Source organism: Cibotium barometz, chromosome 13 (genome assembly GCF_041138505.1).
Source record: "Cibotium barometz isolate CiBa-2024 chromosome 13, ASM4113850v1, whole genome shotgun sequence".
NCBI classification, from domain to species: domain Eukaryota; kingdom Viridiplantae; phylum Streptophyta; class Polypodiopsida; order Cyatheales; family Cibotiaceae; genus Cibotium; species Cibotium barometz.
Window position 1 is genome coordinate 37,351,304 of NC_141058.1, and position 72,089 is coordinate 37,423,392.

The 72,089-nt window shown below is 40.0% G+C and overlaps 1 protein-coding gene across 3 annotated transcripts; it reads right to left on the bottom strand.

Moving 5' to 3' along the window:
* Positions 1–14,576: 14,576 nt before the first annotated feature.
* LOC147632645 (uncharacterized) lies at positions 14,577–18,400 on the bottom strand. 3 transcript variants are annotated; one of them, XM_086807458.1, is made up of 6 exons: positions 17,438–18,381; positions 16,927–17,251; positions 16,178–16,803; positions 15,865–16,029; positions 15,484–15,726; positions 14,577–15,314 (listed from the first exon to the last, which is right to left on the bottom strand). In XM_086807458.1, the coding sequence occupies exons 1-6, from the start codon at positions 17,540–17,542 to the stop codon at positions 15,219–15,221; spliced, it is 1,560 nt and encodes a 519-aa protein (XP_086663584.1). In that variant the 5' UTR covers positions 17,543–18,381; the 3' UTR covers positions 14,577–15,218. The 3 variants fall into 3 exon arrangements, 2 of the variants coding, with proteins under 2 accessions (XP_086663584.1, XP_086663583.1); XR_015267218.1 differs by having other exon boundaries at positions 15,484–15,715; positions 16,178–17,251; positions 17,438–18,383; XM_086807457.1 differs by having other exon boundaries at positions 16,178–17,251; positions 17,438–18,400.
* Positions 18,401–72,089: the final 53,689 nt, after the last annotated feature.

The window sequence follows — 72,089 nt, forward strand, 5'->3', positions numbered from 1 at the left end:
GGACATTGTTATGAAAGTGCTGCTGACCCCACGGTGTTACCCTAGTTATGTCTTGATAGGTCCGCCATTTGGTCTGAGCTACAGAAGTTCCCAAGTGAGGAAAAAGTGAGCGCTCATACAGTTCTATAAAATCCTTCTTCACAGACTCACTTGCATCTTGAAGGTGAGAAATCATCATGGATAAAACCAATTGCTGCTGCCAAGCCATGAAGGAGATTAAGAAAGAAGGAGATCATTGGAAGTAAGATTACTGTGAGTGACAAGTAAGAATTACGACTTATTTAAAGGAAGGAGCTAGCGTAACCTAGAAGCCAACGGTTATCTTGCCCACTAAAGTTTTACCGTCTTTCCATGATTTGGGTTTGTCACATATTTCTATAAAAGCTCACATGAGATACATTATGAACTTTGAGATGAGGAGATAAAAGAAGCTCGTAGGCTAAGTCACCTTCTTTCTTTGAATTCAGATAAGGCCCACAATATCTGGGGATAACTTCTTATACTTCCCAAGAGATAAAGAACTTCTTTTGGGCCGTACTTGAATGAAGACCAAAACCTTGGTATCCAAAACACCGATTCTCACTTCTGAACTCATCGTTCAGAATCCTTAAAACAGGTGGGACTCCTGAGAAAGTATTCTGGGAAAAGGTCTTCTTTTATATATATATATATATAAACAGAATCTTTTTTTATTTTAGAGAGGGAATAATTATAAGATCGAAAAGGAAGATTCTTACTCTTGTATACCTCGAAGGCTGGGGGAGGAATCTTACATTCTACCCCACTTAAAAAGTACGAGATGTCCTCATCTCGCAAGGTAGAGGACAACTCTTTTTCTTAAGATCCAATTTATTCTGGGGTTCCTTATATTCTGGTCAACCCAACAGAATACGGGGATAAATATCCCTTATATAGAACTCATCATTAAATAACAATTCATTCAGCATCGCCTGGTCAGAACCCTCCAGGATCCTCCTTAGGTGTCCTGGCACTTCACTCAGGGACCGCTTCGTCGGCCCTCGCCCATTGTATCGGAAGCACACCATTTTTCACCATACCAAGGCTAGTCAAGACCTGGGTAGGTTTTTGCCGCGTGAGCCGTCCTTTGAACACTCCCCGCCAGCTATTGCAACCGAACTTCCCTTAGAAAAACACATATACCAAATGCTCCCTCCAACATTCTGGCGTAAGACAGTCCTTTAAGAAAACAGGGTTTCTATGCAAGTTTTCAATTTTGAGTTTCTTTTGAATACAATGAGTATATCCTAAATCCATATCCCAAGACTTTCTGATCACAGGTCTGAATTCCAAACAGAATTCCTCGAATTCTGTAACCTTGATCCTCATATCAAAATCAAAGGGTCTCAACTTAGTTTCAGATTCAAGGGGTGATTTGAGTGTATTTTCCTCAATTGGTCACATCGTCTTTCCTTGAAACTGACGAAGAGGTTGGTCTTGGTCAAAGTCTGATTCTGGGTTCGAGTCTGGTAGGGTCCTTCCTGAACTACCTTTCTCAAAAGGGGGTGAGATTTCAATTACTATTATTTTGAATTTCATTCATTGAATATTTGCTTAAGTGATTTCTAAACTAATCACGAATTCCTATGAAGAATAAATTAATCATTTATCTAAAATTTTGAACTTCGATAGTTTTCTTTTCTGAGTTTTCTCATTACTATCCGAGTGAATATGAAACAATAGGATTTTTCTCTCACAGAGTAATTACTTATCATTTATCAATTATTCATGGAAATTCATAGAATTAAAGAGAACTCTAATTTTGATATAAAAATCATTTATGCATCAATTTATGCATAAAATTCAATATTGGTGAAAGTAACACTTTTATAATAAAAAAATTCTTTTATTCATCATTCTAAGCTTAAAAATCAATATTGGTGAAAGTAACACTTTTATAATTTAAAAAAAAATCTTTTATGCATAAAAATCAATATTGGTGAAAGTAACACTTTTATAATAAAAAAATTCTTTTATGCATCACTTTAAGCATAAAAATCAATATTGGTGAAAGTAACACTTTTATAATAAAAAACTTTTATTTTATGCATCATTTTATGCATAAAAATCAATATTGGTGAAAGTAACACTTTTATAATAAAAAATTTCTTTTATGCATCACTTTATGCATAAAAATCAATATTGGTTTTTAACACTTTTATAATTTAAAAAAATTCTTTTATGCATAAAAATCAATATTGGTGAAAGTAACACTTTGATAATAAAAAAAATCTTTTATGCATCACTTTAAGCATAAAAATCAATATTGGTGAAAGTAACACTTTTATAATTAAAAAAATTCTTTTATGTATCATTTTATGCATAAAAATCAATATTGGTGAAAGTAACACTTAATAAAAATAAATTCTTTTATGCATCTATTTATGAATAAAAATCAATTTTGATGAAAGTAACACTTTTAGAATTAAAAAAATTTCTCCAATATGCATCTTTCTATGCATAGAAATTAATTCTAATGGAAATAACACTTTTATAATAAAAATAATTCTAATATACATTTTTCTATGCCTAGAATGAAAATAACACTTTTAGAATACACAAACGGTGGGGATTACTCTTTTTGAATAATAAAAGATAAAACTTATTTCACAAAATTTAAGAAAATTTTGCCATAACCTCCTTTGTATGGCTGACCATTTTTTATTTATTTTTCATTCTCAAGTTACTTAGAAATTATCCCAAATGGTTTAAAGCATTCTAAACTAATCAAATTTCACTTTTTAAAGAGAAACAATATGAAAAGTTTAATTCTAAGAATTTGATTACATATCTAGGATAAAGAAAGGCTGAATTCAAGAATGAAGAGAGGGGGAAAGCATAACATCATTTTTTTAGTATTTCCTTTGGTCCTTAGTCCACTCTTCATCTTATGTGAGTATTTACTCATTTTGGGAGGATTTTCTTTATTTCTTCAATTTACCTCCTCCCTACATTTGGATTAATCTTATTTGTCCATAGGAACCTTAATTTAATTTTTTTTGAAAAATCTGGACCCTTAGGATAAGGCCTTTTGAACAGATTATAATTTATTTCTAATGCACCTTTTGAAATTCTTTTTGAACTTTTGTTTCGGGGGAATAGGAGGGGATGTCGACCTCTCTGCTCTGCTACCACCCATCGCCCACCTTGTAGGCCAAATTTCAACTATTATGCAGGGTTTCTTCCACTGTTGCCCTCTTCGGTGCCACTCACAGTAGGCAGCAACTGGCGGCTCTATCGTTTCCTCCATTGATTTGTTTTGGTTGATAAAACCCTAAGGTTCCTACCCTTCGTGTTTTACAACATGGGTGCAAAGAGCCTTACAAAAGAGACTATTCACACAGCTATTCTTTTTTTGCACTTTCTCATGCTACCCCATAGCCTCTAGGGTGGAGGACCGAGTCCCTCATGATGTAGAGTCATCACACCACCAACATGAAACCCTAACACTAATATTTTTTCTTTTTGACTAGTCAACCATTCAATAATCTTCCTCTCTCTCTCTCTCTCTCTCTCTCTCTCTCTCTCTCTCTCTCTCTCTCTCTCTCTCTCTCTCTCTTCCCAAGGTGTTCTCTTTCTCTTCCCAAGGTGTGAGTGCGTATCTCTCTTTCTAAAATGTGTGTGTGAGTCTCTCTCTTTCTAAGATGGGTCTCTCTCTCTCTCTCTCTCTCTCTCTCTCTCTCTCTCTCTCTCTCTCTCTCTCTCTCTCTCTCTCTCTTCCCAAGTTGTGAAGAAGTCTAACTCTCTCTCTTTCACGAAATGGTATGGACTGCGTTACCTAAGAGTAGGAGGATGTGGGTTAAGGTCCCATTCCTACCCTTGGAGAGTCTCATTGTCATTTCCAACTCTCTCTCTCTCTCTCTCTCTCTCTCTCTCTCTCTATATATATATATATATATATATATATATATATATATATATATGTATGTATGTATGTATGTATGTATGTATGTATATGTATATATACATACATATACATATATATATATAATATATATAATATATATATATATATATGTATGTGTGTGTATATATACATATACATACATACATATATACATATATATATATATATTATATATATATATATATATATATAGAGATACATATAGATACATACATACATACATATATATATATATATATATATATACACATATACATATACATATACATCATATACATATACATATACATATACATATACATATACATAGATATATACATATACATATACATATACATATACATATACATACATACATACATATATATATATATATATATATATATATATGGGTAAATGGTGTGGACTGAGTTACCCTCGACGTTATTTCCAAGTGTGTGTCTCTCTCTCTTTCTCTCTCTTTTCATGTGTGTGTGGAAATGGTATGGATTGAGTCACCTAAGTATATGAGGATGTGGGCTAAAGTCCCATTCCTATCATTGGAGAGTCTCGGCATCATTTCAAATTGTGTATGTGCCTCTCTTTCTTTCTCTCTTTCTCTATCTCTTTGTGTGTGTGATGTTAGACATGATAGGATTGTGTTACCTACTAAGAGCGAGAAATCGTGGGTTTTAGCATTATTTTGAGAGCTTGTTGATTTTTTAAAAGCTAACATGGTTGAGGCATATTCAACCGGTTTCTTTTTGGACTTTTCACTGAGGATGGTGAAACTTTTTATGACTTGGGGTGCCTATAGATGGTTTATGGGTTTATGGGCTTATTGGCAGGCTTGAGGAAGTGATCCCATAGACAATCTCTTATTTGGACCCATTTGGTACACTCTTGTGCAATCTCTAGTTTTATTGTGATTAACTCTTTTATTAACATTTACTTCATTTGATTAGGAGGTCTAATTAGTTCATCTACAGCTAGTACTATAAGTATGCCATAACTCTAGTACATCAAAGTGGCTGTCACACAGCCTATAAACCATTGCTGGTAGTATATCATCCATAATCTTACTAACCATGCCAATAACATAAGTGTGAAAGCTATCACCCAGGTTGGGTCATCAATACACATCACATTAGTTAAGCTTAATATCTCAACACTCAAATCATTTCACAAGGGGCCATATCTCAATGAAGCACCACCCTACTAACTACTCTAGTGATGACACAAAGGACCTAGGGATGTCCTTGCTGCTTGTCCATGAACAACAGCTCACATACCCCACCAATCATGTATCCAAGGAAACTTCCTACACCCTTTTTAACATGGCCAAAATCCATCTGGTGTGAACTAACACATGGATTCCTTATTTACCCAATGGAAGATCAACCACCCACGACACACCAGAGGAGGTTGGCACTTTGTTGATCCCAGGGACTACCCAACCACATGTCACATAGGTTTAGCTCACCCCCATGGATCAACCTCTAAGCCTCGACCTTCTCAACTAAATCAACCCCTCATTAGCCACCCATCCACTAGCCCCACATCCTCAAATCGTTCCATGAGGGGCCAAATTTCAATGAGGCACTACTGTCGACTACTTAGGAAGAAGATAGTAAAGATGAAGGGAAGGATCCACCGATGTCCTTGCTTGTCACCATGAATAACAACAGCTCATATACTTGCCAACAACTGTGTGAGATATACACATTCCAAGGTAACTTCCATAGCAGTCACGTGGATACACCCTTTGACATATGTGGCCAAAATTCACCTGGTGAACCAACACATGGATTCCTTATTTTCTCCCCCCATGACCACCTACACTAGAGGAGGCTGGCTTTTTTTTAATCCCAAGAACTACCCAGACCGCAGGTCACATAGGAGTCTAACCCAAGTGCTAGACACCCTATCACCAAATGTGGCACAAATACATGGCTACACCCAGGGAAATCTACATTGACCCCAGCTTCCAAGTTTATACCAATCAAACAGAGGTGGTCTTGGTGCACATTTCTATGTATGGAAGCAAAAGGGTCTACTTACAACTTCCTGGAGATTATTGGCCCCACACCACCATGGCGATGTAGCTCTAAATAAAAAGGGTCTACTTACAACTTTCTGGAGATTATTGGCCCCACACCACCATGGAGATATAGCTCTAAATAAAAAACTTTAATGACCTCTACTATGCCAAGGTCCTTTTTGACTCTCGATATCTTCACTATATGTCAGTTCTTCTAACTCATCATCATCATCATCATCTTGGAGGAGGTTCCCAAGAACTAATGGAGAAGAAAAGAGTAGTTGATCTTTGATCTTAATGAAGGTCCCAACTTCCATTAGCAGCTCGACCTTTATGGCATGGTCAAATACTTCCAAAGGTGGCCACAGAGTGGTCACCTTCGAGAAGACGTGCTGAATACTAGGCTTTAGAGATTATACACCGATCGGGTTGATGGCTTCCCCATAAGCCCTTTGTCACATCTTCCTACTATGAGACATGTGGCATATTTGGTACCAATGTGGGTTGATAAGTCTCACCCCGCCCGGCCTACTATATATCTACTCCTTTACGGGGCCCCTTTCAGTACAAAACCCTTGTCCAAGGGTACTACCCCAAAAATTAAAAAAAAAAGAAAAAAGAGAAGAGTCAAAGAAAGCAGAATGAAAAGTGTCTAAGAATGTAGAGTGTTGGGGTTTTTCGAAAGAAGCATCTACATGGACGTGCCTTTTGCCTAATGCCCATGCATGCAACCTGTAATATATACACATGCTTTGCATATAATAGACACATAGGCATTGTTCTTTCATGTAAGTGTAGAGTGAGCCTCACATCATCGACAACCCTCCAAGTACATTTTTGGATGGGGGGATATGCAAGCTTGGCCCATGGTATGACACATCACTTGAACCTTCCTAAAAACAACATGAATCTTCCACGGCCTTATTAGCAACACCAACCCTTGATCCTCCATGCTGCCTCTATCCCACATGCAACAACACCAAATCCCTCTAGCCATAGAGGTCACACAACTCCATTGGAAATGTGGACACAACTATGCACAAGTCCACTACCATGCCTTGAATAAGCTAATGATCTTGACTCCCCAAGCAAAGGGATATCAAGTACACTCTACCATTTCTTGAATAATCTAATGATCTTGAATCCCCAAGCAAAGGGATATCAAGTAGATATTAAAGAAAACAACAAAGAGATTTAAAGAAAATAGTTGAGTTAGAGAAGTCTTTGTGTTGAGAAGTGTACTCACATAGGCACACCATCCACCCATTGCCCATGCACACCGCTTGCATATTGTTACCTGCATATTTCATCATCACAGGCATCAAAAAAATTTTACTCCTCACATCACATCACACACACATATACACCTCCAACTAACCTCGTCAATGCCAACCCTTTAGGTATATCTCTAGATGGGGGACCATGGCAGGCATAAGCGTGGTCCATGGTGTGACCCATTGCCTAAAGAACTCTGACCTTGCAAGTACCTCCACTGAACTCTGTTGGAACTTGGACTAGTCCAAAGCTCCTGACCCTGTTCAACTCGTACAAATGTTTGAATAGAGATGTGAAGCGTTCTATTGTCATGGACCGCCCAAAGTGGCAGATTGCACAATCTGGAATACTTCCATGTCCACAATCACTAATTTGCAACCCATATGTGAATAATGTGGCATCGATCACATATTCCAAGATTTCCCAAAGCGAGTTGCTTCAATGCAACAAGTCTTGTAGAATACAACTCTTAACATCTTCAGTGTGCAAAACGGTCAATTGTCCACGGTGCCCTTGAATGTGCTTACACACTTGCAAGCCAAGGCACAAGAAACAGTCAAAAAGAAATGAAAAGAACACACTTCAAAATGGGTAGAAGAGCATGTTTTAAAACAAAAACTAAAAGAGAATGCAAAACCTTCTAAACCCAAAAAAAACAAGGGCCAACAAACTGTCAAAACCAAGTTTGAGATAAAGGACAAGGGAAAGGAGCCTGTGGAAGACCTAACACCAAAAGAGCCAAAAGCTACACATGATGCAGATGCAGCCACCTCAAAGGCTTGTTGAAATATACAAGTGAAAAGGGTGTGTGTGGGAACAAGCTCTTGGATAGAGGCTGTAAAAGATGAGATGTAATTGTGAAAGAACCTGTGAAAAGGTTAGGAGAATCTACTGGGAGAGAATAATGGGTAGCATGAGGGAATTTAGGAGTGTGGAGATATTCTGGGAGATAATCTGGGAAAAGAGAAGAGGTGGAGAGAATCAGGCAAGAGGTGGAGATATTCTGGGAGTGAATCATGGAGAAATCAAGGGGATTTGATGCTTGATGTAAACACTATAAATTGAGGCATAGCCCTAATGAGAATTTGCTGGTTTTTGAGTATCCATGCCTACATTAATCTATGTTCTAATTTTTCACTAATTACGTCTTAATCACTTGCTAATCACTTTGTTAATTATGTTGATTCTAGCGTTTGATCCACCATAGCTCATCATTTTGCTCAAATTTCAACATGGTATCAGAGCCATGCCTAGAATCAACTAGATTTATGAGCCCATTAGTGAATTAATCAGGATTAGTAAGATAATTAGCAAAAAATCAATTTTTTAGTGAGTTTTCACTCTTCCCCTTCACCCCCAGCCAGTGGAGGACTCTATTCTCAATGCACACTCATTATTAGGCTATGCCCTTCTAGGTTAAGCTAGCCAACACTCCTAGCTACAAGCACATCAAACGGCGCAGCAAAACGCGCAGGCGTTTAGGAGATTTCGCGTTTTTTTCAGGCGCCTTTTTTCTCTGCAGTTTTTGACATTACTCCTTGCTCCAATCAAATTGAGCTAATTCCTCCTAGCCCAAGGGGTAATCAAGCATGCTCTACAAGCTGGTGAAGACAGAAATCAATTTCATCAAGTCTACAGAGAGATCAAAGCTCTTCATCAAATCTGCAGGTGACTTTGGTAAAACAGAGATTAAGCTTTCATTATTTGGTCAAATCTTGTGTTTCTTGGCTTAATCCTCTACTAGACTCATTGCTATTGATGCCTTTCAAAGCATTTGAGCTCATTTGAAGTGGAAGGCACCAGATCTGAGCTCCCCGCATACTCTGTTTTCTGCACACAAACCAGAGCATTAATTTGCTAATCAGTGATTAATCAGTGCTAATCACTGTACTTTGGTGCAATTGAGGGTTCAAATTAACCATTAGGTATCTGATACAGATCCCTAAAGCTTCAGATTGCAAATCGGAGTTGGTTTGATACTCCAACCGTCCCGTACAAATTGGTTACTCTCAATTTAATGTAATTTCTGGTGATTTTATGCTGATAAAATTGTTGTAATCATCTATTAAACACCAGATTGAGTTGTAAAAGGGTAGACACTGCCCTTGAATCTTGATTTTGGATCAAGAGGTAAGACCCCCTTCACTTCACCATGAATTCAGCACAGGAAATAGCCAAATTTAATGGAGAACAGTTCTATACATGGCAAATAAAAACCATGTATTTGCTGATGAGGAAAAATCTGTGGGGATTAGTTGAAGGGAGAGATGAATGCCCAGAGAGAGGGGAAAATGAGTGGAAGAGTAGGAATGAAAAAGCATTGGGGCTTATTGCACTCAGTTTAAATGATGAGATCATCCATCATATCACAGGGATACAGTGGGCAAAAGATGCATGGGATGAACTCAATAAATTATTTGGTACACAAGCAAAAAATTCCAAGATAAATTTGTTAATGCAATTCTACAAACTGGACATGAAGGAAAGTGAACCTTTAATCACACACTTGAACAAATATAAAAGCATTAAGCAACAGCTGGCAGCTATTGGCAAAAAGGTAGAAGATGATGAAGCATTAGCTGTACTTTTGAAGAGTGTGGACAAAGGAGATTATGAAAACATTGTAGCAACACTAAAGAATGTACCTGAACTGAAGATACATGAGATAGAAGCAGCTCTACTAGAGCAAGAGAGCAGAGGCAAAGAGAAGAAAGAGCTCGACTCAACAGCAGGAGAGGAAAAAGCATTCTTCACCCGAGGAGGATTCTCTCGAGGACGAGGACGAGGAAGAGGCAGAGTAGGAGGGAGGACCTTCACTTGCCACAAATGTGGAAAGCCAGGACACATGGCGAGAGACTGCTACAGCAAACCCAGTGAAGAAGGAACGACATCGGCAAACTTCATGGAGGCTCCAAGGGAAGTGGAGTCGGATCATCTTTTCTGAGAGAGAGAGAGAGAGACCCCACAACCCAATGTAACCTGCCCCAACAAAGTAAAACCACCTCTGAGCCACCGATGATGTAGGCCAAGTGGTAGATGTATGTGTGAGCACTTTAGTCAAGGTCACGGGCACTTATAGTAGCCTTGGACACATAGAGAGAGAGAGTGTCAAGGACTATGGAGTTTAGGGACTTGAGGCACTGGTCGCGGGCTATCAAGTAAGAGGGAAACTTGATACAGGGTCCAGGTGTGTTAGGATTATTCACTTGAGGGGAGGTGTTGAAATATACAAGTGAAAAGGGTGTGTGTGGGAACAAGCTCTTGGATAGAGGCTGTAAAAGATGAGATGTAATTGTGAAAGAACCTGTGAAAAGGTTAGGAGAATCTACTGGGAGAGAATAATGGGTAGCATGAGGGAATTTAGGAGTGTGGAGATATTCTGGGAGATAATCTGGGAAAAGAGAAGAGGTGGAGAGAATCAGGCAAGAGGTGGAGATATTCTGGGAGTGAATCATGGAGAAATCAAGGGGATTTGATGCTTGATGTAAACACTATAAATTGAGGCATAGCCCTAATGAGAATTTGCTGGTTTTTGAGTATCCATGCCTACATTAATCTATGTTCTAATTTTTCACTAATTACGTCTTAATCACTTGCTAATCACTTTGTTAATTATGTTGATTCTAGCGTTTGATCCACCATAGCTCATCATTTTGCTCAAATTTCAACAAGGCTAACCCTCAAACCACAAAACCCATATGTGCGACACATGTGAGACAAAATCCCGAAAGACAATTCGTTCTCATCACATGGGGAAACATAATGCAAACTTGACAATCCAGAAGGAAAGTCAGAAGCTGAAACAAGTTCTAGTACATCACTCAGTGAGGACGAAACAAGTTCTGACTTGTCACCAGTGCATCTCACAATCCAATCAAGAAACTAGAACCCGCCCAACCACTCCATATTGAAAACTATGATCACATGACATAAGAGGAATGGAAAAAGCAAGCTCAGGATAGCATGCTTAGCATTGTCGAGTATCATACAGGATCACCGATTATGATTGAACCTCATGATGTCAAGCCTAAAAAAGTAACCAAAATGCAAAAACTAGAGAAGTATCGCTTCCCCTTTCAAGAGGAAGGACGTACTCTCTACAGAAATGAACCCATCAAGCCAAGAAGAGTCATCAGGGAAAGATTGCATGAATGATACGGTTGAAAAATCACATGAGGAATTCAATGAATCCCTTTCAAAATTTAAGCAATCTCTCAAATCCTCATTTGGAGGAGTGCTCTTTTCTCTTGGTGAGGCTAGCATAGCTTCAGCTCTTGCACCTTTACAGGCTAACCATGAGTTATATACCAAGATATCAAGAGCTACATAGAATAGGACTCTAAGGACTCACAAGTTTCCAAACAGACCTCAGTTAAAGTTGTCAAAGGACCGAGCGTGCCATTGTACACATTGGGTACCCTTGAAAAAGCTGAGAGCTAAGAAGAGGATGAAAATGAATGGGAAAATGACACAAAAATGGGAATTGAAACTGAATTGGATACGGGAACCTCTATGGTTCCACTTGAGGATTCTATCATGGTATGGTTAGATTTCCCTATGGGCAATGATGTTAAGCACAAATGCACATTGATTAGACCTTGAGCTAGTCATATGTTTCTCATAGAAACCTTAGTATTATCTTTACATGAACCTAAACTAGTATTGGACCCGTGCGACGACTAAGGTTCTAGTAAAGAACCGGTTCCCTCTCTACAGCCATCTCTCTCTCTCTCTCTCACTCCTAGGCCCGCCCCCATCTCTCTCTCTCTCTCTCTCTCACACACACACACATACATGCACATGACCGTGTCCCTCTCTCTCTTACATGCACATGACCCTCTCCTTCTGTCTCTCTCATGCACACACACACTCTCTATTAAATTTTAATACGTGGGAATGCATGGTAAGGTGTGCTCATTCTTAAATAAGTGTATCTTACATACCATGTCTTTTGTCTTTTCTTATGTGTGTGAATGTGTGTGCACATACACACATATGTGTGATTGTGTAATGTCGACTTCATACGTGCATGTGTCATGCAAGTGTCTTGATTATGTGTATATGCTAGTGTGTGTATGATGTGCGTGTGTATACGTGGTGTGTATGTTTGTGTTTGTGTGTATCTATTTGTGAGTGTGTGCATGTACGTGCGTGTGAACATATGAATATATCTGTGTATACATCTTTTTTTATTTATGTGTGCACGTGCACGTGTGTGAGTGTGTGTATGTACCATGTACAAATGTGTATACGTTTACTTCTATGTATACATGTGTGCATGTCCATGTGTGTGCACATGTACTTGTGTATGTGAGTGTATGTATGTGCTTGTGTGCATGTATACGCATGTATGTGTATGTGCAAACTTGAGCGTGTGTGTGCGTTTAAGTCTGTGTGCGCACGTGTGTCCATGTGTGCGAGTGTGTATCTATTTGTGTGTTTGTGTGCATGTGTGCATGTATCATGCGCGTGTCTATGTGTTGTGCGTGTGTGCATGCACATACATGTGTGCATCGACATACATATAGATCTATTTATATATACATGCTTGCATACCTATAGATACATACATGCATAATATATATGTGTATGTGTTTATGTTTGTATTTATCTATGTGTGTATATTCTATTAGAAGATATATATGTGGGGGGGGGGGGGGGAGGGAGGGGTGGGGAATTTACTTTCTAATGTATTTTATATATATAAGAAACTCATTCAATGAACAAATGACTTGATGGTGATAATTAATTGTGAGCCCCAATGCATCTAGGTGTGTGGGAAATAAATCCCAAAGACTTCCTTCTCTTCTTCTTTCTCCTTTTCAAAAGTTTTCCCTCTCCTTTCTCCACGTAAAGGGTAGGATTATTCTCCTTTCTCCTTTTCAAAATTTTTTCCTCTCTTTTCTCCACGTAAAGGCTAGGTTTATAGGGTAGACACCCTTGCTTTATCTTGTATAGATAAGGGATGTTCACATAGGGAGAAAAGACCTTGATCAAGGAGAGTTTGCGAGATGTGGGGAGAGTTAGTGACGGCTCTCAAACTCACCACAAGCGAGTAAATTGAAAAGGCATGGCTCCCACCTTGTATTATGACCCTAGTCCTATCCTTGTGTAAAGTCTCAAGTCAATAGTCATTGTTATGTGTAAAGTCTCAAGTCAATAGTCAACGTTGTAGCCTAAGAGGCAAACTAAGGTGAACCACTCTAGTATAGCTTAGAACATAACCCTAGTATATACATGATGATAGGAACTCATCACTTGAGGAGGTGTGTGTAAAAGAAAGGTGCAACCATTTGTGCATTGAGGGAAAGCATATAAACTTAGAAACATTACATTACATCATGGATGAGTTGGATGCATTGAATGCAATCAAAGGTAGCTCTTGGTGATTTTTAAGATTTGCTTCATTGTACATTCCTGCCGTTGTACACATTTGTATCATAATTCCACAATTGAGTATCTAAAGAATTTCCGGTCTAACAAAGGGTATACCCCTTGGATGCTAATAACAAGAGTTATGCCTCTTGGTGTTAGCAAGGGTCAAATGGATAATTTCCCTATTCTATAAAAGCAAGCCTTTGTGCTCACTTGTATAAGAAGATTTGCAATGAAATCATAGCATTTGTGTGCGCTTAAGATTGACCTTTTTTTATTGTAATTAGTGTTTTATTGTAATGAGTAAGTTTTATGTTTGATCCTCCCTAGCTCTTGAGTTCCAAGTAAAGTTTTATGTTTGATCCTCCCTAGCTCTTGAGTTCCAAGTGAAGTGAAATCCACGTATTGCTTTGCTACAAATGATGCAAAACTTATAATCATTGTTGAGCTACCATGGGTAATTTTTGCAAGGCTTCAGCAGCCATGGGAAATTTATGTTGCAAAGGCAATTTCTGAATCCTAGAAGGTGGTGCAAGCTATAGTTCTGGTTATGCAGCTGACACTTTTCAAGGATGTATCAAATTATCCCAAGGTTTCCAATGCATGTCAAGGGTTGAACTAGGATCAGAATGTCACACCTCGGCCATTCACTGCTCCATAACAACTTGGAAAGTGGGACTCTGACTACAATAGTGCACTAGATCCAGCTCACAAAGAGACTCCAAACCAGTAAACAGCATAACACATAGTGGCAACAAGAAGTGGACTTGCACCTAGACATTCAAACATATACCTGAACGCACCAAACTTTGTGTAAACATATCAATGTTCACTTCAGATGTCCTGAGTCCACAAGCACGCGCACGCGCACACGCGCACACGCGCACACACACACACACACACACACACACATCAATGTTCACTTCAGATGTCCTGAGTCTGACAAGCGCACACACACATTTTAATGAAGCCATTGAAACATTAGAGAGAATTCATGGCAATTATTATAGATAAAGCACAGGCAAAGTGAGACACTATTGCCATATGCAAACAGCAAAGATAAACTTCCTCTAATGCTATGGTATGCCTTTAAGAATGCCAAAGCTGGCAATTCAAGAATACTCCATTTTAGTACAGAAGTCACCTGGTTAGCAGATTATTGAATGCAGTAGCTGTGAGGCCAAGTTCATATTAATTCTTGGTGTACTTGTCAGCCTGGAAATTGTACAAAAGCTTTTGGCTTCCCATGAGACTAATATAAAATAGAGCCATGCTACATACACAGCTATGACAAGTTTATGATAGTTGGCATTTGAGATAGCTGTACATCCAACATCCTCCCTTGCAGTCAAGAGATGTTGACATTCAAAGACCAAGGTATCTCTACCCTTTCTTTTCCCCAGTATGTGCGATCCGCATTAGAAGAAAGGATAAAGTGATAATAGATGGTCTTACAGAAAATAAAATTTATAACAGTCAAGGCTAGCAGGGATTTTAGCGCACTGCATTACCTTGCCTTATGCATAATCTCTCTTTTGGCTTCATCAAGGAGCAATCAAGTCCACAATGAGCTTTGTATCGATAAACAGTAGACTTAGAAGAGGCAATAGTCTCAATGCTGCACTACATGGCTACCTTCATTCCCACCGCACTCCAGAACTGACCTGCCGGTTTGCTTGACATGATACAGCTGTTGTTCGCTATCAATAAAGCCTCCTCCTGTGTCAACAAAGTTCATGCTAATCAAATACAAAAACTAAATGAGGCTTCTTCATAAAAGAACTGCACTACACACTCCACCAACCCCCCCGGTCTTCATACAAGCTCCTTCATTGAGTCCCCATGCATGCAAGCTCCATGAGCTCATACTACATTCTTGTCCACTTACAGGAATCAACCATGGGCGACGACTCATATCTTCGTACTGGTTGATAAAAGGGAGACCACTGCCTTTCAATGTTGGTTCTTGTCCACTTACGGGAATCAAACGTGGGCGACGACTCATATCTTCATACTGGTTGATAACAGGGAGACCACTGCCGTTCAATGTTGGTTCTTCCATTTCGTCAGTCCTTGCAAATCTTCCTCTTATTCGAAGTCTACTTTCAGCTAGGGTTTTTCTGCATGCATACTTGGAAAAAAAAAAAACTTTCCTTTGTAAGATCATAGAGCAGGGAAAATGCAATCAAAACTCTACACATAAGAGAAGGTTTTTATGTGATGCAACTGGGCAAAAGATACTTGTGTTGGAGGGGATAAACCATCATACCTTTATTTTCTTGCTGAAGTTCCTCTCTGTACGTTTCTGCCTATACCTATGCAATTTTATCTTCCTCTCCTCCACTGTGTAATGCCCAATCTTCAGGCCTGCAGCTTCCTCTGTCTTGGCATTCTCCAGGTTGCCTCCGTAAAAGTTTTGCATGTGATTAAACACCTAGTTTAAACAGGAGCCAAAACTTACCATTCTAGTGCATGCTTCTGTATGCATCAATTTATGCATAAAATCCAACTTCTATGGAAATAATACTTTTATATAAAAGAAAATCGAGATAACCGAGTACAAATGATAAGAGAGTGCATACCTGAAGATCACCAGTACTGTATACACGTCTCATTGATGCAATGGAAGACCTTGCAGCCAAGCCTTCTGGGTTGGATGCTTGACACTGGGAAAAAGGGCTCGCATTGCTTGAAAGAAACATCTCCATCGTAGATGCTGGTGACAATTCATTGGTGCAAGGAACCAGGTGACTGGAGGTTCTGAGCTGACCTAAGGCATGACTACTGTGACTTCTTTGTATGATAGGGTTATGTGAAGACTCTTGCATGGGATGGGGAGGTAGGGCACCATGACAACTCACAAAACCATCACTTTTACAGGGCCGTATGTCAGATAAACTGAAGCATTCAGTAAAGGCACTTGGGTCTGTCACAGTGCCTTTCAAGATATCAATGTTTGACCTCTGCTTATGTCCTGACATCATGTTGAGTAATGAGCCTCCATCTGAGGTGCTAATTGTTGTTGCCATCGAGGGCAGCATAACAGGCGAGTCGGTTTGCAAAATAGATGGTGTTATAGCATCACTGGAGCAGCTCACTTGTGTCCCACTGCTAAACAAGCTTCTAGTCATGGGAAGTGTTGACAAGGGGGGAAAAGTGGGCACAGGTTCTGCTGCACTTCCTCGTGTTACCAGGCTTCCAGCTTGTTCTAGGGGAGAAGACAAGGCAGACAATGCATCGGTAGAGTAGACCTGGCTCATGTCTAGTTCATCTAAAGACATACAGTCCATCTCATTAGTTGCTAATATGATTCTAGGAGACAGTAAATCACCTTGTCCTGAACAGCCAGAAGGGAGTGTATCGCCGATTAAGCTTGTCAATCCCATGCTTTTGAAGCTTACAACATCAGGGGTTGGCAATTCGAGCTTGGCTGCCATGGCCATGAAACCTAAGGACCCAGATGGTTCTTCATCCATGAAGACAGTGAATGGGCTGTCATGTGCTTTTGGAAAGTGGGCGTCCCGCTTCTCTTCATCATCCTTCAATGAAGCACTGAAGGCGTTGGCCACCTCAGCCATGAGCAAGGGTTTCAAGGCATCTTTGCAGTCCGCCTCCTCTAGCAAGCTGCCTCCTGCAATCCCTTCCATAGCATTGCTCTGCATTCATGTGGGATGAATTACGCATACTCTCAGCAGCACTTGAAAAACCTCTTCATTAAACTTGAACTCTTTGATTAAACTGGCATTTGAGCCCTCTAATTAAACTGACACATGTAAGCTTCATGTGCTTCAAAACCCTCTCCAGAATATTGAAAAACATTAAAGAGTAAGAAACGAACATACCAGGTATAAATCTCTGGGCAAATCCTCAAATTCTGTCAAATGGTTGAAGTCGGACAATAGAAGAGTATCAGACTGAGCAAAGAGAAGGTCACTTTCTGGAGACATTGGCAGAGAGTGAGGCGGACGATTCAACTAATGGAAAAGGCAGCTAAATCACACTAAAACAGTTGGTGGATTAAATCATAAACCCAATTAATCCGAGAATAAACCCACTTGTAGTAAGCCACAGTTTGATTTAATACAAACGGGCAGACGGCAGGCTTTAAAAGCATGCAGACCGCTGGGGGTACTGGGGAAGAAGAAAAAGCACAATGAGCAAGGGACCCAGGCGAGAAATATAATGACGGAAATGGCAGGGGACCCAATGGGAAAAGGAGAGGAGAGGACTGAATTGGGAAGAGTAGATTCCGCACGGTCCCAAAGCCAGGCGAAGATGAGCTGGTTGAAGAGCGATTGATGAGGGGGAGGCCGGTGCGCAGTGCCTAAGAAAGAGAATGTTCGAAACTGAGACAGAAAGAGAGGGAGAGAGAGAGAGGGGGGCACATATACACAGGAATTGAGGGCTAAACAGGGCCAAAGCAAAAAAAGAGATGAAGTAGAGGTAGAGAGAGACAGAGAGAGAGAGAGAGAGTGCGCGCGCGCGGCTTCCGTCACTCCAGAGAAGAGAGGGAAGGAAGAAGACAAAGTTGCGTTGAAGAGCGAGAGAGAGAGAGAGAGGGAGAGATGCATGCCTTGGGGAGAGAGCGCGCTTGGAAGCATGCCTTGGAGAGAGAGAGAGAGAGAGAGAGAGAGAGAGAAGGTCCGTCTCTCTCTTGTGTCTGTGTGAGGTTAAAGAAAGAGGAATGGGGAAGAAAACAAAACTCGCAGCCCATGCGAGCAAGAGAGACAGACACTGTGCACGAGAGAGACGGTGGGGAAGGTGTCTCTCTCTCTCTCGTGCGTGTGAGGTGAGAGAGCGAGGATGCATGATATATATATATATATATATAAATAATATATATGCACGTGTGAGTGAGGGACCCAAGCAAATCATTTAAGCCTAGGCCCTAGAGGCTAGATCCAATGGTCCTTTTTTAAGCCTTTTTTTTCCTTTCTTTTTCCTTTCTTTTTGCCTTTTCTTTTGCCAAAGAAAAGCAAGCTTGTACGAGTTCACCCTACATAATGAAATTTTTTCCAAACCCTTCAAAAACAAAGGCATCACCTTTGTATTTTGGCACATAAATATAGCACACTTGTTATATGTGCATATTTTGGCACATCAATCCAGCACACTTGTTACATGTGCAATCTTCAGTCTCTCTCTCATAGTTGCCTTTTGACACGTGTCATGCTCGTTTTTTTTATCATTTTGGCTATACGATACTTGCAAATTTTCAAAATGTCCATAAAAAATTGCACTAAAATGCAAAAAAAACTTGCAATACTTCACCAACCTTGTCAATTTTGACTTGCAAGGGTGCTCGTAAAAAATCAAGCTTGATCTCTCTTAAGAGTATGGATGGAACCCTCTTATGTTCTTCTTCAATACATGTGATGAAAATGAACCCTCGTGCCCTAGGTATATCTCTATGTTGTATTAGTGGACATGCAAATTTCACATTGTAATTGTCTTAATTCTTTCTATCTTTAGTGGTGCATATGCCCTATCAACTACCTTGTTGTTGTAATAATTCTTTCTATTTGTTATGATCCTTAGTGCTAGGATTCATTATGGCTGAGTCTGCCCTATATCTCCGGATTTTTGATAGAAACTCAGTACACAAACCTTTGTATGAATGTATGCTCTTACGTGTGTGTGTGTGTGTGTGTGTGTGTGTGCGTGCGTGTGTGGGGGGGTGTGTGTGGGAGCATATATTGATACCAAGTTCTACACCCACTATTGGGCACTGATGACATTAGTGGGGATGTCGTAGTATCGAGTCCATACTATGCATGATGGAGTTGATGGTTTATTGTCTTGTGGATGACTACCATGAGGTTATAAATTGCACATTCTTAAAAGGTGAATTTGGGCATGTTCTTGGATTCATCTAGGTATATATATATATAAACATTGATGGATAAGTTTATGCATTAGCCTCATGAAACATTACAACAATAAATGCTCTTTTTGCACATTTTAAACGTAAGGGTCACCATCTATTCCAAAAGATGGTAAAGGCAACGCAGAATTCAAATACATTTTTAACTTTGAAACAACATGTGCAACACACTTGACATCAAGCATTCAAATTGAGCTCATTAGTGCTTCCCCGGACTAATTAATACAAAAAATCGTTTGGGACCCATATTAGCTCAAAATTTCTCTCTTGTAAAGCCATCACTTAGCATGCTCTCTCTCTCTCTCTCTCTCTCTCTCTCTCTCTCTCTCTCTCTCTCTCTCTCTCTCTCTCTCTCATCATACAATTATTGTTGAGATATACCATTTGTAAGGACATTACGAATGTGTGCAACTCATCATCAATTGCTACCTTGGATATTATTAAGGTTAGATACAAAGCTTAGGGTATGTGGATAGGGGCTACTAGAAATAGAGTTTTCATAGTAATTTCACTCTCTTTGGGAACTTGTATATGCTTCTTTTTGTTAATCTTAATTAAACTTAATATCGTTTGTAAGCATTTCATAATCTCATTCTCCATTGTCTCTTTCAAGCTCTTTGATCCGAGCTAAATCTTAACACTAAGTGTCAGAGCTTGGTAGAGAAGCTTTAGCCTTTTGTGTTAGCTTCCCAATAAGGCCAAATTAATGCTTAATTAGTATTGTTTTATGGCCTTAATTACGACTCTACAAGGCTCTGCCTATTGCAATGATAACGATCAATAGAGTTTGGCTTTGACAAAATCAACAAAGTGGTTGCACCTTATTATATATAACGAGGCTTGCTTCTCTCTGTGCCACGTGTTGGCTTTTTTTGCCCTCACGCCTCCCACATCTACTTGTTGCCCTCCCTCCATGCAGAGGTGCACGCTATGTTGTAGGGGCTTTCACCGTCGCCACCCTCCCTCTCCAGACTAGGTTGCAAGCTTTCATCGCTGCCACCCTCCGTCCAAACTGTGTTGTAGAGACTCTCAATTAAAATTTCTCATCACTTCATGCTCCTTTCACTTCGTTGTCGTTGCTGGTGAGTTCTCTCTCTCTCTCTCTCTCTCTCTCTCTCTCTCTCTCTCATTTGTCGTTGTGCAGGTCGACGGTGAGGTGTGTTGTCTACGCATTTGTAAGAGGCTTGATCAATTCATCATTCATCAAGTAAGCTTGCATTCTGTGCTCTATCTCTTTTTTCTATATCTAAAACATTTATATATAGTAAGAAGCCCATGCTATGGTTGTGAAGTTTGCGATTTGTGTGTGTGTGTGTGTGTGTGTGTGTGTGTGTGTGTGAGAGAGAGAGAGAGAGAGAGAGAGAAGAGAGAGAGAGAAGGAGCAACTTTGCGTGTGTGTGTGTGTGTGTGTGAGCTAGACAAATGGAGAAGCAGGCGACTACAAAGCTGCACGCCTCTCTAATCAACATGTTAACAGCATTTAATCATGACAATAAGGAGAGAGGAATAGCGTGCAAGCTTGTGATTCTAGCATGCGTGCGTGTGCGTGTGTGTATGTGTGTGTGTGTGTGTGTGTGAGAGAGAGAGAGAGAGAGAGAGAGAGGTTGTGCGCACTCCTCTGTGTGTGTGTGTGTGTGTGCGTGTCTGTGTGTGTGAACCCATGCAAGTTAATGTTTTTGTGTGTGTGTGTGTGTGTGTGTGTGTGTGTGTGTGTGAGAAAGAGAGCGAGAGAGAGAGAGAAAGGTAAGCAGTCAACTACAAAGCACGCCTCTCTTAGCAAACTATTAACAATAAGGAGAGATGAACAGCACCATGCAAGCTTGTGTGTGTGTGTGTGTGTGTGTGTGTCACGTAGGCTGTAATGCCTGTGACCGACGGCGGCAGACCGGATGGCCATGTCCGGGGTTCAGTGGGAGAGGACGCCCATGCGGAGTCATGGGCGGCCAGGCTAGTGTGGACGGCAGGCCACACACTATATAGCCTGGGGGATGAGGGGCAATCCTCATTCTTCCTCTATAGCTGGGTGGTGAGCCAGAGGCCGTCCCCTCTTGTGGTAATGCCCGTAGCGGCGTTACGGGAATGTAATATTGGTATCAGAGCGTGGTGCGAGGGAATCGTGAGAGTCCGCGCGTGAACGGGGGACCGGAGCCCACTCGATGGTTTTCATCCACAATCTCCTTATCCTTATCTCGAATGGAGGGTGTGGAGGGAGAGCCATGGAAGAATAGAGGGGAAGAACTCTCTCTCTCTCCCCGACACACACAGCAAGGAAAATCAAGTAAGCAATTTTCGTTTTTTTTTCTTTTCTGTGTTGAAATCGTTTGAGTTGCAATTCGTTTCAATGAGCGCCTATATCTGTGTGTCGGGGAGGTGGGGGGGGGGCGAAGAGCAGCCCCCCTGTCTGCGAAAGCTTCGTTGAAGCTTGTGTGGATTGAGAGGGCGAAGACCCTTGCGATAAACCTTAGGCTGCGGCGACTTGTATTGTGTGGGGGAAGGCGAATAGCAGCCTCACCCACATTATCTGTTGCTGAAATCGTGCGAAGACCTTGCGTTGAAGCTGTGGCGAAGAGCAGCCCCAGCCCCGTTGCCAGCGACACCAGCCCCGTTGTCAGCAATGGCGCAGACCACACCGTGTGTGGGAGTGGGGGGCGAAACCAGCCCCATTGTCAGCGATAACCAGCCAGAGACCCACCGTGTGGAGCTGCTGCTGGAGGCGAAGAGCGCCCGTTGCTGCGTGCACCGTTTGCTGAAGGCGGAGAAGAGCACAAATGTGCGAGCTGTTGAGGTGCGTGCGCCGTTTGTCTGGGCGAAAGGCCTCAGCGGCCAGGGGCCAGGGCCAGGCCAGCCCAGGCGGCCAGCGGCGGCCAAGCCAGCCCAGGCGGTCGGCCCAGCGGGCGGCCAGCCCTTAGGCGGCCAGCCCAGCGGGCGGCCAGGGCCACAACCAAGGCGGCCAGCCCAGCCTTGGGCGGCCAGCCTTTAGGCGGCCAGCCCAGCGGGCGGCCAGGGCCACAACCAAGGCAACCACCAGCGGCCAGAAAAAGAGGAGAAAAAAAAAGTTCTTTATTTTTTTAAAATTTATTTTCATTATTCAATTTTAATAAAAATTAAAAAATGAAAAATTCAAACAAACGCTCTCTCAAAGTGGGTGTTTCCCATGAGAGTAAGGCTAGTGCCCATATCGTAATCGTGAATGACATAGCCCACGTTTATGCTGGAGTCGATCGACACTCCTTCACTGGCTCTAATGTAGAAAATGATTGCGACAATAGTCTTTACACCTTGCCTATGCGCAATGCCTGCATCCTCCAATGTTTGGTACCAGTTGTGGACGCATTGGTAGAGTCCAACCCAGTCGTGCCGTAGTGCACATGCTTTGCAGTCATGGTGTAGTAGACGAATATATGTGCCGTAGCACACTAACCCCCCACCAAAACTTGGAGATATATCTTTGGGAGAAGTGTGGCACAGTCGTGCCGTAGTGCACCCTGGCCATTTGTGGCATAACGCACTTGCTCGTGCGGTGCACGTACGTCTAAGGGTGCCGTAGCGTGCCCATGTCTGCTAAACCATTGACAGTCTTGCACACACGTCATGTCATGGTGTGCACATGTTGGTGTCACGTCGTAAGTGCACTCATACCCACATTGTGCCGTAGTGCACTAGAATTTTTTTAAGGTGGCAAGAGGGAAATCGATGGTAATGTTCTCGCGTAGTTCGAGAAGTATTCGTTGACAATACATAAATACATGATATAAATTCTCTCTGTTAGTGGTTTAACCATGTGGTTTACCACAAAGTAATATGAGAGAAGATCAGACACATTGTTCTTGTTGAAAGTCCACAAGAAGAAGTTCGTGGCTCCAATGTGCTTAGACCAAATGAAAAATGTCTACTTGGACATGGTCCATTGTGACGAACAAATGTAGTCCGTAGAGACACTTTTGCAAGCGCAGTCTTGCCATGGTCATGACTTCTAAAATTGGTCAATGGCATTTAAGATAGCTGGGATTGAGGTCGCGTTTATCGATTACCTGCTAGTAGCCTTGATCACATGACCCCATTGGCAACGTACTCTCTAGACATGACTAGTGTTAGACTCTGGGAGCGTAGCCTCGCCAGATTTCAATTTCCACTTTTGCGAGCGTTGTCTTGCTAGAGTTAAAGTTTTGTTCGGACAAATTTGTGTTTGTTTTGTAGTGACAAACAAATCTGAAGGGGTATAGTCTTGAGATGTAATGCTCAATGCCCTTATAGAATTAATCGACGAAGAGAACTGTTCTTAAACTTACTAGCATGGTTTTCTCTTCGTTTTATTGCCATGCGTCGACATCCCACTGCTCGAGAGTTTGTGGTGATCTTTCGAGGGGGGAAAGAGCCTTTTATTATGTCACATCAATTGGTTTGGCGGTAATTTGATGGTATGGGATATCAAATTCTCACGGAATCGATTGTAGTCTTGGTGGAATGGGACGCCAAGGCTTGTGTAATTAACTTGACTCTTTGGCAGGTTGTATGTACACTTGTCCGTAGTGATAAAGTGTGCAAGATAAAATTTGAACTTTGACAATTACAAATATAGCCATGAGTTGGGATAAAACCCAGATTACAGAGTTCGGAGAAGCTCTAGGTAGCAAGACCATGATGGTGTACTCCAGATGAGCCTGGTTGTTGTTAGTATCGGATCCGACATATGTAGTGTACATAAACTCGGGCTGAGTTAGGATAGGAGGCTAAGCCGGAGAGCTTAGTGGTAAATCCTACTGTATCTGGTGAGTTTTGACTTAACCGGAGTGTTAAGAAGTAAACTCAAAGTCTGGGGCTGAACCGGAGTGTTCGGAGGCAGACATATCTTTGTTAAATCGGAGAATTTAGCAAAAGATGAGCTTGGGGTGAACCATGGTACCCAGGAAAAAAGCTCTTCACACTAAAATAGTGCACAATAATTTTAGGGTGATAAAAATCCATCGCAGGAATGTTTTACAACTTTCCATAGATGATAAATGAAGACCATGTACTTTACGGAGTTAAAGTACATAGGTGGTGGCTTCGGCGCCACATTTTTTGTAGGAAGTCACCAGTGGTGCGGTTAGGTCAGCCGAGACTCCACAAGACCTAAGCACTAGTTTTTAAGTTGACCTCTATGATAAGGACGTCCAAAATTTCGAGTTGTAATACCAGAGATTGTACTGCAATGTGCAATGGAGGGGTCAATTTGTGTAGTCACTTCTTAGCAGCAAGTGACTTAAGCATCTTGTTATAGATGGCTGTATATGGTACTCCCACTCGGGGGAGGTACGCCATTGGGTACGGAGTTACTCACAGACTAGTAGGGAGCTACTAGTGTAATGATAGTGGGTACGTAGTTACTCACTAGTGTGATGATAGTGGGTACGTAGTTACTCACTACTAATACATAGCTGCTAATAAAATTAAGATTCTCGAGTGAAAGATACTCTAGATCAACATTTTAAATTACCGAACCACAATCCATGAGTATCGAGGTACTCATAAATATGTTAACGTTGCTCAAATCAAGGGACCGATTTGTTCGATGGTATGGAATAAGCAAGGAGAATGGAGTAACTTAAAAGTTACACATCACTAGTCCTAGTGAGTTATCGAGGTCATCCGTAGTTTGATGATCCCCTCTACCTATCAGATAACATTCAATTCGTAGTGATTATGAGTTTGGTGTGAGATATGGTTATGAAGTTCTTACAAGAGTACTCGTTTATTTGCTTGTCATTGATTATAGCTTGGTAGAGATTGCCACCTGTGATGGGTAGGTAGCTTTGCCGCTATAATGAGGAGGCAGCAAATAATGTTCTCATAGTTATACTTCATACCAACACCAAACAGGCATAGGATGAAATTCCTAAGTTCATCATCACGAAGTACTGTGATGTTTGCATTTATATTGAATGTATGATGTATGGGACATTGGGCTTGTGTAATTACCATCAATTATCTAGCAACCTATGGCTTCGCAGCAAGCTCAATCATTATCTGTGGATTGATAATGTGGTTTTCAGTAGTTTGGAATTTTTCTTGATAGATGGTACAACCCACCCAAATAATTCATAAGTGTGTAACCGCTTATGAAGGGTAATAATATGCAACAATGAAGCACTTTGTTACAAGTGTGAAACCACTGATCTGTTGCAAAGCAGTTTATCAATAGTACCACCATATGTGCGTAGACACTATACCACATCTTCGTTGCAAGATGTTTAAAAGTTTCTTGGAAGGACTCAAGAATATAACATATGATATTAAACATGGTCTAGATTTATTCTTGGACCTATGACACTAGCGCGTAGTCCGCTTGAGAGTAGAGTTTTTGAGGACAAAAACCTTTCTTGAGGGAAAGGAGAGATATCCTCAAATATCACATAAACTAGAATGGTTGTGTCAGGACTATGGTCCTACGGAAGTCGAACGCTAGCACTAATAATACTCTCGAGACTCCGAAAGCTATTAACAATGTCAGGACTATGGTCCTACGGAAGTCGAACCCTAGCATAAGTTAATAGCTTTCGGAGTCTCGAGAGTATTATTAGTGCTAGCGGGGTTCAGGGGTTAATGGGCGTTAGGGTTTGGTCCATGTGTGTACACATCTAAGTTAGCACGGCTCTTAAGTAAGATGGGCGGCCGTGCTAGGAGGTGTGGACACAGGCCAGGGTTTTGGTATAAAACCCAACGAGAAACCCTAACTCGTCATTATATGGTTGGGAGGTGAACCGACTTCCACCCTCTCTTCTTCTCCACGCCTAGGCTATGGCGGCTTGAGGAAGACGCAGCCGTAGCGGAGGCGTTACACTGGTATCAGAGCTAGTGGCGACCGGCGTGACCTGCACGAGAAAAAGAGCTAAATGCTGCAGCAAAAGAAACGAGCGCCGCCGCCCGTACGGTGACTTGCACGAGCGCAGCCTACACGCGTCCGCGTCTACACGCGTCCGCGTGAACAGCCCACAGCGAGCGCCGCCACCTACCCGTCGTCCGTACGGCCTTAGCAGACGGCCAGCACAGCGAACGCCTAAGGCGGCGACCAAGGCAGACCGGCAGTCCTCGAAGGCGATCGGTGAGCGATCGTTGGCGCGCCGTTGGCGAGCGCGCGAGAATTCTCCCTTACTTGAGTGGCACAAGGGGGAGGCTTCACCATCCAAGGAGTGGGGTTTTGAACCCACAACCTCAAGCTCCAAGGCAAGTGTGCTAGCCACTTCACCTTTTCACTTGTGTTGTTCTTCTCTTCAAAAGAGCTCTACTTATTCTTTCAAGGGAGGACACAAACTACAAGGAAAGTGACACAAACTACAAGGAAAGTGACCTTTTCACCTTCTTCAACTTTCCTTCTTTCAATTTGTGAGAGGAGTTTTCTATGCTCCAAGTTTGGAAGTTTTTGGTGGACGGATCTTCAACGACATGCTACATGCAACACACTTTTTTGCATGCATGTGTTGATTGACGACTCAAGTGGTGATTTCTTCTCGATTTCCGTGCATGCAAGAGGAATTCTTCTACGACGCTTCAATTGGAGTTCGCTTTTGAAGGTAATCCGTTCTCTATTTGTAAGCACGTGCATACCATGGCCTCAGCGGAACCGTCTCATGTTCACTTCGATTTTGAGAATGATATGCATGATGTTAGTGAGGCACACCCTTTGGGTGGTGGTGTGGGTGATTCGCGACAGGCCGTTGCGCCTGATCGGGATGACAACATGACCGATGCCGAAGGGGGTGCGAGTCCAATAGATGATTATGGTTTGGTAGACACGGTAGAGTTTGGGCGTCTCACTTCAAGGGTAGTTGCACTTGAGCGCACTATAACAAATGTCAATACCAATCTCACAAACATGAGCACGCTTTTTACTGAATTTATGGCACGTTTTGCAAGTGGATCGGCGGCAAGTGGAGGGCCTATTCCGATAGTTATGCCTCCTCTTGTTCCAAATCCTATAGTAGAATCTATTGCACCATCTGCAACGCAGGAAGGGGCTATGTTGAAAAACGTGAAGCCTCCTGTGTTTAAGGGAGAGGAGCGCGATCGTAACAAGGATGCGGTCCATACATTTTTACACAAGTGGACGGACTTGCATCGCTTACGCCGCACTCCCGCTGCTGTTATGGTCACTGAGACGAGTCTCACACTTGAAGGTAAAGCCTACAAGTGGTGGATGAGTCTACCTATTGAAACTCGCCCTAAGACTTGGGAGGAGTTTGCGACAGCATTTAAAAAGGAGTTCTTACCACAAAACGAGAAAGATCGGAGTTGGACAGCCTGGGACAAGTGCAAGATGGAAGGTCTTACACTTAATCAGTATGTGTCCAAATACCGTGAAGTCATTCTCAAGCTAGATGGTTTGGACGACTTTCAAAAGGTTCGTGGGTTTGTTAGAGGCCTTGATAAAGAATATCAGGCAAAGGTTAAAACCCAATATCCTAAAACTTTGGAAGCGGCTATCCAAAGTGCCCTTATCTTTGATGACACCATGGATAAGAAGGGCATGGATAGACCGGCCAAATTCAATGGCTCGCAATTTAATGCTAATAAGCGTAAACTTGCCAGCAATTCTACTGAAAACACAAAGAAGTCTAAAGGGTCAAGTGGTCCGTTGTCTTCACAAGACTTTGAACGGGCCAAGAAGGAGAAACTATGTTATCATTGCTTAGGTAGTGATCATGAGAAGAAAAATTGTCCACAGTTGCCTCGCAAGAATAAGGATAAGGAGAAGGTCAAGGAGAAGGCTGTACACATGGTGCAAACACTTCCCTTGGATGCTGATCCTAAGTATTCTGCGGTAGAGGTTTCGCACACTGCCGAGATGCATGAGTGTAATCTCACTGCATCTATGTGGCAAGAGACAGTTGGACCACATGATTTGGTCCGTATGCATGGCTCCATTTATGGTCATCGAGTACGTATTCTCATTGATGATGGTGCCACGCACAATTTCTTGAACTATGCATTAGTTAAGAAATTAAAGTTGCCGGAGACAAAGAGTTCTCATCGTTATGTGGTGTCCACCATTCAGGGGGATGATCACGATGTGTGGGATACTCTAGTACGGCAAGTGCCTGTGTTTGTGCAAGAACACACTATGGTTCTTGACTTCCAAGTGATGAATATGTCTCGTGCGGATGTCATCTTAGGACGGGAGTGGTTGTATGGGTTAGGGTCATCCCTCAAAAGGAGTTATGAACATAATACGTTTACGTTTGAGGCCAATGGTAAGCATGTTTTACTTATTGGGGAACGTGATGTACCCCCAACACCACTCATATGTAATGCCGAACTCTCTTTTTTGGAGCATAGTAATCAAATAGAAGAAGTCTATTTTTGTTATTGTGTGTCTCAAACTAGTGGGTTTGATGTGCATGATGTTTCTTCTTCAAATGAATCTTCCTCAGCGATGCCTTCTTTCTCTTTACCTTCTTCTAAAATCTCTTTAAATAATCTTAAGCAACCAGTTAATGCTTTGTCTTTGCAACAACTGTTACAAGAATTTAAAGATATTTTTCCTAATGAATTACCAGAGGGTTTGCCACCCGAACGAGCTTTGCCTCATCGCATTGATGTCGTTCCGGGCACCAAACCAATTAGTAAGCCGTCGTACAGGCTTAGTGCGACTGAAGCAGCTGAGGTGGAACGTCAGCTTGCTGACTACCTTAGTAAGGGCTTCATTCGCCATAGTGCTTCACCATGGGCATCGCCCATTCTTTTGGTGAAGAAAAAGGATGGATCCATGCGCATGTGTGTGGATTATCGCTCCTTGAATGCGGTAACCATTAAGAACAAATACCCGCTACCTAAGATAGATGAGTTGTTTGATCAACTCAACGGTGCGAAGTATTTTTCTAAAATTGATTTACGTTCAGGATATCATCAAGTGCGTATTAACGCTGATGATATAACCAAGACTGCGTTCCGAACTCGCTTTGGACACTATGAGTTTTTGGTTATGCCGTTTGGGCTTACTAATGCCCCGGCAACGTTTATGACGCTTATGGATAGCGTACTAAGGCCGTACTTAGGCAAATTTGTCATTGTCTTTCTTGATGACATTTTGGTCTATAGTTCGACTTTAGAAGAGCATTTGGAACACTTACGAAAAGTTTTTCAGTTATTACGCGAGAATGCACTTTACGCGAAAGAAAGTAAGTGTGAATTTCTCAAGGATAGCATACAATACCTAGGTCATGTAATTTCTGCAGACGGAATTGCTATGGATGCTAGTAAGGTTGATGCTATTATGCGATGGCCAACACCTCGAAGTAAGGAAGAACTTCAAATCTTCTTGGGAATGGCAGGATTTTATCGCAAATATGTGAACGGTTATGCAAAGATTGCCGCTCCCATGACTGATCAATTGAAAGGTGCGGCAATTACCTTTCAATGGCGTGAGGAGCAACACCGTAGCTTTGATAAGCTTAAAGTTGCTTTGGCTACAGCTCCCATCTTGGCAATTGTGGATCCTCAAAAACCATTTGTGATTGAAACGGATGCCAGTGCTAAGGCAGTGGGTGCGGTTCTCATTCAAGATGGTCATCCTGTTGCCTATGAGAGCAAGAAGCTCAATCGTGCTCAACAAAACTACTCAGCTTATGAGCGTGAGCTCTTTGCCATCATATATGCCTTACGAAAATGGCGACATTACTTATATGGTGCGCAATTCGAGCTTGTTTTTGATCACGAAAGCATAAAGTGGTTTATGAACCAAACAGATTTGCAGGGTCGAAAGGCCAGATGGGCTGAGATCCTTCAGGAGTATGATTGCAAGCTACGCTATCGCAACGGACGTTACAATATTGTAGCTGATGCTTTGAGTCGTATGCCGGAGATTAATTCGCTGCTATTCACAGAGTTGAAAAGCGAATTGTTAGAATCTTTACGAGGCAAATGCAAGCAGGATTCAACATACTCAAAGGTGTGGAATCATGTTCAAATGAGGGGTCCCTCTCACTCAAACGGTAGTGTTTCCAGTTCTTCCACACATGGTTCTTCTTTATCACAAGATGAACTACAGCGATGGAAAAACTTTTCCATCGATGATGGATACTTACTCCACAAGGGGAGAGTTTGTGTTCCATTGGACTTAGACACTAGGCGCCAAATTCTTTTTGAGTGTCATGATAGTCCAAGTGCAGGTCATGCGGGCATTCGCAAAACGTATGCTCTCGTAAGAAAGCATTTCTATTGGCCTGGACTTCACAAGGATGTTACTGACTATGTTCTGCAGTGTCAGAAGTGTCAAGTGAACAAAGCAGAACGTCTTAAAGCTGGCGGGTTACTGCATCCATTAGAGATTCCTGACGGAAAGTGGGAAAGTATCTCTATGGATTTTATAACGGGCTTGCCCACAACGAATCGTGGACATGATGCCATTTGGGTAATCGTGGATCGATTACCAAGCTTTGTCGGTTTGTGCCTACTAAGAAAACAGTTACAACTCCAGAATTGGGACGCCTTTTCGTGGAGAATGTTTACCGACTTTATGGCTTACCATCCAATATTGTCAGTGATCGCGATCGCAAGTTTAACAGCCATTTTTGGCGAGCAGTATTCAGTAAGTTGGGTACTATGTTGAACCTTAGTACAGCTGATCATCCGCAGACAGATGGTCAGACTGAACGGGTTAATCAAGTGCTGGAAGATATGCTTCGGGCATATGTCAGCAAAAAACAATCTGATTGGGAGTCTTATTTGCCTATTCTTGAGTTTGCTTACAATAGTGCAAAGCATGTCTCGACAGGCTTTAGCCCTTTCATGTTGATGTATGGTTTTCAGCCACGTTCACCAGTGTCGGTGGGACTGGCGAATGAGAAAATCAGTCAGGTTAAGGATTTTATCCAAGACCATATGGATATGTTGCGCCTTGCACGATTAAATGTTCGTCAAGCGCAAGATCGTTACAAGAAGTTTGCGGACCAGAAACGTAGGCCACTTCACTTTCAAGAAGGTGATTGGGTGTTTCTGAAGGTACCAGAAAACTCCATCAGTTTAAAAACGGGTCCCGTACCAAAATTGTCGCCCCGATTTTGTGGACCATTTAAGATACTCAAGAAGGTGGGCCCAGTAGCCTATAAACTTGAGTTACCAGCACATTCCAAGGTTCATCCCATCTTTCACGTAAGCCGTTTGAGGAAACGCCTTATGGGTCATGAAAGGCCGGTGGATGATTCTTTCTTGGTAGAATATGTGGAACCCCCAATACTGCCTCATGAACCAGAAAGAGTATTGGATTATCACATGTTACGTACTCGCCACCAAGTTCGGAAACAAGCTCTTATCAAGTGGAAGGACCGTCCAGAGGAAGGCTCCACTTGGGAAAACATTAGTGTGATGAGGAAACGTTTCCCCACTTTTGTTTTCGAGGACGAAAACTCTTTTCGAAGGGGGGAGTAATGTCAGGACTATGGTCCTACGGAAGTCGAACCCTAGCATAAGTTAATAGCTTTCGGAGTCTCGAGAGTATTATTAGTGCTAGCGGGGTTCAGGGGTTAATGGGCGTTAGGGTTTGGTCCATGTGTGTACACATCTAAGTTAGCACGGCTCTTAAGTAAGATGGGCGGCCGGGCTAGGAGGTGTGGACACAGGCCAGGGTTTTGGTATAAAACCCAACGAGAAACCCTAACTCGTCATTATATGGTTGGGAGGTGAACCGACTTCCACCCTCTCTTCTTCTCCACGCCTAGGCTATGGCGGCTTGAGGAAGACGCAGCCGTAGCGGAGGCGTTACAGGTTGTATGAGTCCAGACAATACTTGAAGGGATATGTCTGGTAATAGCAACAAAGAGTTGTAAGTGAATGGATGTAATTCCAGACACCCGTAGTGGTGCAAGAATCCTTATCAAACATCTCCACATACTATATGGTTTGCCCGCATATATAGTATGGCATACGAGATAGGAAGTTTGATTGTTATATTTGAAGGGAAATCTTCAAAAAAGTTACATTTACTCTGAGTTAGAGTGGAGTTTAACCATCCGTAGATTGATGGTAGTTAGAAACTCAACAAGATTCTAGAGCATATGCTTGTGCAAAGATGTTACTCTGAGAGGAAGTATCTCTCAACTTTGGAACTAATCCTTGTGATGCATGATTAGATTGACTCTAATTTATTTCTCTTATGGCCGTAGAGCTTTCCAAGGAGAAGTTTTAACAAGTTGGTGATGCAACATGGTAGCGTAGTCTACAAATATCTAGTAGCATGGTCTAAGAACTTGCGCTACTAGAATGCTCTCCAGTACATTAGCTTCTGTGCTAATGACATGATGCAAAATCAAGGCATGAAATTTGCCTTAAGGTTTTGGTTGAAATACCAAATCATGGCTTGTGTGAGCATGATCATGGCTTGTGTGAGCATGATCCTGTCTTTACAGAGGTCTGGCGCGCTGTACGCGTATGCACTTTGTCACAGCCTCGCCCACCTTCCTCGCCGGCACGTAATGCTAGTCCGGAGAAACTGGCCGTAGGTGCGGCGGGTAGCGAAGTGAGAGTTAGTCCGAAGAGGCTAGCCGAGTCTTCGGGGTATAATTTTGATAGTCCAAGTGCGGGTCATCCTAAGATTCAGAAAACCTATGCACTAGTAAAAAGACAGTTTTATTGGCCTAGTTTGTTTAAGAACGTCTAGACTTACGTGCTGAAATGCAGTAAGTGCCAGGTCAATAAACATGAAGCTGAAATGCAGTAAGTGCCAGGTCAATAAACATGAACGTCTTAAGGTGGAAGGATTACTCCATCCGCTGGAGATTCCTCAAGGGAAATGGGAAATCATTTCCATGGATTTCATTACCAGTTTACCCAAGACGAGTCGAGGGAATGACTCGGTGTGGGTGGTAGTGGATAAATTACCAGTTTACCCAAGACGAGTCGAGGGAATGACTCGGTGTGGGTGGTAGTGGATAAATTAACTAAACTGGCAAAGTTTATTACCACGAAGAAAAACTGTAAAAACGCCAGAGTTGGCAAAACTCTTTATTGAACATCTCTACAAGCTATATGGCCTGCCCGCAGATATAGTGTCGGATAGAGATAGAAAGTTCAACAGTCATTTTTGGAGGGAAGTCTTCAAAATGACGGATACTACTCTGAGTATGAGTACGGCAGATCATCCGGAGTCTGATGGTCAAACTGAAAGAATTAACCAAATTCTAGAGGATATGTTGCGTTCTTATGTTAGTAAGAAGCAATCTAATTGGGAAGAGTACTTGCCCTTATTGGAGTTTGCCTATATGGATTCCAGCCGAGATCTCCGATGGTTGTAGGCCTAGAAAAGGAGAAGATTCAATCTGTCAAGGATTTCCTTGAAGATATGAATGATATGCTCAAAGCTGCACGCGAGAGCATTCGTAGCGCACAGGATCGCGCTAAAACATTTGCCTATAAAGGACGCAGACAAGTGACCTTTGCAGAAGGTGACTTTGTATTTTTAAAGGTTCCTACGTAGTCAGCAACCACGCAAACGGGAAAGTGTGATAAACTTTCTCCTAGATATTGCGGTCCTTTCAAGGTCCTTAAGAAGATTGGGGACGTAGCCTACAAACTTGAGTTACCGGAGAGTTCTCAAGTTCATCCTGTCTTCCATGTCAGTAAACTGAAGAAATCAGTTCACGGGTTAGGGAACGTAGTTTCTCTAGATATTTTGGTAGAATTGATCACTCCACCAAAGATACCACATGAACCGGAAAGGATTCTTGGGTATCGAGACAGAAAACCCGACATAAAGTGTACCAGAAGGTACTTGTTAAATGGACAGATAGGGATGAGGAGGTAGCTACCTGGGAACGCCGTAGTGCAATTTCCAAAAGGTTTCCCCAGTTTGTTTTCAAGGACGAAAACTCTTCTTAAGGGGGGGGTAATGTCACGTAGGCTGTAATGCCTGTGACCGACGGCAGACCGGATGGCCATGTCCGGGGTTCAGTGGGAGAGGACGCCCATGCGGAGTCATGGGCGGCCAGGCTAGTGTGGATGGCAGGCCACACACTATATAGCCTGGGGGATGAGGGGCAATCCTCATTCTTCCTCTATGGCTGGGTGGTGAGCCAGAGGCCGTCCCCTCTTGTGGTAATGCCCGTAGCGGCGTTACGGGAATGTAATAGTGTGTGTGTGTGTGTGTGTGTGTGTGTGTGTGTGTGTGTGTGTGAGAGAGAGAGAGAGAGAGAGAGAGAGAGAGAGAGAGAGAGAGAGAGAGAGAGAGGTGGTGTGTGTGTGAGAGCAACACAGCTTATGTAGGCCTCACAACAAGCATGCAAGGGAGTGAGTGGAGGATGAGATTACTGGTTTGGTCATGGAGTATAGGTGAAGGAGGGAGAGCTCTCTCTCTCTTTTGATTGCCTCATTTGTGGTTTTGCAGGTCAATGGCAAGGTGTGATGTCTACACATTTGTAAGAGGCTTGATCAATTCATCATTCATCAAGTAAGCCTGTGTTCTATGCTCTGTCTCTTTTTTTTGTCTGAAACGTTTATATATAGTAAGGAGCCCATGCTATAATTGTGAAGTTTGTGATTTTAGCGTGTGTATGTGAGAGAGAGAGAGTGAAAGAGAGCTTGTGCGTATGTGTGTGTGTGTGTGTGAGAGAGAGAGAGAGAGAGAGAGAGAGAGAGAGAGAGAGAGAGAGAGAGAGAGAGAGAGAGAGAGAGAGAAGGAGCAGCTTTGCATGTATGTGTGAGCTAGACAAACACAGAAGCACGCCTCTCTAATCAAACTATTAACAACATTTGATCATGACAATCACCATGCAAGCTTGCGATTCTAGCTTGTGTGTGTGTGTGTGTGTGTGTGTGAGAGAGAGAGAGAGAGAGAGAGAGAGAGAGAGAGAGAGGTTATGCATGTGTGTGTGTGTGTGTGTGAGAGAGAGAGAGAGAGAGAGAGAGAGAGAGGTTATGCATGTGTGTGTGTGTGTGTGTGTGAGAGAGAGAGAGAGAGAGAGAGAGAGAGAGGTAAGCAGCCGACTACAAAGCACGCTTATTAAAACCCTAAAGATCTCTCTAGCCAATCATTATGCATAAACACAGTAATGAAGAACCACATACCTATCCTTGGTGTCCCATACCACCAAGAGGTATGTCTTCAATCCAGCAGCACGTAGCTCTAGTATGAAATGGCAAGAGAGTAGATACTATGCTCTACACAAGAGAACATCCCTTGAGAGTGCCCCATGCTCCTGTTATATAGGAGAGCTCTCAAGTGACTCTTGACTCTACATTTCCATGTGTGACCCGTGGTTGCCTGACCCAAACCCCAACCCTAGTTAGGTCTAACCCTTGTCCCACTAGAGCATGATCCCATGCTCACATGCCTAGGGTGGGTTAGCCTCCTAGTATATGCGCATAATATGACATGCACATATAACATACTTCCCCTCTCTCAAAACATTACACTATTGCAATGAAAGGAAGAAAACCTGCGCTGAACGTTCTCAACTGACTCCCAAGTCAAAACCTTGATTTCCCTATCGTTTCATATAATTTTAACCTTAGGAATTAAGCGACTACGAAAGGAAACTCATACTCAAAGTAGTTTCCAATTTCTTGAAAACTTCCTACCAAAAATGAGCCGTGAACTTAGAGTCATGATCGCTCATAATATCAGAAGGTAGACCATACAGTCTAAACAGCCACTCGACAAATTGGTAAGCTAATTTTGACGCTTTGACTGTTGTCTTTATGGGTAAAAACCTAGCCATTTTTGTCAATCTATCCACACAGCTACCCAAATGTCATCTTCGTGACCCCTATTGTACGTGGAAGTTCCGTAATGAAATCCATGGAAATACTTTCCCACTTTCGAGATGGAATATTCAAAAGATACAATAACCCATCAGATTTAAGGTGTTCAGCCTTCTTTATCTGATATTGATGACATCGGACCACATAACTCTGAATAAAATCTTTCATTTTTGGCCAGTAAAATGTCCCTCTAACACCAAAGCCAAGGTACGCTATATGCGAGGATGTCTTGGTGCATCCTGGTACTCAAAGAGGATCCCGAGTCTAATCTGTGGCACATCCGGACACAAACCTTATCAATTTAGAATCAGAGACCATTCCGAATAAAAAATTGGTTGGCTTTTCCTTGATTCACCAGGTTTTAATCTACCTCAAAGTTAGACCTTGATTCTACCAAATTTCAATACTTTCCAAAGAAAATATATGTACTGCATTTTCCCCTGAGTGAATCGTACAAGTTAGAAGTAATTTTCGTGAAGCTAAGTTCATTAACTTCACCTATTCGATTCAATGCATCAGCAATGCGATTCGAGCTACCTTTCTTGTATTTAATCATGAAATCAAAGTCTTGCATCAACTCAACCCATCTGGCCTTTCTACCTTCTTTTTCAAGTCCAGCTGATCTCACAAATGTATTGCAAAGACTCGTGATTTGTCAAGACCACAAAGTGAGACTCGTAGAGATACTGTCTCCATGTCTTTAAAGCATAAATGATCATATACAACTCTTTCTCCTGAACTGGGTACCTACTCTGTGCATCGTTAAGTTTCTTACTCTCGAAGGCCACATGCTTTTCCTCCTGGAACAAAGCTGCACCTATCGCAAAATCACTAGCATCAGTCTCACCAACGACGTAAGGCCTACTAGGATCCGGCAAGGTTAACAGAGGAGCTTCTCAAACTTTATTTTTCGAAGTATCGAAAGTTCCATGTACCTTCTCATTCCACTCAATCGGAGAGTTAGACTTATTATTTTTACCCTTAAGAAGATTGGTAAAAGGCACTGTCAACTTTGAATAATCCTTGATAGATTTTTGAAGAAACGCCACGAAACCTAAGAAAGATCTTAACTACTTGACCGTATGCGGAATTGGCCATTCCAAAACCTTTTGGATTCGATCCAAATCTATACTTAAGACATCTCAAGAGATTTTATGACCCAAGTATAACAATTCCTTCTTGAAGAAATCACACTTAGATAATTTACAATACAGTTTCTCCTCCTGAGCTTTCCTAGAACCTCTTTAAGATGGTCCTCATGCTTAGCCAAAGTTTTACTGTATATCAAAATGTCATCTAAAAAAACCACCATGCATTTTCCTAACAGATTTCGAAATAAATCATTCATCATCTGTTGGAAAGTTTCTGGTGCATTAGTGAGACTAAAGGGTAACACTAAAAATTTGTAATGGCCATAACGTGTTCTAAAAGAAGTTTTAGGAACATCTTCCTCTACAATACGGATCCGATGACAGTCGGTTTGCAAATCAAGCTTTGTGAAATACTTAGCTCCTTGCAACCTATCAATAAGATTGTCTGATCTAGGCAATGGGTATTTATTTTTAATTGTAACCTTGTTTTTAAGACGTTTGTAATCAATACACATCCATCAGGTACCTTAATCTTTTTTCTTAACCAAGAGAACTAGTGCACCCCAAGGAGACTTACTTGGTCTAATCTGACCCATCCTCAAGTATTCAGCTAGTTTCTTGTGGCTACCTCATCTTCCTTAGTCTGGCTAAGCTGATAATACGGAGAAATACTAACAGGTACTGCACCCGGTACTAGCTCAATTTTATCGTGAAGAGAGAGAAATAGAGAGAGAGGGAGAGAGAAAGAGAGAGACCATAAGTTTTTTGTTGTTTTGGTTTGTGTGTGTGATTGTATAGAGGCAAGGCACAAGGTTGGTAGCCAACAAAGTTGGTGGTTTTGAATATCATTATCTCTTCAACTTGAGATTACTTTTATTGTTGCCCTTTCTCTCTCTATCTATTTGTGTGTTTGCAGTTAATATGTGATGCATAAATAAAGAATGTTTTAGAATTGATTAATTAGTATGGCAAATGTGAATGTAATAATGATTTTTACGTGTTTAATACTTTAGTGTGTGCACATAAATAGAGTTTATTATAGTGATATGCAAGGCTGGCTAAGCTATTAGACCATTGTGTTTGATTGTGAAGAGAGTTCTAGAGAGAGAATATATGGGCTTAAGAGAATATACATACGTTAAATTATTTCAATACTTTTACTTAGACTATATTAGCCTTAAAACAGTAGAGAAATGGCTGCTAATACTAGACTTTTAGAGAGACAATTATATGGCTCGCTAAGAGTATATATTATTTTGTCTTTGCAACTATGTACGATCTATATGTATATTCTGTTGGCATATAGTTGGGTTATTAGGATTATGTTATACGTTGACTAAGATTTAAAGAGATTTTTGGAGAGCCTTAAGATGTTCATTTTGAGTTTCAGCAAATGGAGATCCACAATGATAACAATGGCTCAGTAGTGGCTTTGTATATGGAGCTTCCAATTCTCGTGTAACTTTGTCTATCGTGCCTGAGCTGATGAATGTTCAAGCTGTGAAACACCTTGCTCAGTCAAGGTCTCCATCTGGACAGCCAAGCTCTACATGTCTACAAATTACGGACATATGTGAGCACACTAAGAAAAATCAAGTTGCTTTTGCAAGGAGTACTTAAATTCCCTTTAGGATGAGATCCATGGAAGTCGCACACCCAAAGGGGAGATATACTAAGTGATGAGTTGACACATCATCTTCATTGTGTTCTTGATAGTAGTGGGGTCGCATGGAGGCCAACCAACTAGATAGGATTTCCTTTATGGAAAATTGGGGAATGTCTAGGCAGACATACTAGGGAATGTAAAGAATATGTCGATTCTTTAAAAAAGCAAGTACGCACATTAGGCTTGGAGGTATTGAGTCTAAAAATTCAGGAACGTCTAGACAGATGTACTAGGGAATGTAAAGAATAAGCTGATTCTTTAAAAGAGCAAGTACGTACATTAGGCTTGGAGGTATTGAGTCTAAAGATATCTGTTAATTGACTCAATGCTATTATGAAAAAGATGAGTTGTATGTCGGAAACCAAGGTAGTTGCCTAGAGATTTTGTGAGAGGAATGATGTTTTCTTGGTAGCTTCGGAATTGATGTTTTTGTTCAAGGGAAAATTCGTATTGCAACTTTCCAGATTTGGCTTCTCCGTGGTGATATTTATGAATTCTCTATATTCTCAATGTTTTTATATCTCTCTTTCTATTTTATTTTCTCGCTCTATCTCTCAACATGTTTTATAGTTCTATGTTTTTTCCTTGCTCTCTCTCTCTCTCTCTCTCTCTATCTCTCTCTCTCTCTTTGGACTAATGCCTTTATTAGCAAAGAAAGGTGAGAGATGGAGAGAGGTTCTCCCTTATTAGTGTCATACATAGAAATTATCACTTTGGAGTAATGCCTTTGTTAGCAAAGAGAGGTGAGAGACGAAGAGAGACCTTATCACTTATTAGTGTCATACATAGAAATTAGAGATGTAAATGGATTGTATTTGTTAGACATAAATTTTTATTATAAATTTCTCTAATAATTAAATCATGTTTGCTATTGTGTGGAGTCTATCCTTGAGAGTAGGATCACATGTGTGATATAGACGTCCAAGATCATACTTGAGGATAATGGCACTTGAAGTAGAATAAATGTAATAAGATAATATTTTGTTATCAGTTTGAAGTTAAGAATGTTTGTAAAAAGCAAATTAGTATTTGCTTTTTTGTTTTTCAAAGGATGTTGAAGATGGTTAGGAGCTGTATATACCTAAGTTTAAACCAAGTTTGTTGGCTTTGATGTTTGCATGTAACACACGTATCTCAACTTAATTGTTCGTGAATAAGGGCTTGCATTTGAAAATAAATCGAAGCTAATTTAAAGGAGTACTTTAATGTAAATAAAATTGAAAAATTTGGAAGGGTTGAAGATAAGGAGGAGCATAGAAATTTCAATGCTAGAATCCACTTAGATTCAGGTAATAGAGCAACTCCTACTGTTAACAGTCCTTCAAGAACCTATCAATGAACATCAGAATGTTCAAGCACATAGAGATATGGTAGGAGGCCCTGTTTCTTTTTATTTAAATGAGCTACCTATAGATGAGATTGGTCATATTGATAATTTTTTACCTATTTCCTATGCTTTTGGCGATGTGAAAGTTATTAAATCCAAATGTCATTATAAAAGGTGTGTGTTTTCATTCCTCAAAATGTTAAGCACACAGCAACCATGGTGTTATATTCCGGAGATTGTACTCTTCACTCTTTAGGGGCCCTTGCTTATAAGTGCCATTTTTGTGGTGCACTAATTTGGAAACGTGAGGCGTCAAGAAAGCTTCAACAATATGTGGACAAACACTACTATACAAGTGGGAACATCTCTTTATTGCCTTTGGAAAATCCTCCTCCTAAATTGGTTGATTTGTTAATTGGTGACGGTAATGCAAGTAAGGAATACAAGAAGAATATATGCTCTTATAGCAATGCCTTAGCATTTGTTTCACTGGGCGCTTACTTGGATAATCAGTTCACTGGGGAGTTGTATTTGATTTTTGAATCCATGGTACACATCATCGTGTTGGCTCTGTAATACCTGATGGAGCATGAGATACAACTCTTGAATTTTCCCAATTAGATGTGTATGATATGGAGCATGAATCGGAGAATAGACTTCATGGGATGCCTTCTTTAAATCATAACATGCTTGAAAGGTTACAAACAATGATGTATGAACAAAATCCATATGCCTGTGCATTTCGTGAAATGAGAGAAATGTTGCAGTCCAGTCCACATGCAGATTTGAGAATGGTCATCATCTCACTGAAGCTCGATCAACCTTAAGGTAATACTTGGTTTCTATGGGTATTGAGGTAGCTTCTATCATGCCGGGTCAAGGGGGTGATTTTCATGTAGGTCATAGAGATATTCAAATAATGTCTTGAACAGGTGCTATAAAGAGAATATCTAACTTGCATGTCGTTCATATATGCCTCTATTATATGTTCTTATGTTTCCTTAAGGAGAGGATGGCTGACATGTTGGAATTCCACTCCATGGTAGGAATAGACAAGGTTCAAATGAGGATACAAAGACTATAACTCAAGCAATATTATCATATAGATTACAAATAAGGAAAGATACAAATACGTGCCTTCTACGTGGTGGTTAACTTTTGCAACAATACATTGTTGATACATTTAGCAGCATGGAAGAATCAAGATTAGTGTGGATACGTAATAACCAAAAATAATTACGTGCTAAAATATACTAAGGGCTTGCAAATATGGTTAATATAAGCGATGGAACTAATAGAGTCTTTGGTGGCATTGCTGGACGCAGGATAGTTCTACCATCTCTGGTGGTATTGTTAGATGCACTACCATCTACATATATTACCTTTACTTTGCAATCCTAAGTAGCATGAAATAAGCAAATGCTTTATTGCCAAGTCATGCCGCCCAAGATTGACCTAACTTGATGGCACTGGTCTTCTATGAGAAGCATAAGGATATGATGCACTTTTGGTGAAAAAAAGATTATTTTTGGAAGGCACTCATATGTTTTTCCTATAAGAACATATGGTCACATTTTGCCTACATCCTGTAGGATTGTGACTACCTACTTTAGTTACTCTTGTTACTCTAATTACTCTAGATATTGCCTACATCATGCAAGATTAAGGCTGCCTACTTTAGTTACTACAGATATTGCCCTCTTTATAATCAAATTCGTGAGAGACACACACTCAAAAAGTCTATAACTTTGGCAATCTTAAAATAAATGTTCCACACCACACTTACTATAATTTGAAGGTGTGCGGCTATTGTTGCTTATAAGTTCATGGTATTCTTTATGCAACACTCCACAACTCTATATGGACCTTGATAATGACCAATGTTATGGAGTTTGATATCCATGCCTCAAGGTTTAACCTCTACTTTGAAAAACCAAAATTATAATTCCTTGATGATCCCAATAATATCTTGGCAAAGAATCTTGGGCTTCATCCACATATGATTTGTTTGGTTCAAGTTCAACTTCATACCCTAAGTTTTCCACAGGTTTGGAGAGGTTTGGAGGTTGTGGTGTTTATACAGGTGGAGTTAAGGGAACCTCTAGTACTTTATATAGTCCCCTTTGATTATTGATGCACCATATTTGTCGGTGTTTAAGCTTGGTTTATTGCCATGGTTGGTCTTGGTGGTGTAAGTAGAGCAAGTTATGATCTTTATGAGTATGGCAAGGCATTTGATAATCTAGGGTAACAACGTGAAATCATATCATGGTTGTCCCATTTTTCTTTGCATATTATGAGCATAATATAAAGTTAGCCTTTGTCTCACAACCAAGGAAATTCTGTAGTACTTGTGAGCAAGAGGTGATTTTTATCAGTATTGCTCATCGTAAGGCATTTGATACTCTAGGGTATCAACATGAATTCATATCATTGTTGCCCTATTTTGAATATTATGAGCATAGTATAATGATTTCCTTTGTCTCAAGCAAACCAAAAGCTTGTGTGAGTTTATGACTAATTGCATACCATGCTAAATCTCTACGAGGATACTAGCACACTATCTTAAGTAGCTCCAATTTTAAGTTACCGAATCTTTTCTAACTAAGTTACATTTCATGTTATCACATTTAGTAAAATCTAGTTATGTGGTGTTCAATTCAAGAGTTTACCTTAGCCTTGCCAAAGCATGGGTCATTGGGTCTTTTCTTATTCAAGCCACAAATGCAAATTCCCAATGTGGGTGCACTAGCTCATCCACATCACATTCTTGCTCTATTTTGTACCACTCTCAGTGCCTACATGGAGGCAAGAAGAGGTGATCCTTTGTGATAGCTCTCTCTCATGAGGAATAGTGGGGAAAGAAGAAGCTAATAGAAGAGGGAAACATCAAGCATGTAAGAATCCAATAGCATAAGAAGAGGGAAGAAGGAGAGCTCATAAGAAAACCATTTAAAGGGAATGATTATGTATTGCTTAGTCAAAAATGACTTATATGTAAATGACTATTTTTCACACTAAACTGAAAAATGGTACGGCCTATTATTAACTATGTACACTAAGTCTCTATAGTTTCCCTATTCGACATTAAGCATATGGGTAAAGCCTCTTTATATATTCTAGCACCGTCTTATAAAACACAAATTCTCGTTTGTGTAGGTAAGATGGCAAAGTGCCTTACAGTAGATCGAGCGGATGAAACCATGTTAACCAACGGAGTGGTTAACATACCCCCCTTTCTAATGGTGAGACCAAATCCTCATATCACCCAGTCAATGGATGAAGCTACCAGGGTAGAAGGTCTGGATGGTCCAAGATACGTCATGAAGTTGGCGGCCAAGGTTAAGTGGTATAGCTTGAAAGTGATGGGATGCTTGGGGAGCCCTGAGAGAAAGAAACTTGTGGAGATAGCATGGAAAGTGATAAGTGAGGCAAAGGTTCTTCATACTCTATCTCTATTGGTTTGCTGAAGTGGTGTGGACCCTTCACATAGGTAGATAGTAGTCCTGATCTTTATGGCACAACATGAGAGTATGGCTCGATGTAACAACATGGTGCTAAGAGATGAGGCTTCTTCACATTGGCGAGGCCAAGTGTGTCAATGATAAATTAGAGTCAAAGTAGAGGATGCGAGCACCAACTTCCTACAAGACCCTCTATCACCTTAGAACACTCTACTCTTTGCAGACCCAAACCTACTCAAGAAAATCTTACATCGCCTTTTTCTCAAAACAAACAGTATTCAACAGCAAGCTACCACAAGGCTGTGTCACCATATTTCCCCTTGGCTCTCTCACAACTCTCTTCTTTACAACAATGCTCTTACACAGTGCTCCTATTACAACTCTTCTCCTCTATTGTTCCCCACAAATATGTGCCTCTCTTCAGGCTCCTAAGCATCTCGTGTCCTCTAGTGTGCATGCAATAGTTTTTCATTCATTTGGCTGGGGTAACAACAAATGGTTCTATTATAGAAGGTGGCCATGCAACAACCCCTACTTCCTAAGGTTCTAACCATACTCGATGTGCTTATTATAGTTTTTGGGGTTACGGTGCACACATTTATTGGGCCTCATCATATTGCCACAAAACCCTTACTGTAGTTTGTAGAGACCCCCCTTGGTTAGAGCATTCATGCTTAAACACTTAATCTGGTCAATAACTTATTTAAACCCTACACCTAGCTCAAGCTCCTACTGGTTGATTCTCCCCCATCACAGTATTAGCATAATCCTCCATCTCAATCAAACAAGAAAAAAGGGAGCAATCCATGCATCTGTTCCACATAATCCATCCCTCCTGGATCAAATGGCAACATCATGGCCACATCAATATAGCTTTCAGTACCTCCTAGACTATGCTATATCTCCAAGGTACCTCCCCAAATCATTTATGGCACATCATCTCTCTCATAACATCTCATGAAATCACCTTTCCTCAAAACATCTTGATTCAGCATATCAGGGGAATCCATAGAAGCATCCAACACATCATCAACATCTTCATAAACATCATCTCAACAAACAAAGGCATACTATTACACTGGCTTTGTAACATAGAAATCTTGGTACATGCATGTTGCACATTCACCTATACTTTTGGATCTAGTTCCATTTTTGGATCGGTCTCACTGAAATAATCAATATCCTAGTTATCATTCATTCTTACAAGTGCATCATCAACAATATTGCATTCTAGCTCCATGAAGACATAACAAACTCCTCATCTGCATCTTGGTCACCTAGAATGCCTATATCAACATCCTTGTAACACGGGTATAGAACCATAGACATAGCCTCATAATACATCTCCTCATCACTATCCTTCTCATTGATCGCATGGTTATTATTCTCAGATGAACAAGCTGACCACATCACTTAGCTTCGCATCTCCATGGGCATGTCTTCCTTCATACACACACTCGGCTCCTCTGGTCCTACCTTTGTACTATATCCTCTTCCAATCATGGAATCATCATCATTGCTTCTATTCCCATCCCCATCCAAGCAATCCAATAATACCACACTTCTTTAACACCCATGCATCTATCTACAAACTGGTGTTAATCCCATTTTGGATTAACAAACATGATCCTCAATTGAGGACATTAATAAGTGTCATGAAATGGCACTATAAAAGTTGTACATTATATATTGGCCACCCAAGGCCTAGTAAGTACGTTTTGGTGCCTAAGTGTGTGAATAAGGGCCAAATGTATATAAGGCATTTTCTCATAAAATGAAAAGACACAATCCCCTTTGTGCTATAGAGAGCTATCCCTTGTGTCTTGAGAGAGATTGAAGGAGTGAGAGAATTCTAGCATTGTGCCTCTTTCATGCTTGTGTGAGAGAGTGAGTGATTACCTTATGTGTGACGGTGTGAGCGACTCTACGTTGACAATGTGGAGGAAATTAGTACCGCAATTAATGCCAAAAATCACAGGATTGCCTTGCCAAAAATAGACAACCTTATCCTGACACCTCTCACACCACGAAGTCTGCCAAAATTTTTAAGCACGTGAAAGTTCAGTAAAGCGTTCAAGACGTGAACCCTTCTAAAGTTATTCATGGCATGAAACCCTTTCTGGTTCATGACATGAACCCTTTTGAAGTGTTCAAGGCGTGAAATCCTTTTGTGTTCATGACATGAAACATTCTCTGCAGATTCACGAGTTGCCCAAATCCAACAATTAGTTAGACCACCAAGGCCACAAGGGTCGGTTAAGGAGGGCAGCCTATATCAAAAAGAGGGGATCTAACCCGAAATAATGTTCACGCCATGAACCATTTCCTGCAATTTCACGTCGTGAACCATTCTCTGTAGTTTCATGGTTTCTAAAATAAAGCAATATAATCGGAAGCAAAATAAAATTGGGTTGACAAATAGCTTATCAAATCGTACATACATGCACTTAAGATCTAGAAAACTCATCGAAGATGATCATGGCGATAGTGCATCGAATCACCCAGGATCTTCCTATCAAAGAAGTGTGGGATCAGGACATTCCGCAAGCACACACCAGAGTGTCTTAAGAAACCTGACCACCACTAAAACTAGTAGCAAAGAGTCCATGGAAGAAGGGATGAGATATGCTAGATTTGGGGAAGAGGAGAAACCACACTCCCCAACCAGGTCCACTGGTATCATTGATATCGCCCGGGGATGTTTCGGTCTCCAAACCAGTTCATGATGAAGAAGCATAATCTGCAGGCATGGGTCCGTCAACCAACACTGGACTCAGTCCACGACAAGAAGTTCCATTTTATTCCAAATGTCGAATTCTAGGGTGTCGAATACGGGCACCCCCCGAATAAGAGGAGACATAGAAAGTGCAGCTAGGAGACGGGTCAAATATTCTTCCCAACAACCGAGGAAGTGGATTTAGACCTCAAACCGAGCAAGGTGGAACGACAACTTACGAGAATTGAGCTTACGAAAATAAGAGCTTGACACTCGAAGGACGAGGGCTGAGCAAAAGGAAACAGAAAGTTTTAACCCACTCCTATCACGAGGGAAGGAACCAGAAAAGTTATGGGTAGAAGTGAGGGAGAAATTCCAAACTTGGAACCCATAAACAGGGAATCCAGAAAGGAGGAAGGGTTTACAACGACAGAAGAGGAGGGTAACCTAGCAAGCATGGCAAGTGAAGTAGAGGACCATCTCTACACCAAAAAGGATATTGAGCAGATGATCAATCACCCTACGCTCTTGCAAGACATGGAACTCTTGATTCTACCAAAGACGTACAGAGGCAACTAATGAGGAGTCACTCCAAGGTGCATAGCAGGGCGGTTGGACCATCCCATGGACCAGAAATACCTAGAAGAGCCAATATAGGAAGGGGACGAGGTCTAGGAAGGGAGGGAGCAATTCCTCAAAGGCCTAGGATAGATCCAACCATGGACCTTAATGCAGTCACAAGGGTAGCCACAATCACCCTACGCTCCTGCAAAACATAGAACTCCTGATTCTACCAAAGACGTATGGAGGCGACTAATGGGAAGTCACTCCAAGGTGCACAGCGAGGCGGCTAGACCATCCCATGGACCAGAAATACCTAGAAGAGCCAATACAGGAAGGGGAACGAGGTCTAGGAAGAGAGGGAACAATTCCTCAAAGGCCTAGGATAGATCCAACCTTGGACCTTAATGCAGCCACAAGGACAGACCTGCTAAATATGGCGCAGAGATCGGGGGATGGTCAGAGAACTAGGCACTGCTCTAGAATCCCGACCTTCCTAGATGAAACCACATATCATTTCAAAACTTGTCCAAAATTTCTCTGGGGACGGGGATCCTATCCAACATGTGGAGATTTTTGAATCCACATGTGAAACTTACGGGCCAATCATTCAGTGATGTGACAATGATACATGCCTTCTCCCTGACCTTGGAAGGAAAAGCTCATCAGTGGTTCCAAACCCTTAAGCCTAAGGATAAGGCTAACTTCACAAGGCTAAAGAATGGTTTTGTGCCCAATTTTGCCCGAAGTGGTGATAAATGAAGTCCCGTGGCACAATTACATAATATCAACAAACAAAAGGAAGATGAGTCGATGAGAGACTATGTTTCTTGTCTTAAGCACTTAAATTCAAGGTGTAAACTTCGGGAGAGGTTAACTGATGATCAGTTGTTGCCTTGCTTCTGGAGAGGGGTTAGAGACCATAAAATGCATGATTACCTGGTACTATCCCGATCTGATACTCTTGATGCATGTTGCAAACTGGCAATCAAATATGAAGATAATATGTTGGAATCGCCGCAACCAAAAGATGTAAAAACATCTTCAGCAACTACGACTTCGCGTGTCTAGAGCCACCAAGAAATTGGAACTCAAAGAAAGTAAGTCGAAAACATGACGGTGGATGAGCTCAGTAATTCCATATTAGAGAAATTGAAAGTAAAAGAGGGAAGAGAAACATCTAGGCATGGGCATAATCACATTTACCCCTGTAGGGAATTGGTGTGGTGTTCTATGTGCAAATTAAATCACACTACCATCGAGTGTCCCACAGTTGAGAGCAAGGCCATTACTCTATTGTGCTCACTATGTAAAATTAGGAAATCATGACACTTCAATGTGTAGATATCCAAGATTTCAAAATGTTGCACAGTTACCAGCACTTAGAGCCCCATTGGATTTACTGGCGCCACCTACAGATCAGCGCTACTGCTGGACAACCCAACTCTTCCTACTTACCTAAGGGGATGTTCCGGGTACAACACGCTTCACCTTTGCCGCCACCACTTCTACCACCACAACCAGCACATGCTAAGATCAATCAAGTATTGATCGAAGAGCCGTTCAAAAGATGTTGACATGGTGCGAGAAGTAGAACTTAGCAGGGAGTACTATGAGGAAACGGCTGAGGTTATGCCGGAATATTATGTCCTACAGAATAACACGCCAGTACTTGTGTTTCAAACCATGGTACAATGGAAGGGCAAGGACATGAACTCAAATCTGAGAAGAGGACCCCTACAATGCTCTGGCTACGGAGGGCCGCATATCGAGATTCTCTGCGAGTGCCCAAACAAGAATATGGGTCACACACATCAATCACAACAAGTGGCAGCTTCACGCAATGACATGCCAGTGCTCACCTGTACTAAATGTGGAATTGATCATTTGATCAAGGATTGTCCATATACCGAGCAAGTGGCTCTACTTCTATTGCCAATCAGGCCACCATCCGGACCATTAGTGTACAATATGGGAAGATGACACCGCTCAATGTCCTAACAAGAGCTCAATCTTAACCAGGAGACAAGGGAAGAAATTGAGCGGATGCGACTATTTCCAAAACTGGCCCCGCAGAGGAGAAGAGTAAAGAAAGTAGGCAAGGGTGACACAAGGGTCACAATCCAAGATGGATTTGAAGAAGATTAAATTGATACCGGATCCACCCAATCAAAGGAAGCTTAATTGATACCGGATCCACCCAATCAAAGGAAGAGGGGCGTTCAATCATAGAGGATCAGACCAGGAAAAGCAAAAAGAGCAACCAAAAACTCCTAAGGGGGTCGGTGAATAATCCAATGCCAATGAGGAAATAAGAAAGCTCGAAGATGCCAAGGCCTTAGTCAAAGAGTGCCAATGGTTTCATATGAAGCCAAGCTGAGAGCCAACTAGGTAAGGGATACAAATGAGCCAACCTGGGATAGGGAATTGGACGTGTCAACCCCAATTCCGAAAGAAACAGAAGAGGAGTCCCAAGCAAACACACTGTCCAAAATGTTTGAGGAAAATGGGTTGGGGGAGTCCATCAATTCTTTCCCTATGGAAGAATATGAGACACCTACATTGGAAGAACCCTCTATCTCCAAAGAACCCAGAGACATAGGAAATCTCGGCGGCTGTGATGTCCACGCCTATCCAAATGCCATTAGGGAAACTGTTACGCAATTCACCAACCCTATGGACATACATAAAGGAATGGGTAGAGGGCAGACTAAAGCCAGCCGATACTATAGATGAGACTCTGCCACCTCTGGCAGAAAGAACCTTGAGGCATGCAAGGAAAACTTGAGTCATTAAGATACCAGTTAACCAATTGGGATGCTAATACGAAAGAAACAACACAAATGATACCATTCTGATTATTCATCATAATGGGTACCAGGCACTGGCTATCCTGGATGGTGGGGCGGGGGTTAGCATCATTACAAAACGTTGCTGGGAAAAATGGGGAAAATCCGATCTAAAAAAAGCAGATCTGATCGTTAAAATGGCTGACAGAACATCTTCAAGGCCCATTGGGCTTCTAGAGAATGTTAAATTCAGACTTTTTACGTTTCGCTATCATCATACATTCGTAGTCATGGACTTCCTGTGTGCGCCAACCTGATACATATGACATAATATTGGGGAGACCCTTCATGAGGGAATCCAAATTGGTGCATGATTGGGCCTTGGATCATGTGTATGTACGTAGGGATTCGCAAATCTTAAAGATTGATCTGAGAACATGGAAAGCACACCCCATGGAGGGGCAGTTGTTTGGTAACGATTCGGTCACAAAACAGAACAAACCACCTCTATATAGATATGCCAACCCTCGGAGGGAGATCCCAAGGATGAAGAGGAACTAAAAATGTATGCGTCACTTTCTCCTCCGAATTTCAATGAAAATTGGATGCATGTGTTGGCCACCATTGATGTGATCAAGCCCAGAGGAACCCAATATTTGAAATCTGGAACCATCCCCCATGACCTCTATCTTCATGGGGTTAATTGGCAGATCATTGATGAGGAATAAAGAGGGGAGACATCAAGTACAGAAGTGTTATATGTACATTATGTGTGCTATGTTATATACACATTATGTGTGCATATACTAGGAGGCTAACCCACATTAGACTTGTGAGCATGGGAGCATGGGAACAAGGTCTAGTGGAGCATGGGTTAGGACTAACCTTAAGGGTTAAGGTTAGGGTCAGGCATCCAAGGGTCACACATGAGGAATGGAAAGTCAAGAGTCACTTGAGGGCCCTCCTATATAATAGGGGCATGGGGCACACTCAAGGGGGCTTGGGGGCTTGGAAGCTTGGAGGCTTGGAGGCTTATGCTATGGTCTCTTGTGTAGCGGTCCATATCTACTCACCTACCATTTCACACTATAGCTATATGCTATTGGATTGTGTTATACCTCTTGATGGTATGGGACATCAAGGTAGAGGTATGATGTATTTCATTTATGATTCATGTGTGCATCCCTTGGGCTCGGGGGTGGTTGGGTGGTTGAGTTTATGCCTGATTTATGCATGTTTATGCATAACAATTATCTAGAGAGATCTTAGGGTTTTAACAAGAAGGTACTATAGCAAGAAGCCGTACCAGTGCTCAGAACCTCCTCATACAGTGGCAAAAACAGAAACGGTATATAGCCTGACAAAATGCCCTATTACGAAGCAAAACCCATGGTGCCCAGTGGGTGGTTGAGGTACCTTGAGGCCACTAAGGTATACGATGAGTTCTCAAAGGAGAATGGTCAGCACCCCTACGACCAGGGAGACACCCCACACATTTTCACCAAAAAACAAATTCGCACCGCCAGGTGTTCCAGCACATGATGATGATCTTCTTGATGCTTGTTTATTTAAGTTGGATATGGTACCCGAATGGACTGAATAAATGTGAGTATCCAGCTTATGGTTTTTCGCAGCAGGAAATACCTTTGAACAAAGATAAAATGCGACGGCTTATCAAGCTGGCTGCACCTTATCAAACTGATTGCGAGAGAACTATATAAGCTAGGAAAAGATAATATGCTCAGAAGATGCATTAGAGAGGATGAGTTCGTCACACCATATTGGAAGAAGCTCATTCACGGATAGCAAGCGAGCATTTTGCTAGAGAAATCACAGCTTGAAAAGTGCTTCAAGCAGGACTATGGTGGCCTACATTATTCCGAGACGCCATAGAATTTGTCAAAAGATGCGAAGAATGTCAACGTTTCTCTATTCCACAGCAAAAGGACAAGATGCCGCTCACCCCTATTATTGTAAGATAACCATTTGAGAAATAGGGGATAGATTTTGTGAGACCAATTAGTCCAGTGGCACATCCATCTCAAGCCCAATACATGATGTTGGCCACGGACTATTTCACAAAATGGGCAGAAGCAAGAGCCTCAACGAGAGCTGATGCACGAACAACTATAAAATTTTTATATGAGCAAATCATCTTGAGGTTCGAGTGCCGATTAGAATTGGTGAGTGATCGCAGCTCACATTTTATCAATGAGATGATTGATCATTTACTTGCGGGATTCTTAGTGATCCATCAAAAATCATCACATAATTATGCACAGGCCAATGGTGGCAGAGAGTACAAACAAGATTTTGTGTACTATCTTGACAAAAACATTGGAAGCAAGTCAAAGAGACTAGGAAGATAAGCTGACAACAGCCCTATGGGCCTATCAAACATCATATAAGGTAGCGATGGATTACACTCCCTTCCTTCTAGCTTATGGTGTGGAAGAAGTTATGCCTATGGAATACCTAGTTCCAAGCTTAAGAATCTCTGTACAAGAGTGTCTAATGGAGAATGCATTAGCTGAAAGGCTAATTGACACTTAGAGAAGCTTGATGAGACCAGAATGATAGCATCACATGGAGTCATGGTTGAAAAATTACAGAGGAAACATTGGTTTGACAAAAACCTTAAGCAAAAAGAACTTTAAATGGGGGACCTTGTCCTCATGTATGGTGTCGATAGCGCTAGGAAAAAGAGACTTAAATACCGAGGCCTGGGACCATTCTGAGTATCGAAAATTACACCTCAGGGATCTCTTTGAATTGAGACAATTGACGGCATCCAAATGGAGGGTTATGTCAATGGAAGTAAATTAAAAAAATACTGTAAGATTTCTCCTTAGCCTGAATAATGAATAGGCTCTACTTCAATCCCCTGTAAATCATTCCCTATTTCTGAATACAAGAAAATATTGTTTTTCCTTGTTTTTTGCCTAGAGAGATGAAAAATTCTAGAGAGTGGTAATTCAATATTGAGATATTTTTGGATAAACAAATTCTTCTAAAATATGTTTCCTTGAAACAGAAAAATCAAAATAAATTTTCCAAGGTGCATTAGGAATCAATTAAAAATGATTTAAAAGACCTTAGCTTAAGGGTCAAGATTTTCTAAAATGTTTGGATTATGGTCCAATGAAGGTTCCTACGGACCAATAAGATTAATCCAAGTGTTGGGATGAGATAAATCCAATGAATAAAAGAAAATACCCAAAAATGAGTAAAGCAAGATCAACCACCGGATCCATATAAAAGAGCCATGGACTCATCCGTTTGAGGACCAACAAGATCAATCAACAAGATCCATGCCCGAATTCAGAAAACAACTCTTACTTCTTGTTCCAATATCTTCCCTGACACACGTGTGGGTATCTTTGGCAACCCAGAGCCCGATCCCGCTTCCTTGGTCCCTCATCCACCGTACCGGGGAAGCTCACCATTTAAATCGAACCGAGGCTCATCAAGACCTCGGCGGACCTTGCTACGCGAGACGTCCTCCGTTCGACACTCTCCGTCAGCTGTTGCAACTTTATCAGTTAGGTCTCCAGACGACCTCATTCACAAGATGGTCAAAATGCTTCCCCAGCATTTTTGACATAAAACAGTCATTTAAAAACAGGTCATAAATATAGTTTCTATAATGAACTCTCGTCTTTCACATTGCTCCACATCCGTCCACATTACTTAATCCATATCCAATTCATATGTATTCCAATTCTCATCTAATCACATCATTCTTCATCTCATCACAGCTTTCCTCATTTATCCTCATCACATCTCATCTCGTATCAACCCATATTCACATCCCATCACACCTCATTCATTCACATATATCTCAATTTTCATCACATTCATTTCACATCTTATCTCATTCATTCTTATCCCGATTTACATCACATCACATCTTGTCCATTCACATCCCATATCATTCATTTACATTCGATTCACATGACATCACATCTCACTCATTCACATCCCGATTCACATCACATTACATCTCATCCATTCACTCACATCGATATCACATCCTTTCACATACATATCCACATCCACATCCATTCACTCACATCGATATCACATCCTTTCACATACACATCCACATCCATTCTTTCACATACACATCCATATCCATTCTTCCACCACATACACATCCACATCCATTCTTCCACATACACATCCACATTCATTCTTTCACATACTCATCCACATCCATTATTCCACATACACATCCACATCCACATTCATACACATCCACATCCATTCTTCACATACACATCCACATTCATTCTTCCTCATACACATCCACATCCATTCTTCCACATACACATCCACATTCATACACATCCACATCCACATCCATTCTTCCACATACACTTCCACATCCATTCTTCCACATACACATCCACATCCATTCTTCCATTCTTCCACACACATTCACATTCATTCTTCCACATACACATCCACATCCATTCTTCCACATACACATCCACATCCATTCTTCCACATACACATCCACGTTCATTCTTTCGCATACACATCCACATTCATTTCTCATGCTATTTCCATTTAGTAGCTTTTTCTAGTTTGATACCGATAATGGGACTTTTCTAAATTTCTGCCAATTGCTTGGCCTAATTAAAGGTTCTTTTTCTCGACGACTATTTCCATATTTTTTCTTAATTTCTTAAATGAATTATATTCAATATTCCTCTTTTGGAATAGAAGAATTCATGGGATTTAAAGAAATCAACTCTACCCATATTTCCACTTTTGATAAATAATCATCAATTGAATTATACTAAAAATTCCTCTTCTTCTCATTTAATTTCTTGGATCTCAAATACCATGGGAATTCCTCTTTTTGCATTTAATTATTTGCATTTCCATGTCATGGGAATTCCTAAATTTATCTAAAATTCATCTTTGAATTTAAATGAAATACTCATTAATTCCAATATGCTAGGAATTTCTCTTACTTCATTGGAATACAAGGATTTCCATTGTCATGGGGATTACTCTTTTAACATAAAAATGAATTACTAGAAATTTCTCTTTTTCCTAATTAACTATTTATGCATAAATATAAAAATTAAAATTTTTCATGATTATAATGGGAATCATTCAATTAATCTAGGATGATTAATCCTAGAATATGGTAGGAAGTCCTATTTTCATATTATGAATGAAAATGATTTATGTGTTAATTTTTTAAAAATTTTACCATAGCTTCGTTTGCTGCTATTACTGATAATTCTCAATAATTTTGAAAACATAAAGTTTAGTAATATGATATGATAGAATAACCATTAATTGGATCAATATCCAATTATGGACTTGATTCCTAATTTTTCCATGAATTAAATAGCACAAAAGCATTAAGAAGCCACTTATTTGGCCTCAATTTGACAAGCATAGAAACTACTTTTAGATTAGAGAATTGCTTCATGAGAAGCTTCATTTGAATATAGAATAGGTCATAGGAATGACCATTCTTTGGGGGAGAGAGAGACATGCTTTAAAAAAATATTTAATTTAAGCATAAATAAAAATTTATGTGTTTTATCACTACAATTCATTAAAGAACTTCAATTGTATTAAAAAGCCATTTAATTGAATGCTTCTCAAGCTTGAGAGGGGTTGAGAAGAGAGAACATTTAGAGATTAAAAAAAAACCATAAACCACACTTTACCTCCTAGATTGCTTGATTCTTTAATCAATGTCGAGGCCCCCAACCAATCAATTGGTTTGGTGCGTTGATGAAGACTCCAAGGAAGATTGAAGAGAGAGAGAAACTCCAATCTCTCCAATTTGTAGAGGATTTTTAGAGGATAATAGAAAATATAATTATTTCAGTATAATACTAGCATGGTATAGTCCTCATATTTGTTTACAAAGGGCTAAGGATCTATTTATAGGCGAGGGAGGCCTCTAACCAAGTCCAACTAGTTTTTAGAATTTTCCAGGTGGTTCAGTTTGGCTGAATTTGGACAAGATTTTGGCTTCCTCTTTTAATTTGGTTTGATCCAGGAGTGAGGAGAGGTAAAAATATCACAATAATTTTGAGTTTAAAACTCCACCACACATGTGAAATAGGTGCCTCCTTGAAGAGCCCCCTTCTCCAAGGTGTCAAAATTGAATCATTATACCCAAAATATCTCATTTTTTAGTAATATTCATAGTTTTTTACTAATAAACCTTGTCCCTAGTCAACTCTTCATCTTATGTGAGTATTTACTCATTTTTGGGGGGGTTTTTCTTTTAATTCTTCAATTTATCTCCTCCCTACATTTGTATTAATCTTATTGGTCCATAGGAACTTTAATTGGACCATAATTAAAAAAAATTCTGAAAATCTGGACCCTTAGGCTAAGGTCCTTTTTATCTATTTTCAATTAATTCCAATTGCCTATTGGAAAGTTCTTTTTGAATTTTTATTTTAGGGGAAACCATTTTCGACACTAGGAGGATTTTTATATCCAAAAATATCTCAATTTTGGATTATCTCTCTCTAGATATTTTCTCTCTCCAAGTCAAAACAGGGTAAAACAGAATCTTTCTTTTTTTTCAAAGAAGGGAATAATTACAATATCAGAAGGGGAGGTTCTTACACCTGCACACCTCAAAATCTGGAGGGAGGAATCTTACACTAATAAAAATTCACAAACTAGATAAATTTCTAAAATCTTATAAAACCAAAATAATTAAAACTTACAGCCGACATAGCTTCATAGTTCAAAGCAATACCCTATTTTCATAACTATTCAAATGTGGCTGAGATCCCATTGTCATAAGAAACATTGTACTCCTCATAAGAAGAAAAACAGCTCACCACATTTTCCTACGTTAAACATTGTTAAACCTAACGTACTACCTTGCATACGAGAGAGAGAGAGAGAGAGAGAGAGAGAGAGAAATGAAATGAAATAAAATTTTACTATTGTCTTCGAAGGACCATGGAAATGTGGCTGAGATCCCATTGTCATAAGAAACATTGTACTCCTCATAAGAAGAAAAACAGCTCACCACATTTTCCTACGTTAAACATTGTTAAACCTAACGTACTACCTTGCATACGAGAGAGAGAGAGAGAGAGAGAGAGAGAGAGAGAGAGAGAGAGAGAGAGAGAGAGAGAGAGAAATGAAATGAAATAAAATTTTACTATTGTCTTCGAAGGACCATGGACCATAATGGGTCCATGAGACACATGTCAAACATACATGAATACATAAGTCGATGCGCTCGGGAGCCTCATCAGAAAGCATAATGAAACTGAAATGTGTGAAACTAAAACTGAAACGAAAAGAGAGAGAGAGAGAGAGAGAGAGAGAGAGAGAGAGAGAGAGAGAGAGAGAGAGAGAGAGAGAGAGAGAGAGAGAAGAGAAGAGAGACAACATGCAAAGGTCGAGTCCCGAGAGTTGTACTTAGTCAACCCTAATGAGGGTTAACTCCTTAATGTGAAGCCACTAGGGGCTCACTCCACCTCTACTTGTGTCACCCAAATAGAGATTTAATGGCTGGGTAGAGAGAAAGAAAGAGAGAGCTATGGAAAGCTAAACCTTCACTTCATGCCACATGCATGCAAGAGGGATGCAAGAGGGATTTGGTAGAAAACAATGAGAGGGGAGAGAAGGACAGAAGCTAGATCATCACCATCCCTACAAGCACACATTGACAATCAAGTATGCAAGCAAGTAAACATAAGCAAGCATACATCCACAAGCTCAAATGAGAGAGAGAGAGAAGAGGAAAAACTCAAATGAGACTAATGGGATTGTCTCTTTTCATATTTCAAAAATGTCTTATATACAAGAGCTCATAGTGATCGACCCCACCCATTTACAATTGGGGGCCCAAAACTAATGTTCCTAGATCTACATACAACTTCTTTCTATGACTAGCATTAAAAAAAGATGTAAGCTCTGTGAGATCCCTCTGCCCCCTCCGCGCACCGACCGAAGTCCCGGTAGAGCTGACAGCGGAAGCAACCCCTCATGCACGGGGCAGGGTTTCTCACTCGGGGCCTCACCCCATGAATGTCCGGGCACGAGACTAGGCTGGTGGTCACTCCGAAAACCGAAACTGGGAAAATTTTCCATGCCCGGAAAGCGGGTACGATTCCACCTTTTTGAATTTTCTTAACGAATTTTTTTTTCTAACGAGATCAATTCTAAACTATCCTTCACCTGAATAAACCTGATAGAAGGAAATTATTGCTGATATAATTTGATCATCTGAGTAAATTCAATGCTTTTTTTCTAATCAAGATCAGGCACAGCCGTTGATCCACTCATTTGAGAAATTTATCAGAGAATTAACTAGCTACTCGAATCCTAGTGTAATCCTAAGATTTTTCAATTTGATTATTAAAACTCCACTGATTCCAGCCGGCCCACGGGTTAGCTACCTGCCTGCTGGAATCGGTAGATCCAAACAAGTACTCACCCACCCATAATTGAAATGCCTTTCTTAACTTTAGCTTTAGAAAATAGATATGCACATACTCCTCTTTAAAACTTTAATATAAAAATAATCCATTGACAAAACAGATATGATCACAGGTTTTATAACTCAAAATTTCCATTCAATCCCTTGTTTCACAAAAACAGTACCACTCTGGACTCTCCGTTTTGGGACCCAGCTGGTCAGCAAACGAGATCCAATAACAGATTACATTAATCATTTCGTCAACATACATATATATATCTGCCTCGACATACGTATGGGTGTCCTAAGCACCGCGAGCCCGTGCATCGCCTGGTCAGAACTCTCCAGGATCCTCCTTAGGTGTCCTGGTATTTCACTCAGGGACCGCTTCGTCGGCCCTCGCCCATTATACCGGAAGCACACCATTTTTTCACCATACCCAGGCTGGTCAAGACCTGGGCAGGTTTTTGCCGCGTGAGCTGTCCCTCGAACACTCCACGCCAGCTGTTGCAACCAAACTTTCCTTAGATAAACAAATATGCCAAATGCTCCCTCCAGCATTCTGGCGTAAGACAGTCTTTTAAGAAAACAGGGTTTCTATGTAAGTTTTCAGTTTTGATTTTATTTGAAAACCATGAATAATCTTAAATCTATATCTCAATACTTAAAGATCCAGGTCTGAATTCCAAACAGAATTCCTCGAATTCTCTTAACTTGATCCTCAAATTAAAATCAAAAATCTTAACTTAGTTTCAGATTCGGTGGGAGATTTGAGTACATTTTTCCTAAACTGGGCACATCATCATTGATAGAAATTGATGAAGGAATTAGGTCTTGGTCAATAGTCTGAATCAGAGTTTGGGTCTGGAAAGGTTCTTCCTAAACTATCTTTCTTGAAAGGTACTATTTCAATTTCTCTTTTTCTAAATTTCGTTCGACTTACAGATTTCTAAAACATGAATTTCTTAGGAATAAAATAATCATTTATCTCGATCTCCGACTTCGATAGTTTAATTGATTTTTCTTATTACCATCTTAGTGAATATGAAACGGTAGCATTTCTTCTCACAGATTATCTACTTATTCATTTTTTCAATTTTTACGGAAATTAAATAGAGGATCAAGAGAACCCTTATTTAAATATAATCATTCTATATGCATCTTTTTATGCATAAAATCTAATTCTGATGAAAGTCACACTTTATCATCATAAAAATCATTTATGATGAAAATCACTCTTTTAATATGAAAGAATTTCTTTTATCCATCCATTTATGCATAAAAATCATTTATGATGAAAATCACACCTTTAATATAAAAAATATCTTTTATGCATATGTTTATGCATACAAATCATTTATGATGAAAATCACTCTTTAAATATAAGAGAATCTCTTTTATGCATCCATTTATGCATAAAAATCATTTATGATGAAAATCACACTTTTAATATGAAAAAATATCTTTTATGCACCCATTTTGCATAGAAATCAATCATGATAAAAGTAACACTTTTATAATAAAAATTATTCTTTTATGCATAGAATTCGATAATGATAAAAGTAACACTTTTATAATAAAAAAATATTCTTTTATGCATTGAAATCAATAATGATAAAAGTAACACTTTTATAATAAAAAAATATTCTTTTATGCATACTTTTACGTATAGAAATCAAGAATGATAAAAGTATCACTTTTATAATTAAAAAAATATTCTTTTATGCATACTTTTATGCATAGAAATCAATAATGATAAAAGTAACACTTTTATAATAAAAAATATTCTTTTATGCATAGAATTCAGTAATGATAAATGTAACACTTTTATAATAAAAAAATATTCTTTTATGCATAGAAATCAATAATGATAAAAGTAACACTTTTATAATAAAAAAAATATTCTTTTATGCATACTTTTATGCATAGAAATCAATAATGATAAAAGTAACACTTTTATAATAAAAAAATTCTTTTATGCATACTTTTATGCATAGAAATCAATAATGATAAAAGTATCACTTTTATAATAAAAAAATATTCTTTTATGCATACTTTTATGCATAGAAATCAATAATGATAAAAGTAACACTTTTCTAATAAAAAATATTCTTTTATGTATACTTTTATACATAGAATTCAATAATGATAAAAGTAACACTTTTATAATTAAAAAAATATTCTTTTATGCATAGAAATCAATAATGATAAAAGTAACACTTTTATAATAAAAAAATATTCTTTTATGCATACTTTTATGCATAGAAATCAATAATGGTAAAAGTAACACTTTTATAATACAAAATATTCTTTTATGCATACTTTTATGCATAGAATTCAATAATGATAAAAGTAACACTTTTATAATAAAAAAATATTCCTTTATGCATAGAAATCAATAATGATAAAAGTAACACTTTTATAATAAAAAAATATTCTTTTATGCATACTTTTATGCATAGAAATCAATAATGATAAAAGTATCACTTTTATAATAAAAAAATATTCTTTTATGCATAAAAATCAATATGATGAAAGTAACTCTTTTGTAATTAAAAAATATACTTTTATGCATTATTTTATGCATAAAAATCCATAGTGAAGAAAGTAACACTTTCATAATAAAAAAAATTATCAATAAGTATCTTTCATAGAATTTAATTCTATTGAAAATCATTCTTTTATAAAAATTAATCAATATGCATCTTTCTATGCATGAATGAAAATGACACTTTTAGAATACTCTAACGATGGGGATTACTCTTTTTTATTAATAAAAGATGAAATTTATTTCATAATTTTTCAAAAAAAATCGCCATAACCTCCTTTGTATGGCTGACCATTTTTCAATTTTTAACTGACTAAAATTAATTAGAAGTTCACCAAGAGTATCTAAATCATTCTAGTGTAAACATTTTTTACTTATTTAAGAGAACATTATAAAAAACTTGATTTCATTCAATAATCAATTATCTAGGATAAAGAAAGGTTGGATTTACTAAAGAAGAGAGGGGAATGCCTTTTTTCAATGAGGCATAACATCCATTCAATTTAGAGAAGACAAAAATCATAAAAAACCATAAAAGAAATAGAAAAGAGAAGAATCTCCAACTTACATTGATAATTTGAGAGCTTTCCTTTGGCTTGATGGTTTGAGGGTTCTACTCTTGTTTGAAACAAGAGTGGCCACCAATCTTTTAGAAGAGGGAAGGTCAAAAACTAATGAATTATGAGTAAAATTCATAATTTTTGGCACTTGGGAGAGGCAGGGTAACAATGCAAAACACTATTGAGTTTCAACAAAGGGGAAGGCTTCTATTTATAGGAAAAAGTGAGCTTTGAACCAAGCCAACTGATTTTAGAATTTTCCAGATCAGTTTGGTCAATTTTTGACCATTTTTGGGTCAGTTTTGCTCACTTTTTGGATCTAGTTGAAACAGGAGAGAGGAGAGATAAAAATATCTCATTATTTGAGAGTTTAAAACTCATTCAAGCATGTGAAATAGGTGCCTCCTTCATGAGGAAAATTCCCCCATACTGAGGTGTCGAAAATGCATCATTACTTCTAAATATCTATTAACCTTGTCCTTAGTCAACTCTTCATCTTATATGTGAGTATTTAATCATTTTTGGGGGATTTTTCTTTTATTCTTCTATTTATCTCCTTCCTACATTTGGATGAATCTTATTGGTCCATAGGAACCTTAATTTAAAATTTTGAAAAAATCTTGACTCCCAGGATAATGCCTCTTGAACAGATTATACTTAATTTCTAATGCACCTTCTGGAAATCTTTTTGAACTTCTGTTTCAGGGGAACTTATTTTAATAAGATGAGGTATTTTTCTATCCAAAAATATTTAAAAACTGAATTATCACTCTCTAGCAGATTTTCTCTCTCTAGGCCAAAACTGGTAGAAACAAGATCTTTCATATTTCTGAAGAGGGATTTGATTACAGGGGAAGATGTTGGACATCGTTACATTCTCTCCCACTTGAAAAACGTGAGATGCCCTCATCTCGCAAACTAGGGGTAATCCCACAACAGATCGACTTCATTCTCCCAAGTGGCATCTTCAAAAGGATAGAACTTCCATTTTACCAATAATTCTCTGAGAATTCTGTTTTTGAGAATCTTTTCTCGAACATCAAGAATTTCTTCAGGTTGGAGTTCCATCTGTCCTTGGGTTGAAGAGGTTAGGATTTCATCATCAACAAGCACATGATTTGGGCTTGGCACATATTTCTTTAGAAGGATTACATGAAATACATTATGAACTTTGAGATGAGGAGGCAGAAGAAGCTCATAGTAGGCTAAGTCACCTACTTTCTTTGTAATCAGATATGACCCACAATATCTGGGGGATAACTTCTTGTACTTCCCAAGAGATAGAGAACTTCTTTTGGGCCGTACGAAGACCATATCCGCTTCTTCAAACTTTCTGTCTGTCCTCTTCTTATTTGCATACTGCTTCTATCGATCCTGGACAGCTTTAATATCTTTACGAATTGACTGCATCTGCTGCTCCATGTCGTCAAGCATCTGTCTGGACATCTCGACCCTAATCAATGGGTCGGACCAAGTTAATGGAGTTAAGCAATCTTGTCCATACAGAGCTTTAAAGGGCTCATCCCGATACTTTGGTGATAAGAAGCATTGTAGGCGAACTCGACTAGGTGCAGATAGTTTAGCCACTTCTTGGGTTCCCTACCACAGCATGACCGAAGTATATCTTCGATTACTTGGTTTACCCTTTCAGTTAGACCATCGGCCTCAGGGTGATAAGATGTGCTGAGATCCAAGAAAGTTCCCACTGCTTCGAAAAATGCAGTCCAGAATCTTGAAGTGAATTTGGGATCTCGATCGCTTACTATTCTCCTGGGTAGGCCATGCAATGTGAAGATTTCTTTGAGGAGCACTCTGGCTACATCCATTGCAGTGTAGGTTTCTTTTATTGGGATCAGATGGGCAACTTTGGTTTGTCTGTCAACTACCACAAAAATGGAGTTGTAACCTGATTGCACTGAAGGTAATCCAGTAATAAAGTCCATACTAATACATTCCCACTTCATGATTAAAAGACTAAGGTCATGTAAAAGGGTAGGAGAAGGGTGTGTGTGTGAATGGACTAGCTCACCTATTTAAAGGTGAAGCTAGGAGGCATTTTGTATTGAGCAAGGCCTAGTTGTATTCATAAACAAGTTAATAAGCAAGATATCTTTCTTGTATTTTGTGAGTCCCTTTCTTCCACACACTTGATCTATCATGAGCACCACGTTTTCTCAACATGGTATCTAGAGCTTTGGTTGAGTAGGTCACATTTGTGGTGTAGAATAGGTCAAAATCCTCATCTTCTCTTGTGTGGAGCTCAACCCCCTGCTGGTGGAGGACCTCTAGCTAGGTAAGGGGCCAAATCCAAGAGGGATTGATGTGACAGGGGATGTAAAGCCCCCGATGGTGGGTAGGCTTGTTGTTGTCAGGCATGACAAATGGTATTGGGAGGTGCATTTTGGGCATGGATCTCAATGGCTCGAAGATTTCAGCCATTAGGTTCAATGAGAGTGATCTGTTTGATCCATTTATCACTGCCATATTTGGACGTTGCCAATGGCTCCTGAATGAGCAAGCATCCCTTTTTTTTTGCCTTTAGGTTTTCTTACAGCCCGTTACAACCTTAGGAGGCCTAGTGAACCCTTCGTTAGGTCAAACGAGGGTCTGTTTGCCCTAATTTGCTTAGGCGCTAAGCACACGTGAACGAACCTCTAGAGATATTTTTATGAAAAAAGTGCGTACCACTGGTGTTCTAGATGGAAGCCGAGGTCTCAAAAGGGCATGAGCACCCGCTTAGGATGAACTTTTCTGGAAAAAGTGCATGCCAGTAGCATCCTAGATGGAAGAGGAGGTCTCAAAACCTATTTTCCATCATTGTCTCAAGATGAATTTTTTTTCTGAAAAGATTTTTCCTCTTTCGCAGCTCGAATGTGTTCCAAAAGGAATTTGAAAAAATGTTGTATAAGAGAGAGAGAGTATTTTTGGAGTACTACAACTTTGTCTCTCTGTTTGTTTGTTTTTTTTGGTGATTTTCTTGTTTAGACACTCAAAACGTAGCCCAAATATGGTACGCGGTCTTTTTCGGGCTATTTTGGGTAGTTTTTAGTACTTAAGGCCGGTTTTTTGCCTCGATTTCCGAGTCAAATTTTGAGGTTTTTGGTCGGAGGCCAAAACGATGGATTTTGACCTTGAACGCTCAAGACCAATTTCTAAGAGCTCGATGCAAGCTTTCGATGAGCACTAGCATGTTCATCGGTCTCGTTTAGGAGATATGAGCCTCCAAACAGGGCCGTTTTCTATACTCAGGCCCACGCGGGTGAAACATGTGTTTCATGGATTTTTTTTTTGTCCATCGGACTTGTTTTACGACGTGAAAAATGTGTTTCACGAAAACGTGAAACAATTGTTTCACGGATTTGTTTTCTTTTGCCCACATAGGCTTGTTTCACGATGTGAAACAGGTGTTTTACGGATTTTTTTGCACCCTTCGAACCCTTTTCATGGACAAAAAAGTGCAGGGACCTTTGTATGCTATGAAATAGATCTCATGCCGTTAATTAAATTTAATTAATTATTATTTTTTACGCAGGATCTTTCACGACATGAAAGAGGTGTTTCATGAAAACATGAAATGGGTATTTCACAGAAATTTTTTACGCGTATCTGTTTCACGACATAAAACAGGTGTTTCATAAAAACGTGAAATAGGTATTTCATGGATTTTTTTTTTCTTTTGAATTCAAGTTTCCTTGTGTGTGAAGGGAATATTTTTTGAATTTTAAATTAGGGATATATGGCCATTTTCTAAAAAAGGTAAGTGGGAATAAGATAAATTAACACTTCTTTGACACCCGCTTACACCCTTCATAAATGACTCTCAAAATGGACAGGTTGACAACTCATTGGCATCTTTTCATTCAATGCTTGTTAGCCTTAATGAGTTATGGAAAAAAGTGCTTAAGAACTAATCAAAGATTAATCCATCCATTAATCTTTCTCTCCCTTTTGGACTAATTAAGGATTTTAATTAACCACTAATCACTAATTAATTCACACCATTGAGCACATCATTGGATATGGCATGAAATTGCTAAGCTATGTGAATCAACTAATGTGTGAATCAACTAATGTGTGAATTAATCTTTAATTAGAGATTAATTAAACTCTTAATTTTAGTCGCTTATCTTCATGCAAAATAAAGCAAAAGAGAGAGAAATTCTTTTAATTGATGGAGAAATTGATGCAAGTAGGTGTTTTGATGCATCTAGATGCTTTAACCTCTTACATGATCAATTTTGACCCCAAAAAATACATTTTCTAGTTTTTTTTGCCTCTTGTACTGGATTAATCACCCTTAATGATAAAAACCAGTCAAATAAGGAAGACTAGTCGATTTCAAGAGTTTTTAAAAGTTTTTGTGAAAATTTTCAAATGCTTAAGCTACCCCTAATACTTGCTAACACTCTAATGCATACAAATCAAACCAAAAACACACAAATCAAGCAAAAATTAATGATTCTAACTCCATGTTTAACTTTAAAGAGATTTGAAAATAACTAAAAATTACATTCTATTGCATTTTTTGATGCAATGGAAGTAAACAAAGCCTAATAAACTCAATGTGCAAGACCTAGGAACACTAAAAACCAAAATAACAACAACAAAAACAACCATTTAAGGTAAAAATTAATCCAAAAAAAATTCTTTACAAAACAAAACAAGAGAGCTACTCTTTACCAAATCACACACAAATCTCCATCAAAACCACATCTTTTTCATGGGAACCCACTAATCAAGACAATAGGCAATGGGTATGCATAGATTAGAGAGCAAACTGTGGAAAAATCCAAGGAATGGTTCCCCAACAATGGCACCAAAAATGTTATGGCTCACCCAAACTATCATTTGCACTCACAAGGAAGGCATTCGTCAATACAATGACGTAATGATCACAAATTTATACTAAAAAAATAGTCAAAACACATCCAACAAGAAGCTCACAAATTTATACTTGAAAAAAGAGTCAAATCACATCCAACAAGAAGATTACCTGGTTGGTGAACCACAACTATCATGAGGATCTTTCCATTGGCTGAGCTCATAACCCTTGAGGTCTCTAAGCTCCACAACTCCTTGAAAAGCGATTCCACTGTGCATCTCGTGAGTGTTGCCACACTGCCGCATTGCACTATGTGTACTCGTCCCTCCTCTCACCTCACTTCACTCACACACACTCACTAGCATGGATTAGAGAGAGATAAGCAAGAGCAAGACTCTATTGCACAATGGGAGAGTTATTTGTATTATGAGATATATTCACTTATATACATGGCCATAAGTGTTCACAGTCACTTAAACTGTGGTCGGTCGGGCACTATAGTCTCATAAGAGTCCTAATGCTATTATAATGACCACTCTTCTACTAGTATATCCATGAAGTACATCACTTGGGACTTCATCCTAACTTACTACCACATGGTCTTGAAGCAAAAATCGCCATAAGTATTCCATTGGTCCATTACGAGCACTCGTCCAAGTTGTAGATTTGAACACCATTGCTTCATAACTTGAATGTATGACCTTTTGGTGTATCTACCTTGACTCCTTGATGTAAGTTAATGGCATTAGCTCTTGTCAACCCTAGGAATTGGTTAACACCCTTACTAACACCAAGAGACATGGCTCTTATTAGTATCGAGCTATACCCTCTTTGCTATCACCAAGAGCCATGCTTGATGCATTCAATGCATCAAGCATGGCTCTTATTAGTATCGAGCTATACCCTCTTTGCTATCACCAAGAGCCATGCTTGATGCATTCAATGCATCCAACTCATCCATGATGTCATGCAAAATCTCCAAATTTATATTTATCCATTTACATTTGACTTACAAGCTTTGACCTTTGAACTATGAACCCTTCATAATATCATGCTCCCCCTTAATGTACAAATGGTTGCATCCTTCATCACTTGTTTTTCAAGAGGTCTATCACTCATAAAATATATGGTATACCCACTTCTCAAATGCCTTTCTCAACATTACAAGACGTTTTGATTGTATTGATCAAGCGATAAAGCTCCCTTTAGACATTTTGATTGTAATGATCAAGCTTTATGTTTTGATTGTATTGGTCATCGAAAAAGCTCCCTTAGATGTCTACATAATCATTTAAGACTGATAAGGATTTATAGATAAAACAAAAGCAATGTGTACATAAATTACTCATTGAATTCCTCCAAGTTCTTTAATCATTTTTTGATGTTTATGTACATGAAGGGGGTTTTATCCTTCTTTTTATAAGATGTTTCCCCTTAGCAACATGTAAACTCTACCATCTTTCCATATCTTCTTCCACATACATGGCTAATATCTTTCCATCTAACATATACTCTCCCACATACATGGCTTTAGGGTCTTTCTTGTGGAAAATGTTAGACCCATTTCTTGGGTTTTGCAAGGCTCTTTATGGTTTCCATCTCATTTGGTAACATACTTAAGTACTTAGGATTATGATGGGTTTCATGCCCTTACTCCCTCATAATCCTACCTCGCTTCACCGAGTAATATTTTACTCTTCAAGGACCATTGTCACTTATGTGTTTGCACACTTATACATTCAAGCCTCCTCCTTATGTGTTTGCACACTTATACATTCAAGCCTCCTCCTTATGTGTTTGCACACTTGTGAAAAATCACTTCTCTCTAATAAATCCCCCTTTTTTCCGCTTACTACATTTACTTGTTTTTTCTTATAAGATCTTTCCCTCCTGGCTCCTTACCCAATTGCAAAGCTCCATTTCTCCTTACCCAATTGCAAAGATCCATTGCTCCTTACCCAATTGCAAAGCTCTATTTCTCCTTACCCAATTGAAAAGCTCCATTGTGGTGACACCAATAGAGGCAAGGTTGAGGACCCTTGCTTCTCCACAATATAGAGTTGTTCAATCTCAAATGGCTAAGTGTGCAAATCAGCTACTATAACCCTTGCATTCATCCCTTTTTCTCTCTCGTTCATGGCACAATCTCGAATGGCTAAGGTGAAAACTGGCTACTACAACCCTTGCATTCCTCCTCCCTTCTCCTCCCTCATCCATGGCACAAGAGTTTTCATTTTGGTTACCATATTTGGTGATGCTTTCTGGGTAGGTGTCCTAGCTTAGGACTCCCTTGCTATTTTATTGCTTTGGTGCTTTACATTGCCCCCTTGAAATGTAAATCTACATGTTGGTTTAATCTTACTTATGTGTTTTGTTTTTATTTGGATGGAGCATGGGGAATTGGAGATAGCATGTCCATAGCCATGCTATTGGAGTTCAAACCGATGTGTGGAGTAGAGAGCAAGTTTTCCAAAAGATCTGTACTAGAGGTTCGAAAGGTGGAGCATCATTTGCACCCGTACTCCAAGTTTTCCAAAAAAATCTGTACTAGAGGTTCGAAAGGTGGAGCATCATTTGCACTCGTACTTCAAGTTAAGTAGGAGGGGATGTCACGTGTTGAAATTAGAGCATTGTGATGAGCTATGGTGGATCAAACACTAGAATCAACATCATTAACAAAGTGATTTTAGCAAATAATTAAGACATAATTAGTGGGTAATTAACAAATAGATTAATGTAGGCATGGATACTCAAAAACCAGCAAATTCTCATTAGGACAATGCCTCAATTTATAGAGTTTACATCAAGCATCAAATCCCACTGATTTCTCCATGATTCACTCCACCTCTTTTCCCTGATTCTCTCCACCTCTTCACTTTTCCCAGAATATCTCCCAGAATATCTCCACACTTCCCAGAATATCTCCCAGAATATCTCCACACTTCCCAGAATATCTCCACACTTCCTAAATCTTCTCATGCTACCCTTTATTCTCTCCCAGTAGATTCTTCTCACCTTTTCACAGGTTCTTTCACATTTACTCATCCTCTTTTACAGCCTCTAACCAAGGGCTTGTTCCCGCACACACCCTATTCACTTGTATTTTCAACACCTCCCCTCAAGTGAATACTCCTAATACACCTAGACCCTATACCAAGTTTGCCTCCCCTTACTTGATAGTCTGTGAGACTAGTGTCTAGCACACCTCCCCTCAAGTTATCTTAGCACACCTGGACCCTATATCAAGTTTCTCTCTTACTTGATAGCCTGCGACCAGTGCCTCGAGTCCCTAAACTCATAGTCCTTGACACTCTCTCTCTCTATGTGTCCAAGGCTTCCTATAGTTGCCTGCGACCTTGACTAAAGTGCTCACACATACATCTACCACGTGGCCTACATTATCGATGGCTTAGAGGTGGTTTTACTTTGTTGGGGAAGGTTACATTGGGTTGTGGGGTCTCTCTCTCTCTCTCTCTCTCTCAGAAAAGATGATCTGACTCCACTTCCTTTGGAGCCTCCTTTGGAGCCTCCATGAAGTTTGCCGATATTGTTCCTTCTCCACTGGGTTTGCTGTAGTAGTCTCTTGCCATGTGACCTGGCTTTCCACAATTGTTGCAAGTGAAGATCCTTCCTCCTACTTTGCCTCTTCCTTGTCCTCGTCTCCTCGAGAGAATCCTCCTCAGGTGAAGAATGCTTTTTCCTCTCCTGCTGAGTCGAGCCCTTTCTTCTCTTTGCCTCTGCTCTCTTGCTCTAGTAGAGCTGCTTCTATCTCGTGTAGCTTCAATTCAGGTACATTCTTTAGTGTTGCTACAATGTTTTCATATTCACCTTTGTCCACACTCTTCAGAAGCACTGCTAGTGCCTCATCATCTTCTACCTTTTTGCCAATAGCTGCCAGCTATTGCTTAATGCTTTTATATTTGTTCAAGGGTGTGATTAAAGGTTCACTTTCCTTCATGTCCAATTTGTAGAATTGCATTAACAGATTTATCTTTGAATTTTTTGCTTGTGTGCCAAATAATTTATTGAGTTCATCCCATGCATCTTTTGCCCATTGTATCCCTGTGATATGATGAATGATTTCATCATTTAAACTGAGTGCAATAAGTCCCAATGCTTTTTCATTCCTACTCTTCCACTCGTTTTCTCCTCTCTCTGGGCATTCATCTCTTCCCTCAACTAGCCCCCACAGATTTTTCCTCATGAGCAAATACATGGTTTTTGTTTTTTGTCTGCCATGTATAAAATTGCTCCCCATTAAATTTGGCTATTTCCTGTGCTGTACTCATGGTGATGTGAAGGGGGTCTTACCTCTTGATCCGATTTCAAGATTCAAGGGCAGTGTCTACCCTTTTACAACTCAATCTGGTGTTTAAGAGACGATTACAATAAATTTATCAGCATAAAATCACCAGAGGGTAACCAATTTGTACGGAATGGTTGGAGTATCAAACCAACTCCGATTTGCAATCTGAAGTTATAGGGATTTGTATCAGATACCTAATGGTTAATTTGAACCCTCAATTGTACCAAAATATAGTGATTAGCATTGATTAGCAAATTAATCCACTGTTTTGTGTGTAGAAAACAGAGTATGAGAGGAGTCTAGATTTGGTGCCTTAGACTTCAAATGAGCTCAAATGCTTTCAAAGGCATCAATAGCAATGAGTCTAGTAGAGGATTAAGCCAATAAACACAAGATTTGACCAAATATTGAAAGCTTAATCTCTGTTTACCAAAGTCACCCCTGCAGATTTGATGAAGAGCTTGGATCTCACTGTAGACTTAATGAAACTGAATTCTGTCTTCACCAGCTTGTAGAGCATGCTTGAAAACACCTTGGGCTAAGAGGAATTAGAGGCATTTGAACTGAGCAAGCAGAAATCTCAAAACCCCTTCAGAAAAACGGTGCCTGCTAAATCGTCGATTTCTCCTCAACGCGTTGGCGGTTTGCTGCGTTTCTTGCATAGGCTGGAGCCCAATGATGTTGGCTAGCTAGGGTTAGAAGCTTTTGAGCTAATGTTGTGTGTGCAAGGAGAGGGAGCTCCTCCACTGGCTGGGGGTACAGAAGCTAGTTGAAAAAAGAGGGAAAATTATAATTTTCTACTAATTCTAATTAGCAAAATAATTAGCAAGATAATGGGCTCACAAATTACCATGGCTCTGATACCATGTTGAAATTAGAGCATTGTGATGAGCTATGGTGGATCAAACACTAGAATCAACATCATTAACAAAGTGATTAGTAATTAAGATTAATGCAAATAGATTAATGTAGGCATGGATACTCAAAAACCAGCAAATTCTCATCAGGGCAATGCCTCAATTTATAGAGTTTACATCAAGCATCAAATCCCACTGATTTCTCCCATGATTCACTCCACCTCTTTTCCTTGATTCTCTCCACCTCTTCACTTTTCCCAGAATATCTCCACACTTCCCAGAATATCTCCACACTTCCTAAATCTTCTCATGCTACCCTTTATTCTCTCCCAGTAGATTCTTCTCACCTTTTCACTTGTTCTTTCACATTTACTCATCCTCTTTTACAGCCTCTAACCAAGGGCTTGTTCCCGCACACACCCTATTCACTTGTATTTTCAACAACGTGCACACTCTCTTGAGTGTGACATGGACATGCTTCTACCATTGGCCATCTTAGAGATCAAGTACATGGCTAGATTAATGTGTTTTTAAGGGGTATTGTGCCAAATCATTGTAATATTATAGGTTCCAAATGAGTAGCTAAGTGTATACAAAGTTATTGGGTTATTGTATGAACACACTTAGTTAGACATTATTATTAGAGTTGGTAGGGTTGGTAGCCGATGCACCAACATTAGACACTATAGATAGGAGTCTAGACCTTAGCCATATATGTTCATTGATCATTTAGTCATTATCAAG

Coding starts and splice junctions, on each gene's coding strand:
- LOC147632645 (XM_086807457.1), bottom strand. CDS start 17,542: ATGTCTCCAGAAAGTGACCTTCTCTTTGCTCAGTCTGATACTCTTCTA. Junction 17,252..17,437: donor TGCCCAGAGATTTATACCTG/GTATGTTCGTTT, acceptor ACATGAATGCAG/AGCAATGCTATGGAAGGGAT. Junction 15,315..15,483: donor GTCGCCCATGGTTGATTCCT/GTAAGTGGACAA, acceptor TTGTTGACACAG/GAGGAGGCTTTATTGATAGC.